This window comes from Myiozetetes cayanensis, unplaced genomic scaffold, assembly GCF_022539395.1.
Source record: "Myiozetetes cayanensis isolate MyiCay16 unplaced genomic scaffold, myiCay2020 scf22, whole genome shotgun sequence".
NCBI classification, from domain to species: domain Eukaryota; kingdom Metazoa; phylum Chordata; class Aves; order Passeriformes; family Tyrannidae; genus Myiozetetes; species Myiozetetes cayanensis.
The window spans coordinates 11,780,287-11,850,355 of NW_026087434.1; the positions used below are offsets into that span (position 1 = coordinate 11,780,287).

General features: G+C 44.5%; 1 protein-coding gene and 1 pseudogene across 6 annotated transcripts in view; both read left to right on the plus strand.

Annotated features, from left to right (window-relative positions):
- Positions 1 to 16,880, plus strand: part of LOC126642141 (myosin heavy chain, skeletal muscle, adult-like) — a 17,061-nt gene extending 181 nt beyond the window's left edge. The window contains exons 1-38 of one of the 5 annotated variants that reach the window (XM_050319525.1): positions 1 to 23; positions 112 to 255; positions 347 to 503; positions 826 to 853; positions 952 to 1,066; positions 1,160 to 1,252; positions 1,788 to 1,851; positions 2,017 to 2,115; positions 2,211 to 2,314; positions 2,393 to 2,531; positions 3,173 to 3,291; positions 3,389 to 3,538; positions 4,345 to 4,515; positions 5,213 to 5,554; positions 5,630 to 5,710; positions 6,211 to 6,298; positions 6,399 to 6,516; positions 6,676 to 6,799; positions 6,885 to 7,021; positions 7,123 to 7,378; positions 8,314 to 8,556; positions 8,662 to 8,838; positions 8,923 to 9,068; positions 9,156 to 9,246; positions 9,335 to 9,724; positions 9,968 to 10,094; positions 10,193 to 10,311; positions 10,590 to 10,786; positions 11,140 to 11,323; positions 11,409 to 11,574; positions 11,738 to 11,862; positions 12,056 to 12,364; positions 14,682 to 14,885; positions 15,233 to 15,358; positions 15,447 to 15,617; positions 15,705 to 15,809; positions 15,953 to 16,048; positions 16,669 to 16,880. The exon at positions 1 to 23 is cut by the window's left edge and continues 181 nt beyond it. In XM_050319525.1, coding sequence (XP_050175482.1) covers positions 1 to 23; positions 112 to 255; positions 347 to 503; positions 826 to 853; positions 952 to 1,066; positions 1,160 to 1,252; positions 1,788 to 1,851; positions 2,017 to 2,115; positions 2,211 to 2,314; positions 2,393 to 2,531; positions 3,173 to 3,291; positions 3,389 to 3,538; positions 4,345 to 4,515; positions 5,213 to 5,554; positions 5,630 to 5,710; positions 6,211 to 6,298; positions 6,399 to 6,516; positions 6,676 to 6,799; positions 6,885 to 7,021; positions 7,123 to 7,378; positions 8,314 to 8,556; positions 8,662 to 8,838; positions 8,923 to 9,068; positions 9,156 to 9,246; positions 9,335 to 9,724; positions 9,968 to 10,094; positions 10,193 to 10,311; positions 10,590 to 10,786; positions 11,140 to 11,323; positions 11,409 to 11,574; positions 11,738 to 11,862; positions 12,056 to 12,364; positions 14,682 to 14,885; positions 15,233 to 15,358; positions 15,447 to 15,617; positions 15,705 to 15,809; positions 15,953 to 16,048; positions 16,669 to 16,824 — 5,684 coding nt within the window. In that variant the 3' untranslated portion in view covers positions 16,825 to 16,880. Of the gene's footprint in view, positions 24 to 111; positions 256 to 346; positions 504 to 825; positions 854 to 951; positions 1,067 to 1,159; positions 1,253 to 1,787; positions 1,852 to 2,016; positions 2,116 to 2,210; positions 2,315 to 2,392; positions 2,532 to 3,172; positions 3,292 to 3,388; positions 3,539 to 4,344; positions 4,516 to 5,212; positions 5,555 to 5,627; positions 5,711 to 6,210; positions 6,299 to 6,398; positions 6,517 to 6,675; positions 6,800 to 6,884; positions 7,022 to 7,122; positions 7,379 to 8,313; positions 8,557 to 8,661; positions 8,839 to 8,922; positions 9,069 to 9,155; positions 9,247 to 9,334; positions 9,725 to 9,967; positions 10,095 to 10,192; positions 10,312 to 10,589; positions 10,787 to 11,139; positions 11,324 to 11,408; positions 11,575 to 11,737; positions 11,863 to 12,055; positions 12,365 to 14,681; positions 14,886 to 15,232; positions 15,359 to 15,446; positions 15,618 to 15,704; positions 15,810 to 15,952; positions 16,049 to 16,668 lie in introns of all 5 variants that reach the window. The other 4 variants (XM_050319526.1, XM_050319527.1, XM_050319528.1 and 1 more) reach the window with 4 other exon arrangements.
- A 21,185-nt stretch (positions 16,881 to 38,065) lies between these two features.
- LOC126642142 (myosin heavy chain, skeletal muscle, adult-like) lies at positions 38,066 to 53,459 on the plus strand (annotated as a pseudogene). The gene is made up of 38 exons (XR_007629391.1): positions 38,066 to 38,269; positions 38,362 to 38,505; positions 38,597 to 38,753; positions 39,306 to 39,333; positions 39,432 to 39,546; positions 39,632 to 39,724; positions 40,361 to 40,424; positions 40,517 to 40,615; positions 40,709 to 40,812; positions 40,893 to 41,031; positions 41,259 to 41,377; positions 41,465 to 41,614; positions 42,573 to 42,743; positions 43,693 to 43,999; positions 44,085 to 44,167; positions 44,570 to 44,657; positions 44,758 to 44,875; positions 45,035 to 45,158; positions 45,244 to 45,380; positions 45,482 to 45,737; positions 47,015 to 47,257; positions 47,363 to 47,539; positions 47,624 to 47,769; positions 47,857 to 47,947; positions 48,036 to 48,424; positions 48,668 to 48,794; positions 48,893 to 49,011; positions 49,290 to 49,486; positions 49,888 to 50,071; positions 50,157 to 50,322; positions 50,495 to 50,619; positions 50,827 to 51,135; positions 51,655 to 51,858; positions 52,132 to 52,257; positions 52,346 to 52,516; positions 52,604 to 52,708; positions 52,851 to 52,946; positions 53,178 to 53,459. The product of XR_007629391.1 is annotated as a myosin heavy chain, skeletal muscle, adult-like (transcript).
- The last annotated feature ends 16,610 nt before the right edge of the window (positions 53,460 to 70,069 follow it).

Genomic DNA, 70,069 nt, shown 5'->3' on the forward strand with positions numbered 1-70,069 from the left:
CTGTCAAGACTGAAGGGGGAGAGGTGAGTGAAAAACAAGGTTGAAGGAACCATCTTCTTCCCACTCTGGGTTCTTAACTGACATCCAATTATGTCCTTCTTCCTCTGACAGACCCTGACCGTGAAGGAAGATCAAATCTTCTCCATGAACCCTCCCAAGTACGACAAAATCGAGGACATGGCCATGATGACCCACCTCCACGAACCCGCTGTGCTGTACAACCTCAAAGAGCGTTACGCAGCCTGGATGATCTACGTAAGTGGCAGCAGCAGCTTCCTTTGGGCAGCTGCAGGAACTGCTCTGCCAGGCCCAGGGGAAGCCAACGTGCTGTGTCCCTTCCTGGCAGACCTACTCGGGTCTCTTCTGCGTCACTGTCAACCCCTACAAGTGGCTGCCCGTGTACAACCCGGAGGTGGTGTTGGCCTACCGAGGCAAGAAGCGCCAGGAGGCCCCTCCACACATCTTCTCCATCTCTGACAACGCCTATCAGTTCATGCTGACTGGTGAGTGGCTCTGTCTTTCTCAGAGGGATTGGACCATTAAATTCTCTGACGGGATACTCTGTCTCAGCAATATAAAGGGACTTTTTCAAGGCTTTCATGGTTCTAAACCACAATTACTTTTGTGGAGTTTACAATCTATATAACATTGTTTCTACTCTTTTAATGGAAGGACATCTCTGCACACAGTGATGTGTTTTGGATGTTCATTTCTTTGTTTAAGTCACTCTGACTTGAGACAAAACATTTAACTTACCTGACTATGTTTCATTCTTTCTCTGTTGTTCATTGAGTTTTAAGTACTGTATTTCTGCCTCTTCCGCAGATCGGGAGAACCAGTCGATCCTGATCACGTACGTACACCCCCTGCTCGGGTCCCTGTGGGGCTGCCCAGGGCCAGGGCCCCTCCTGCCTGACCACACGCTCTCTGCTTCTCTCCTTGTTCTGCCAGCGGAGAATCCGGGGCCGGGAAGACTGTGAACACAAAGCGTGTCATCCAGTACTTTGCAACAATTGCAGCCAGCGGGGACAAGAAGAAGGAGGAGCAGTCATCAGGCAAAATGCAGGTAAATTAATTGACACATGCTGACATCAATGTTTTCCTCTGTTCCTGACAAGGTTTCTGGAAATGATAACCATCAATAATTTCCCCCCCACAGGGAACGCTTGAGGATCAAATCATCAGCGCCAACCCACTGCTGGAGGCCTTTGGAAACGCCAAGACCGTGAGGAACGACAACTCCTCACGCTTTGTGAGTTGCTTAACAAAATGATTCCTCAAACATAGGAAATGGAAGTTTATGTCAGTTATCCTTTTCTGTTGGTCAGGAAGGAAGGAAAGAAGGAAGAAAGGAAGGTAGGAAGAAAGGACGGAAGGAAGGAAGAAAGGAAGGGGAGAGAGTTTCTAATTAAATAATATATTTGCTTTATCTCAAGTCTATTTAACCAGAAGTGAAGTTGTCTATTAGCAATATAGATTTAAGCAGCTGAACTACTTAAATTGCGATTTTCATATCATTAAGGCAACTGGTCTCTGTGTGCAGGATATAGAGTAGTTTCCCTGAGGAAACCCACACATTCCTTCACATTCATACATTCCACCTACACAAAATATAGTTGTGCCACTGTTGATTGGTTTTTGGTCAAAAATGAAAAAGACAACTTTATGTCAATGGTGGAATGTCTCTAAGTAAAAATCTTGTGCCCCATAGAATAAATGGAAAAACTCTTCATTTCAGATATATTTTTTTATGTTGTAAATCCTAAGACACTTTAATTCCTTTAAAGGGCAAATTCATCAGAATTCATTTTGGTGCGACAGGAAAACTGGCTTCTGCAGATATTGAAACATGTAAGACACTTTCCTGAACTGTTCTCAATCCATCTCCTCACCTGTCACCCATACAACATCTTTTCATCCAACCATCTATCCTGTCTTCCCTGTTTTTCTTCCTATCTTCTTTTTAATTTTTTTTTTTCTGTCTCTTCTTTTTTCTAACTAAAATTTTTCCTCCAGATCTGCTGGAGAAGTCCAGAGTCACTTTCCAGCTCAAGGCAGAAAGAAGCTACCACATCTTCTATCAGATCATGTCCAACAAGAAGCCAGAGCTAATTGGTAGGAAGGATAAATAACTGGAGGAAGGTTGCTGAACAGTTCACACTATTACTTACTTGACTAAAATTAGCCTGTATATCCCCTCTTACTTTCAGACATGCTCCTCATCACCACCAACCCATATGACTATCAGTTTGTGAGTCAAGGTGAGATCACTGTTGCCAGCATTAACGACCAGGAGGAGCTGATGGCCACAGATGTGAGTAGCAATTAAGAATATTGTACCTATAGTCATCTCTCCAAGACAAAGCTCTTATTTTACTGTTTCTGGTGCCAGAGTGCCATTGACATCCTGGGCTTCAGTGCTGATGAGAAAACAGCCATCTACAAGCTGACAGGGGCAGTCATGCACTACGGGAACCTGAAGTTCAAGCAGAAGCAGCGTGAGGAGCAGGCAGAGCCTGATGGCACTGAAGGTATCAACAAAATCTTTGGCTGACCTGTTAGAAATAGAAGTAGCAATAATAATTCAATATTGGGAAGATGGAGAAAGAAAACAGTACAAATGTGCTTAAGTGAAATAGAATAGAGGTGTGAAACTGCCATCCAAAGTATACCCTTTTTTTGATTACTACCTAATCATTATCTGCAATATCAATTACATATATGCCCATAAATCTCTCCTGAGCTACCACTCTGAATTAGCATAGCCTGCTCAGTGTGCTTAAAACCACTGAGAAGGGGAAGATTTTTAAAAAACTTATTCAGGTTGATTTTTAAAGAAAATGGAGGGATTATATTCAGCATTAGGACTTCTACTTCATAAACCATTTATTATTTAGGGGAAAACTACTAATGAATACAGGTATTAATTTTAATAAATACATATTCCTTCTAGATAGACACAAAGAGCCTTTAGATGTGCTGCTCTGTAAAGCATTCAAAATAAAGATTTATTTTTTTTTAATAACTATGTCATGGTTTCTCTGAGATCCAGTACACAGGATCTCATCACAAGGACATTCGATATTGCAGTTGTTTTGCAAAGGATTCATCACTCAAAGTGCTGCATGTCATATTAGTCTTATTTTTTCTATCTTCTTGTCCTTCTACTTAGTTGCTGACAAGGCTGCCTACCTGATGGGTTTGAACTCAGCAGACCTGCTCAAGGCCCTCTGCTACCCCCGAGTCAAGGTGGGGAATGAATATGTGACCAAGGGCCAAACGGTGCAGCAGGTAGGAAAAATAGGATAATCTGGAATATGCTTTGGTGGCTGGTGTTGATTCTTCTCTGCTGTGTGTAGTAACCTCCAAACCTTTCTCCATGTTTTAGGTGAACAATTCAGTGGGTGCCCTGGCAAAGGCTGTCTATGAGAAGATGTTCCTGTGGATGGTTGTTCGCATCAACCAACAGCTGGACACGAAGCAGCCCAGGCAGTACTTCATTGGTGTGCTGGACATTGCTGGCTTCGAGATCTTCGATGTAAGGATTCCAGTTTTGAGGACTACTCTTGCAGTGAGAGGTTGTTATATCAGAGGACTTGCAAGCAATGGTCCTCTGAAGGCTCAACATGCTAATCATTTGCAACTTTATGGGAAAAAAAATCCCATCATTTTCCTTTATAGCAGAGAACAAAATCCTCAAAAGCTTCATCAACACAAGCACAAAGTGATTCTGTTTGTGTAGAAGCAGCAAAAAGAATTTTATGCGTTATGGTATAACAGTTTGAGCTTAATGTGAAGGGTTAAATAAACCAACAGAATTACAATAATTTTATAGAAGAGGTTCTAGAGCAGAACTAGGAGACCCAATGACAACTATATCACAGAATCACAGAATATTCTGAGTTGGAAGGGACCCACAAAGATCATCAAGTCTTAATCGAATAGCCCATATGGGGATCAAACCCATTACCTGGGTGTTAATAGCACCATGCTCTAACCAACTGAGCTAATAACAGGTTAAAGATGTGTAAATTGTTTTAAGAACCATGGAATGTTAACCAGAGAAATCAAGTTTTTAAATTTGGAGGCAAGAGCATGCACTCACCTTTTTGACTGAATAAAAAATTACCAAAGTATTTTATGATTTTTAGGAGATTCACTAGGAATATCTGCTCTGAAAGAGACCCTCAATTTCATTACATAGGTATTTCTTTGTTTAGCTGCATATAGATTCAGTTATGATGTGGTCCTGATAATACAGTTGTGAGAAGATTGATAAAGGCAGGATCAATAACTGTGCATGTTGACGAGGGCTGGTTGTTGTGGTTTTTTTCCACTGTGCAGTTCAACAGCCTGGAGCAGCTGTGCATCAACTTCACCAATGAGAAGCTGCAACAGTTCTTCAACCACCACATGTTCGTGCTGGAGCAGGAGGAGTACAAGAAGGAGGGAATTGAGTGGACATTCATTGACTTTGGGATGGACCTGGCTGCCTGCATTGAGCTCATTGAGAAGGTACCTTTTCTCTTGAAAATGTCTTGCATTTTCAGGAACACATTATTTTAAATTTCCCCTGCTTAATGCCTTAGTTTTAGTTGTTGAAATATGTCTATATCTGCTGCTAATTATGCATAATAGATATTACAAAGTCCAGAGAAAACTGTAGAAGTAATTCTCGCACATTCTCTGCATGGAAGGTATCTCCATTTGCTTGATTATTATCTTCAAAAACACAGAGCAGCTGCTGAAGTAACATGAAAATATTTTCTTAAGGTTCTGGAATAAAGTTATCTGAACAATAAATTTTTTTCTATACAGTTCAAGCAAAGTAAGGACAGGCCAATACAGTCAGTGCTTGATGTCTGAGAGCAAGAAATTGAGATTTCTTGTATTACCATATAATTAAAGGAATTGATTGAAATTTCAAAAGCAGAAGTAAATTGCAATGCATGCATTTGTGAAAATTATTTTTCAATATATTCTTTCTCCTCCTGATCTTTAACATGGTTTTTGGCACAAAAACCATTCCTGAAACACTGTGACAAAGTGTGAGCCAAGCAGGGGAATCTTTTAAACTCACTTTTCAGAAAGAAATGTTCTCAATGGCAAAGTTTTTTTTTTTTTCCTGTCTTTTACTATCTTCTCTTTGAGACCAAGTCATAGTCATATTATTCTACAGGCAGTCTCTCTTTTTTATTGAACTATCTCTCAGCCCATGGGCATCTTCTCCATCCTGGAAGAGGAGTGCATGTTCCCCAAGGCAACTGACACCTCTTTCAAGAACAAGCTCTATGACCAGCACCTGGGCAAGTCCAGCAACTTCCAGAAGCCCAAACCTGCCAAAGGCAAGGCTGAGGCCCACTTCTCCCTGGTGCACTACGCTGGCACAGTGGACTACAACATCACTGGGTGGCTGGAGAAGAACAAGGACCCCCTGAATGAAACTGTCATTGGGCTGTACCAGAAATCATCTGTGAAGACCCTGGCCTTACTCTTTGCTTCCTATGGTGGAGCAGAAACAGGTTATTTTTATAAATTTTATTTTTCAAGCTTTGTGATATGTAAATGCAATAAAAAAAAAAAGAATATATTGACAAATTCTTTTTTTTTCCTTTTTTTTTTTAAAGAGGCTAGTGGTGGTGCTGGTGGTGGAAAGAAGGGTGGCAAGAAGAAGGGTTCTTCTTTCCAGACTGTCTCAGCTCTTTTCCGGGTAAAGGATGGATTCACTGTCTGTAAAGTCACATGAACAGAGTGTCAAATCTGAGCTAAATACACTTGGGTTCTCCTTCTGACATTACTTGAATGAAGAACAATAATAAGAATGAAGTGCTTTTCCCTAGTAGTTTTCTGTTCAAATTTAGGATCGAGTCTTTATTTGATACTTTGACTTTCTAATAGGACTTAACTCACATTCTTTTTGAGAAAAAGTTTTCAGAATCTGGCATGTAATGTAAGTAGTAATCCCCCAAAGGCTTGCCAGAAAAGATTTATAGAGTAATATTTTACTTCATCCAAAATAAGGTGAAAAATTTTTAACTCTTTTATGAGAATATTTTTAATGAAAAGTACATGGAAGGTTTATCTAAATCTAAATTTTCGATTTGAAAGCTTCTTTCTCCTAAGATCCATTATATTAGTTCCTTGACATCTAGGTACAAAGCATGTGGAAGTAAATTTCTTTATTCTAAGCTGCAGCATATGATCCCACAGGAGAACCTGAACAAGCTGATGACCAATCTACGGAGCACTCACCCCCATTTTGTGCGCTGCATCATCCCTAATGAGACTAAAACACCTGGTAAGATGCTCAAGTAGGAAGAGGTTTTGCTCTGGCACATTCATTCCCCTCTGCACTGGAATCTGTGCCATTCCTTTGTGCTCTGCTCTGCATTGCTCAGGTGCCATGGAGCACGAGCTGGTGCTGCACCAGCTGCGCTGTAACGGCGTGCTGGAAGGGATCAGGATTTGCAGGAAAGGGTTCCCCAGCAGAGTCCTCTACGCTGACTTCAAACAGAGGTAAGAGCACTGCACTTCTCAGCATTGTTAAAAGTGCTGTTGGTCCATTCATGGGTCCATTTGGCTCTGTTGTCAAGAATAGTTTATGTGAGCTGGTGGGGCTAAGTGGCTACTGCGTGTTGGTTGGGAAAAAATAGCCTTTTTTTCCTCTTTTCACAGATACAAGGTGCTTAATGCCAGTGCCATCCCAGAGGGACAGTTCATCGACAGCAAGAAGGCTTCTGAGAAGCTCCTTGGGTCAATCGATGTGGACCACACCCAGTACAAATTTGGACACACCAAGGTACAAACCCCCCATTCCCTCACTCACTCTGGGCCAGTGCTTTGCCCTGCCTGACAGTGGTGTGCTGCAACATTCCCTCTCCAAGGTGTTCTTCAAAGCTGGGCTGCTGGGGCTCCTGGAGGAGATGAGGGATGAGAAGCTGGCACAGCTCATCACCCGCACACAGGCCAGATGCAGAGGCTTTCTGATGAGGGTGGAGTACCAGAGAATGGTGGAGAGAAGGTACACATTCCTCATCCTTAGTTAAAGCCACTGTGCTTGGGGGAAAGTGTTGACACTTTTCAGACTGAAAATATTCATTGTACATTTGAATTGTGCTCCAGGGAGTCCATCTTCTGCATCCAGTACAACATTCGTGCATTCATGAACGTCAAACATTGGCCCTGGATGAAGCTGTTCTTCAAGATCAAGCCCTTGCTGAAGAGTGCAGAGTCTGAGAAGGAGATGGCCAACATGAAAGAGGAGTTTGAGAAAACCAAGGAAGAGCTTGCGAAGTCTGAGGCAAAACGGAAGGAGCTCGAGGAGAAAATGGTGAAACTGGTGCAGGAGAAAAATGACCTGCAGCTCCAAGTGCAGGCTGTGAGTAACATTTTTCTATACCTTTCTTTATAGGGGAAGTAAATCAAAAAGATCTAACTCTTCTTTCCTACTACAGGACTCTCAAAATGCATTCTAAGCTTTCTTATAAAATATTTTAAGTCTAATACCATGTAATTAAATGTAAAATTCAGGCCACATTCTTTTCCCATTTAGTCTCACTATTGCAAAATGGAGTTTAATCTAAAGAATAAGCTTTCAGTCTTAATACCTCCTTATACATGTGTCCCATGTAAGTTCATGACATTAAGATTCATTGTAGTCACTTTAGTGGAGTAGGGATAGTGATATAATTAACCTCCTACTCTGCCTTAAATCAGTTGTTGAACTGAAGAGCCAAGTGTCATTACTTACAGTAGACCTCACCTCTGCTCCTGTACCTACTACCCCCAGAAGTCACAGATGCCCATTACAATTTAAAAGAGAAGCACCGTGTTTGTCTCTAAAACCATTTGGCCTCTCAGAATGATGGACAGCATTTTGGCAACATATCTGAGTTGAAATGTCTATTTTGAATAAAGGTGAATTTTATTCTAGTTTCCACTGACTGCAATAGCTGGGTATAAAACTACTAATCCGAGTTTCAAGTATTTCCTCAACGGTAGAGTTAATTGCATTTCTCAATACTTCCACAGAAATTTGAATATAGTACATTGTAATAAACAATCACTTTCTAAGGAGAAAAGGAAAACTAAATCTAAGTGACTTTCAGATACACGAAATAAATAAGGTGAAATGCAATGCACCAGAGCTGCAGTGATGATTCTAAAGGTCAGAAAAAAAAAAACTTATGACATTTATGTAATTTATAATGTAATTGCACAGTAATTTTTTTCCCCGAGAGCACTTCCAAAGGTCTTAAAAGTGCACATCTGTTCCTTTAGCATTAAATAATCCTTCCTGTATTTTTCCACCAGGAAGCTGATGCTCTGGCTGATGCTGAGGAAAGGTGTGACCAGCTCATCAAAACAAAAATCCAGCTGGAAGCCAAAGTTAAAGAAGTGACTGAAAGGGCTGAGGATGAGGAAGAAATCAATGCTGAGCTGACAGCCAAGAAAAGAAAACTGGAGGATGAATGTTCAGAGCTGAAGAAAGATATTGATGACCTTGAGCTGACACTGGCCAAGGTGGAGAAGGAAAAACACGCCACGGAAAACAAGGTATGAGGCAGAAAATCTCACTCACACTCCGGAAAAGAGCCCTCTGCTGTTCCAGGACTTCTGTATCTACCTCCTTTATTTACACTTGCTCCCTTCTTCCCCAAGGTGAAAAACCTCACCGAGGAGATGGCAGCCCTGGACGAGACCATCGCCAAGCTGACAAAAGAGAAGAAAGCCCTCCAAGAGGCCCATCAGCAGACCCTGGATGACCTGCAGGCAGAAGAGGACAAAGTCAATACACTGACCAAAGCCAAGACCAAGCTGGAGCAGCAAGTGGACGATGTAAGCACAGGCAGACACAGCAGGAAGAGACAGGTATGGAGCTGGACGTGGCTGGTGGAGCACTGATGGCCTTGTTGTGTGCAGCTGGAAGGGTCCCTGGAGCAAGAGAAGAAACTGCGCATGGACCTGGAGAGAGCCAAGAGGAAACTGGAAGGAGACCTGAAGCTGGCCCAGGACAGCATCATGGATCTGGAGAATGATAAGCAGCAGCTGGATGAGAAACTGAAGAAGTAAGTGTGGCCCTGGGGCACCTCAGTGCTGGGCTGGAGCTCTTGGCTTTTTGCTTTCAGCTGTAACACCCTTTGCTTTGCCCAAAGGAAAGACTTTGAAATCAGCCAGATCCAGAGCAAAATCGAGGATGAACAAGCCCTGGGCATGCAACTGCAGAAGAAGATCAAGGAGCTGCAGGCAAGTGTCTGCTCCTTGCCCTGCCTGCCCCAGGCTCAGCTCAGGCAGGAGGAGGGCACGGGTGAGAAGGGTCCCTGGTGTTCTGCAGGCCCGCATTGAGGAGCTGGAGGAGGAAATCGAGGCCGAGCGAACCTCTCGCGCTAAAGCAGAGAAGCATCGGGCTGACCTGTCGAGGGAGCTGGAGGAGATCAGCGAGCGCCTGGAAGAAGCAGGAGGGGCGACGGCAGCTCAGGTGGAGATGAACAAGAAGCGGGAGGCAGAATTCCAGAAGATGCGCCGCGACCTCGAAGAGGCCACGCTGCAGCACGAAGCCACGGCTGCCGCCCTGCGCAAGAAGCACGCGGACAGCACAGCTGAGCTCGGGGAGCAGATCGACAACCTGCAACGTGTCAAGCAGAAGCTGGAGAAGGAGAAGAGTGAGCTCAAGATGGAGATTGATGACCTGGCCAGTAACATGGAGTCTGTCTCCAAAGCCAAGGTATTGAAAACTCTACTGAAAACCACATGAAAATCAATTACACTCAAATAGGTCATTTCCATTTGTGGCCTGGTTACCATCAAACTGCCTGTCTCTGTATGGAACTGTGTTTCTTACCTTCTAACTCCAAGGAACAGTCCAGAGCTTGCAAGTCTGGTCATGTTTTTCTGTTTAGAGTCCTGGTCTTCAGAAGAAGCAGGTGACTAGATCCTAATCTTCTCTCACTCTCTGTGACCTCCCCAGGCAAATCTGGAGAAGATGTGCCGCACCCTGGAAGACCAGCTGAGTGAGATTAAGACAAAGGAAGAAGAGCATCAGCGCATGATCAATGACCTCAATGCTCAAAGAGCTCGTCTGCAGACAGAGTCAGGTGAGAGAGACTCCCCTGTGTGTGGTGGGACTCCTAAAACAGGCTTGTTTGGGTCTCAAATGACAGTGAAAGTGGCTCTTTTTCATGTGCTTTCCCAGGTGAATATTCCCGACAGGTGGAGGAGAAAGATGCTCTGATTTCTCAGCTGTCAAGAGGCAAACAGGCTTTCACCCAACAGATTGAGGAGCTCAAGAGACACTTAGAGGAAGAAATTAAGGTAATTTCCGATTTCCAAAAGCTGGCCATTCAAAATGCTTGTAACGTCACACTTCCTAATGGGGGCAGGGTCTACTTAGCACAGGTAGACCCTGCCATACTAGGGGAAGGTTTTCATTTCTGCAGCAAGTATGATTTGTGGATGAGACCTCCAGGCTTACATCTGTCCTTCATTGCAAACAATCTTTGAGCAGTCCTGTTTGCAGTGTGAAATTAATTCATTGGAAGAGACTTCCCAGGATATTGCCATTCCTGGACCCAATCCCACTCTCTCCCAAGGCCAAGAACGCCCTGGCCCACGCCCTGCAGTCCGCTCGCCACGACTGTGACTTGCTGCGGGAACAATATGAGGAGGAGCAGGAAGCCAAGGGGGAGCTGCAGCGCGCCCTGTCCAAGGCCAACAGCGAAGTGGCCCAGTGGAGAACCAAATACGAGACAGACGCGATTCAGCGCACGGAGGAGCTCGAGGAGGCCAAGTACGTGGGCAGTGGGAGGAGAAATGACTGCAGAACACTGAGACTGGGCAAGGGGAAGGGGAGCCTCTGAGTGGGGGGAGACAGGGCTGGGATGAAGGCAGGGATATACTGTCTGTGTGACAAAGGGGAGAGAAGGGAGGAGAAAAAAAGTGTCTGTTGGAAGCTTTAGGGCTAGAAGTGCTAAGACTGGCCTAATCCTCCCTAGGTGGTAGGACACAGAAAGGATAGATCCTTTAGGATGTCTGAAAAGTGCTCATCTCCAAAGCCCCAAAGTGGCCAACTGCCCTCTCCTGGCAGGGCAGAACTGAGTCCCTTCTAAGCTCTAAGCTGGCCCTGTGCTTCCCTCCTGCCAGGAAGAAGCTGGCCCAGCGCCTGCAGGATGCAGAGGAACATGTGGAAGCTGTCAATTCCAAATGTGCCTCCCTGGAAAAGACAAAGCAGAGGCTGCAGAATGAAGTGGAGGACCTGATGATTGACGTGGAGCGATCCAATGCCGCCTGCGCTGCTCTGGACAAGAAGCAGAAGAACTTTGACAAGGTCTTTTGGGCCCCAGCCCCGGCACTCCTGGGCAGAGCATCCCCCGGCATGGCCACATCCCTCCTCACGCCCCCTTTCTCTTCAGATCCTGGCAGAATGGAAGCAGAAGTATGAGGAAACGCAGGCTGAGCTGGAGGCCTCCCAGAAGGAGTCTCGCTCGCTCAGCACGGAGCTGTTCAAGATGAAGAATGCCTATGAGGAGTCCTTGGACCACCTGGAAACAATGAAGCGGGAGAACAAGAACTTGCAGCGTAAGTCCCTGGCCCTCTGCTCCAGGAGGGGCTTTCTCCCAAGCTGAGCATTGCTCAGGGGGCTGTGCCTGCAGGGCTGCAAAGGTGCCTGTCCCCCTGGTGGGACAGGGCCCTTCCCATTCTGCTCTGGGGCTGAGCAAGCCATTGGTCTTTGTTCCCACAGAGGAGATTTCCGACCTCACCGAGCAGATTGCGGAGGGAGGAAAGGCAATTCATGAGCTGGAGAAGGTCAAGAAGCAAATTGAGCAGGAGAAAGCTGAAATCCAGGCTGCTCTGGAGGAAGCTGAGGTACCCGGCCATAATCATTGGTGTCTGCAGTAAATGTAGGAGCAGTGAAGAAACAATGCTAAAAAGGCCTTGGTTCTGCTCTGTTCTTGCTGGGGAGAGCAGCCAGCTGAGATTTCCTGGAATATTCTCTAATTGCCTAGAAAGCAAGCAGGAGGTTTATCAGTGTTCCTCATGCTTGTGTCCACTTGTCCAGGCCTCTCTGGAACATGAAGAGGGGAAGATCCTGCGCCTGCAGCTTGAGCTCAACCAGGTGAAGTCTGAGATTGACAGGAAGATAGCAGAGAAAGATGAGGAGATTGACCAGATGAAGAGAAACCACCTCAGAATTGTGGAGTCCATGCAAAGCACCCTGGATGCCGAGATCAGGAGCAGGAATGAAGCCCTGAGGCTGAAGAAGAAGATGGAGGGAGACCTGAATGAAATGGAGATCCAGCTCAGCCATGCCAACCGTGTGGCTGCAGAGGCACAAAAGAACCTGAGAAACACACAGGCTGTGCTCAAGGTATGTTAAGCTTGGGATGTGCACATAGGAATCTCATTTGTGTAATATCATAGAATCATCGATTTTTTGAAGTGTTTGTGTTGAAGGAGACCCACAAAATTTATCTGATTCTTCCCCTCTGCCATGGGCAAGCCCCATCGAACCTGACCTTGAACACTTCCAGTGGTGGCACATCCACAACATGCACTCACTGGATACCAGTGAGAAGAGATCAGCACCTCTCTCTGTCCTGCCCCACCTCAGAGAGCTGTAAAGCAAAGAGGTCACCTCTCAGCATCTTTCTTTGCAAACCAGACAACCCTCATGTCCTCAACCACTCCTCAGACAACATGCCTTCCAGCACTTTCTCTTGCTTTGCTGCCTTCCTCTAGATGCATTCATGTACCATAATATCTTTCCTTAATTGCAGGGCCCAGAACTGCACACAGTACTCAATGGGAGGCCACACCAAGACTTTATAAAACAGGAATTCAGATCCAACTGTGCCTTGGCTTTTGTAAACCTATCCCCACACATCTGGGTAGCATCTCTATATTCTTCTCAGGATATATGTTCCTGGTTCTACTGCCTATGCATTTCCTTCTTACACTGGAGTTTGTTCTGGAGCTCCTTGCTCAGCCACACTGTTCTCCTGCCTTCCTTGCCTGACTGCTTCCAAGTGGCAATTTAGAGCTCTTGCACACTAAAAAAAAATGTTCCTAACTCTTTTCTGCTTCTTTGTTCTTGAGGGCAATTTCTCAGCAGGGTTCCACTCAGTAATTCCTTAAAAACTGAAAGTCCACTTTCTTAAAATTCAGTCTTGACCTTACTCTTCAACTGGCCCAGATTCCTCAAAATCATGAATACCACCAGGGAATAATCACTGCAGCCCAGTTTGCCACCAGTTTTGACATCCGTAATTAGTTCATTTCTGTCAGTAAGCAGCAGGCCCAGTAACAGTTCTTCAGTAGGGCAGCCTATCCCCTGAATTAAGATATTACCCTTGATACACTCCAGGAATCTCCTGGACTGCTTACAGCTTGCTGTGCTGCTTTTCCAGTAGATATCAAAGTGATTGAAGTCTCCTAGCAGGACTGGGTCATGCGTGATGCTTCCAATAGCTGAAGTTTTGACAGTCGTTTACAAGTCTCCCCTTGGTCAGGATCCTCATAGTAAGCACCAGCCATAAGGTTTCCTTTTGTTGGCTTGGCCTCTAAGTTTTACTCATAAGCTATCAACCTGACAAATCACTGACAAAGACAGATCTGTGTAAACAATCCACAGACACCACCTTCTCACCCCTCCTTCTTTGACCCTTCCTTGTCCCTTCGTTGTCCCCTCTGAACATTTTATAGCCATTGATGCAGCACTCCAGGCCATGTGATTTGTCCCACTAGGCTCCAGTGACAGCAATTAGATCAGAGTTTTCTAGATGTACAGGGGCTTCTAACTCCTTTGTTACCCATGCTACATGCATTGGTATAGAGGCACCTCAGTTATCATTAGGAATGAACCCTAAATCCTTTGGAACATTTCCCTGTTGCTTCCTAAAGCATCAGCAGGCCCTGGCTCTTCTCCATAACTCAAAACTCCATTCTCTTCTCCTACTAAGTCTAGTTCAAAGCTCTAGCAAGATTGCTGGTGAACACCCTCCTGCCCTACTTGCTCAGGTGAATCCCAACAGCTCCCAACAGAGAGAGCTTCTCATCATACCCATGATCATAGAAGCCAAACCCTTCATTATGGCATCAGCTACACAGCCCAATAAACACCCATTCAGCTTTTCAGTCATTCTCCTCCTTCTTAAACCCTTTCCTCTGACTGGAGGAAAGTACTCTGTCACCTGTGTTCCCTACCCTTTGCTCTGAGGGCCATCTTTTGACAGTTATAAGTTGCCTTATTGCAGTATCATTAAAGCCTACATGGAATAATAGGATCCTGTCACTCACATGCTCTTCATTTTTCAACCCCAGAGCATAGTACCTGTTACACAGCAGCACTTCAGAGGATGAAGGGAAGTTGTTTCTGCAGCCCCAAGCTGGGACAATTGTCCAGTTTCCTTCATCTTGGAAGTTTTGTCAGTCAGTCAGAGTTTGAATTCAGGCTTGCCTTCCCCTCGCACAGCTGAAAATTTAGGCAGGGCTGTCACTCAGCCTGGGACAGAGCACAATACCATGAATCAATTTCCTGCTTACAATCTTAGGTACTGTGCATTTACTGACAATAATTTAACATATAAATATATAATTATATATATTATACTGCCATAGTAATTACTGGACCAGTGGCAATTGCATCAGTGCTGTGATGCCTTATAATTTTCTTTCCTCTCTTAAAGGACACCCAGATCCATTTGGACGATGCTCTCAGGACCCAGGATGACCTGAAGGAGCAGGTGGCCATGGTGGAGCGCAGAGCAAACCTGCTGCAGGCTGAAATTGAGGAGCTACGGGCAGCCCTGGAGCAGACAGAGCGGTCGAGGAAAGTGGCTGAGCAGGAACTGATGGATGCAAGTGAGAGAGTTCAGCTCCTCCACACTCAGGTTAGACTCATGAGATTCAAAAAGCCATGAGACTTTCCTTTACAGTTTTAAACTGTGCAAATTCTTAAATCAACAGTTGTGATAAAAAAACTTCACCTGAACCAGAATTAGTAAACTTATACAAATAAATGGATTACAGCTAAATGAGTAGGACTGCATCAGCAGTCAGAAGGGCTTCTTTAAATTTTAAGAACTCTCTGCTATCTAGCTGTGTATGACCTCACAAGATACATCAACAGGGTCTCAACATTAGATTTAGAGAAGATAACTTTACACTGAAACAGTACATTCCTAAAATAAGTGTTCTCTTTTGGAACTAACTGGACTAAATGTTTATTGTTGCACAGAACACCAGCTTGATCAACACCAAGAAGAAGCTGGAGACAGACATTTCTCAGATTCAGAGTGAAATGGAGGATACGATCCAGGAAGCCCGCAATGCTGAAGAGAAGGCCAAGAAGGCCATCACAGATGTGAGTCGGGGCTCCTTCCATTGCTGATGGTCAGTGTATTCTCCCCAAAATGTCTCCAGCTCCACAACTCACCTGTTGCTCTGCTCAGGCGGCCATGATGGCAGAAGAGCTGAAGAAGGAGCAGGACACCAGTGCCCACCTGGAGAGGATGAAGAAGAACCTGGACCAGACGGTGAAGGACCTGCAGCACCGTCTGGAAGAGGCCGAGCAGTTGGCCCTGAAGGGAGGCAAGAAGCAAATCCAGAAGCTGGAGGCCAGGGTGAGCAGGGTTGTGCTGGTGCATGAGTGACCCTGTCCCTTGGAGAGACACCCCAGGGAAGCTGCAGGGATGGGCTTCTCATTGCAGGTGCGGGAACTGGAAGCAGAGGTTGATGCTGAGCAGAAGCGCAGCGCTGAAGCCGTGAAGGGTGTGCGCAAGTACGAGAGGAGGGTGAAGGAACTCACCTACCAGGTAAGGCTGGAGGCCTCCTTGGGCTGACTGAGTTTTCTCACAGGAAGTCTCATTTTGCACACACCATCCCCAAGGGCATTTGTTAACCCTGTGTCATGCAGAACCAAGAATTCTTTCTCCTTCTTCCTTACCATCCCCTCTAGTCTGAGGAAGACAGGAAGAATGTTCTCAGGCTGCAGGATCTGGTGGACAAGCTGCAAATGAAGGTGAAATCCTACAAGAGACAGGCTGAGGAGGCTGTAAGTATTGCTGGAAGAATGGGCAAGGGCCACCTTCCATTGGGGCAGCACATGCACTGAATGAGGCTGAACACCAGGAAAGGGGCTTGAAAGAAACTCCCAAGGCACAACAGCCTTGGCCTCACTGCTCTGCTGTCGTGTCGTCAGGCCTTGGTGAACTCTTGGCACTTTGCAGTCAGGGATGAACTGAGGGAAGTTCTACAGCCTGTTTCATACAGGAGCTCAGAGCAAACAAACCCAGGGGCCACATCCACTCACTGAGCAGTTCCTGAATCTCTGCTAATAATCAGCAGCCAAAGGATTCAGGGTCTTTCTCAGCCTGATAAGTGACCCTGATAATCAGGCAGCAAGTAGTGGGAGAATAAGAGCACAAGTGACAAATCCAAGTGACAAAGCTGATCCTCACATATGACACAGTCCTGGTGATGCTTTTCCCAGAGGGATCCTGGGAAGGGCAGGATGAGGAGGTTGGGATGAGCTGACATGTGAGCGGTGGTGGGAGGGGGATGGAGGTTTGTGCCTTCCCCCAGGGAAGAGCTGCAGCCCCACAAGGCCGAGGTGCAGGAGGAGTGAAATCCCTGCCCTGGGCTCCTCATCACCAACTCCCTCTCCCCACACAGGAGGAGCTCTCCAATGTCAACCTCTCCAAGTTCCGCAAGATCCAGCACGAGCTGGAGGAAGCCGAGGAACGGGCTGACATTGCAGAGTCCCAGGTCAACAAGCTCCGAGTGAAGAGCCGGGAGTTTCATGGGAAGAAGATAGAAGAGGAAGAGTGAGGATGCCATGAGGCAACAAAGTGACCTGCGGGCTGCACAAAATGTGAACCCTCTGTCACTTCCTTCTGCAAGAAATGTTTATCACCATGTCTGTATGTAGAGAATAAAGAGAATTTCGCAAACACAGCAAAATCGGTGCTTTTGGTTGCTTCAATTCAATTCTCCAGTTACATAAGTGTGGGGGATTTTCAAATTAAATATTTTGTTTTGTTTTAACCCTTGGGTAGCAGTAGAGCTTTACTTATCCCATCTCCTGTATTTCTCCTCTGTGTCTTTATACATTACCAAGGAGGGAATAAGACTAATTTAATTTCCATACTGGGGGAGGATAGGGAAAAAGGCAGGACAAGTACTTTTTCTGTCTTGGCACAGCAAAAATGTTTTTGCCTCTTTCTGGCTGCAGTACTCAGAGGTTCTCATTGCTGGTCACATTATCACTTGGGCAAGTGGTATTCAGAGGTAAATTGCCCCATAAGAAAAACATTTGTAGCCCCAGAAATACCTGGATGTCTCTGAGTCCTTACGGAGGAACTTATGCAAGGACTGAGGTGCTGCCCCCTTTAAACAAGGCAGGTAAAGGCCAGGAGCTCTAGAGAGTGGCTTGTTTCTGAGCAAATTTAAAGGTCAGGCAGCCTTATTAATATCTTCATGCAGAAGTTGTTAACAATCAATTATTTGGGTAAGAGATCATTGCAGTTTCTTACTTTCTCTGTTAGAATGGGCAATACTAGTAGAGAAGGTTCCTGTTGTAAATGAAATTGAGATTATTTAAGAGCTTGGTAGAAGTGGGAACACTGGGATAAACCCCAACCAATGTAACATATAGAGCCACCAGAACGAGCTGGGAACTGCTTCAGTGCAGTATAGTGTTTTGCAGTACTGAAATATATAAGCTTTTGTGCTAAGGAACGATTAGAAGTTATGTATAGACATAAAAAGCTAAAGGAACTGGTTTTGATCATGCAAGTGGGAATAATACTGAGAACATTACGACTTTAAAGATACCACAAAAGGTAACACCTGACAGAGGAAAAAACCCATAGATAATAATGCCAAACTATGTCCTACCTGTCTGACTCCTGCAGCAATGGTAAGTGGAATGTAGACACTGACTACATTGAGGCTGGGCAGAGAAGAAACAAGTCATCTACACTACAGTGTGCTGCTCTGAAGTCTTAAACAAGAGGCTGTTTCCTGCAAGGTAAAAAGCAGGACTTAAAACAGGGGACAGATGCTGTGGCAGCACTGGACCCAGGCACATCACAGAGCTGCCAAGTTACCATTTTCCCTTGTACCATTGTACAGGGACACTGTACCATTGTACAGGGACACTTAGGAGTCCTCAAGGTTCCTTGACAGCTCTACACTGCTACATTTCCAGGGAATACTTCAAAGAGATGTGAAACTGCTGGGGAATGGAGCTGGAGCTGTTGGAGGGGAGGTGGGAAGGAGACAGCAGAAAGGAAGCCTTTTGCACTGACCACAGTGTTTTTGCAGCAACTGCATTCAGGACTGGGAGGTCCTCCTCCTGCTAAATACACTGAGGTTTACACACAAGGAATCCTCCCATGTTATAACTAAATATGGAAGCAGTTTGCTAGGCAGCAACTAAATATATTTAGGAAAAGATGACGCCCTGTGGTGACTCCTGTGTCACTGTAAGTGATGATCCTCAGAGACAGCATCTCTATGTGTGAAGCTGTGAAAACTGTGTCTGTGACACTGAGATCTGGGCACCAAGAAAGGGAAATCACTGCTCTCCTTTTCCCTTCCCACAATATAGTCCCAAGAAATAAGTGGGATTCTTTCTTTCCAGACAAATCCTTCATTTCTACACCTTGAAAGTAGGTAAGAAGATTTTGTTTGTTCTAAAGCACATATTTCTTTAAACAAACAAACCAACAAACAATCACAAAACTTAATTCAAAAGTCAATGTATAGCACCTGTGGCTCAGTAAAAATATGGAGGAGCATTTCCAGCTCCATCATTACCCTTTTAAACCTGATGACTGACTAGCAAACATCACAAAAACTTTGGGAATCATAAGTGGATGCCAAAAATCCCTGCTCCCTTTGGACAATATTATAGTGACCCTCCAAAATGATTAGCCTGGTCTGACTGTGGAAAAATCATGATGCACTTGGAGCACTTGAAACTGTTGGGGCTCATCTCTCACCTGATGGCCTGAGGATTTGTTCCCAAATCCTCAACTGATGAAAGGTAACATTGCAGGTTCCTTAAATGACAACACCTTGGGCCAATTCTTTACTTCAAACTGCATGTGTGGGAAAGGCTGAGAAGTCCCACACACTGCACTGGGCTGACCTGGCCTTGCCACCAGCCATCCTGGAAAGCTTGGCTAAGGACTTTTGGAATCAGAGTGGAATATAAAGGGAGGGTTAAGGAAAAGCACTTTCTCCTCGCTTTGTGATTTGCTGCCTTATCTGGAGAACAGGAGTCATTTTGCATCAACACACTATTTCTGGAGTCAGGCTGCTTATGACCTGAAATGTGCTGATGCACAGGTAACTGATCTTGGGAAAAACATGGGCCCATTGCAGGCATAAAGGAACATCTCTAAGAGAAGGTTTAAAATAGATGCAACTGATGAGCTCCACTAAAGCTGCTGCCTCGTGTGGACTATGGAGTTCTCTGACCTTAAACAGCTTGGCCATGAAAGACAGGAGGCACTGAAACGTGGAGAAAGTGTTTCTAACCTTAAGAAAGAAGTTCCTTACAATAATCAAGAATATTCTGAGTTGGGAGGGACCCAAGGATCATCAAGTCCAACTCTTAAATGAATGACCTGTACAGGGATCAAACCCACAACTAGGGATTAACCATCACCATGCTCTGACCAACTGAGCTGATAATGCCAGATCCAGCTTTCCAGTTCTCCAAGTCCTCACCATCCATGCCCTCAGGCCACACCAACAGTGCTTTGACCACAAAGGGCTTTCCTCCCAACGACAGAAAAGGAGGGGACCAGAGAGCAAAAGAGAAAGGAATAGAGATGCAAACGAGGGAGAGGGAGGAGAGAAGAGGATGAGGCGGGTCGGGAGCAAGTGAGAGAAAGAAACTGAGAAAGAGAATGAAATGCAGAAAAGGAGGGGAAGGGAGGAAAAGATGGTGAAAGATTAAAAAGAAAGCAAGACTGAGAAAGAAAACTTGAGGTGGGGAGCAAGGAACTTGACGAAGGAGAGGAGAGGAAGAGGCAGAAACTGGAGGTGGAAGGAAGGAAAAAAGAAAAAGAGAAAGGAAGAGGCCAATCAATTTAATATCATTGGACTGTTGATACCTGACCCTGGACTTCAGCTCTGCTGCTTCTGATCATCTGAGAAGGTGTTTGCAAGTTACAACATCGGCCCTCTTCAAGAGCCTGGGTCACAGTGTGAATAGCTGCTGTTCCCAGGGCTGAGCAGTGGCTGCACTGGCCAGAGGTGTGATAAGAAGAACAAAGGGATGCAGGGTACTCACTTGGGAGAGACTGTAGCAGCTGTACCTACACTCTGCAGAAGGGGAATCCTCCCTGCTCTTGTGAACCCACTGTCCACCCACCCATTTCACACGCATTGCCCTACAATGGCTGTCTTGCTGGGTCAGAGAGTGCCTCGAGAAACAGATCTGTTCTCTGAATCTCTGCTTTGTCCTGGCACTGCAGCAGGGGCAGGCAGGTTGTGTCTGGTGCATCCTCACACCCCAAGTCCTGGTGAGCAGTGGTGTCAAAAGAAATGGCTGAAAACACTGAACTAGGGGTGCCTTGGGATAGCAGAAGTGCTGGTGGGGACTGGAAGGGCAGGTAGAGTGTGGGACACTCATTGGAGAGCAAAGAGCATAAAAGCACAGCAAGGTCTTCATGAGATGCTGTTTTACAGACTAACTCTTTGACATACATTTTGTCTTTCTTCTCTCACTACAAACTGGTTGCTTTCTCTTTCTAATACTAAACTTTGAACACTGATTTCTGCCATTTCTGCTTTGCTTTCCAACATCACAGACATTTCCAGACATTATTCTTCTTCCCATTGTTGGTCTTTCCACCCTACTATTCTTCTATGTCACAGAAGCTCCAGTGTGTGGTGAAAAAAGTATCCTCTGTATCACCCTCATCTTTTTTTAAAACAATGCTCAGATGTTATCCTCTCATGTTTGATGTTCTGGTAGGAGGAGGATGATTAGATAACTGTGATGCACTTTCCAGAACTGTGTATCCCAACATCCCAGGTCACAGTTTCTACCTTCCTCTGCCAGTAAAATGACACCTACCCCTTAACTGCAGATTACCTGTCACTGCAGCTTTTCAGGAAGCCACTTGGAATCCCCATTGGAAAAGAACAGCATCACCTTTACAGAAACGTAACTTTCAACATTCCGTACCAGGAGAGGTGAATGCTTTGATTTCGGTGAATTGAAGCAAGGTCGCAAGCACAGCAACCACTAAGAACAGAGGGACAGGACTTAAAGAGAGAAAAGCCACACATTCACACACAAAAACAATCCAAAAAACAAACCAAAACAGAGACCAAAACAAACAAAACCCAAAACAAACAAAAAAAAACACCTGCCCCCCAAATTTCACCAACAGCACCATCCTGGGGCTTGTGTTCTAGGTCCATCAATTTGGGGGTTTCGCTCATGTCTTTCATAGCCCATGCATTGAACATCCTGAGCTGCTTTTCATCCCAGAGGATGCATTCAAGTCCCTCACTAATGATTATTAGTAACTTTCTTCCAGATGTCAGTTCATGTTTCCTGCTACTTCTTTCTCCCTGGACCAGCATAGATTTCTCCATTAGCCATGCCTAATAGGTTTCCAAAACACATTTCTTTGCCAGACAACATCAGGTCAGCCACAGTATGACAGACAAACAGCCTGCAAGAAATAACACTTTACTTCAGTCCGATCTGATTCTTATTGATTTTTATAAGCAAAGTATGTCCTTACCATTGCCATGGTCCAGTACCCAGCTATGTCTTAACAGAAGGGTAAGGATGAGAAGTTTTGCTGTAGCAGATTAGAGCATCAGCATTTCTTTTCATCATGTGCTAACACTCCTTGGAGCTCTCGTTTTACACGGAGGGCAGCAGAAATGCTGCTGCCACAGAGTCTGAATATTCCATGTCAGACAGTTAATCAGAGTCCACTGATGCCTCCAGTATGCCTTGCTCATACTGAGAGTGTGGCTGAGAGGAACTGGGAGGAACAACAACACTGCCAAGCTGCAAATCCCAGGGGGAATGTTATTTTAATAAAATATCTGGTGTATCAGATAAGTCAAAGAACTCCAAAACTCAAATGGGAGTATTGCTGTGTTTGTCAGAGCTCTCTGTGAACTCTTGGATGCAGTTTATTGCACAGCAGATATGTATCTGCTCCTTTGAGGGTTCAGCACAAATATTTCTGACAGCTTCAATATTAACCTTGAAAGGGACAAAAAGTATCACTGGAGAGTGATCCCATTAGCTGCATCATTGGGACTAATCCGCTGCAGTGTGAGGAAAGGTTCTAAAAGTCGTCTTGTCTCAAGCACCAATATATGTCTAACTATGTATATATGTCTACATACTACTGGAACCAGTTGCCCAGGCAGGTTGTGGATGCCCCAACCTTGTCATTGTCCAAGGCCAGCTTGGGTAAGGCCTTGAGCAACCTGATCAAGTGCGAGGTGTCCCTGCCCATGGCAGCATGGATTTGGGACTAGGTGATCTTTAAGGTCCCTTTAGACCCTTAGCATTCTATGATTCTGTAATTCTGTGTTTTATATGTCTATTATAAGCATTCTGTGAGCAGAAGGCCTGTGTGAGAGAAACACTAACAACTGAAGTATGAAAACAGCACTAGAGGAAAATAAGCAGAAAATATGAATAATTGGTGCTGCTTTTCTACTTCAGAAGGGAGGAAGTTTCCAGAAAGAACATCTATTAATAGAGAAAAATGCAAGGAACTCTCCTAACTTAAGTTCTTCACTGAATACTTCAGGTTACAGGAGAAAATATTGAACAGTAACACATCTACATCAAATTTTATATACACAGAAGTATTATTTTTTAAAATTTTTTTGTAAAAGTGACCTGTTATTTAAATCATGTTTAGCAGCAACAAAATAAAATGTTGTACCTGTGTTACTCAACTTTTAAAACTTTTCTGATTGTGGGGAAGTAGATACATCTGTCTGATGTCTGTGTAAGACAAATTGGTAGAAACCAGAATAAGAACATAATTTGAAAGTGAAAGCCTTGTCTCACAATGCATTTGACTACAAAAGAATACACAGGGACATGGAAAAGAATGTCCCAGTATGATGAGATTTTGGAAAGCATACAGATGCTCCTTCATAACATGGTTAAAAGTTGCCAGTTGACTGGAAAGAAATATTTACCTTTTAAATGGAAAGACATGACATGAATTATGGAAATAAATGCTGAGATGAGGTGAGAAGTCATTAGCAGAGTCCCACAGAGATGTAGTTAGGACCTGTGTAGTTCAACATACATAATGGTCTGGGAAAAAAGGACTTAAGAAAATGACTTGTATGTGATACTAAAATTGCAAGGAATGTCATGACACAGAATAATTGGATGATTGTCTAACAGGTCAGCTGAATTTAGGCTAGTGGTATTTAAGATTTATAAGATAATAATTTCTATACATCCCAAAACTTTTGTTTTTCCATGAGAAGGATCTCAGTATATTTATAAAGGTTTTCTGAATTGAAGGTCAAAAAGCAGATTGACAATACAGATGGAAATAGAGGATTTTTATGGAAGTCACTGATGAGATATCAGAATATGTGATGGTATAATTCCTTCATGTGCCCAAAGCTTGAACAATGAATTTAGTTTTAGTAATCACACTATTAAAGGGTGCAGAGAAAGGGCTCAAGTAATATCAGAAACAGACAACTGCCCTCATACAAGTACCTCTTCAGATGGAAGAAGAGATGACTGAGTGAGGGTGTGATAGACATCTATAAAATCAACAACTGTGCAGAGAAGGAAAGGATAAATAGGTTTTGTCACATAGATATAAAGCAACCAGCAGCCAATAAACTTTCTTACCATGTTAGTAACACCATCAGGCCTTTCTGCATTTCTTTGACAGCTGCTACACCAGGGAACAGCACATAAATTTCCCCGTGCCATTTGTTACACATAAAACTGCTCCCTGTGTTCACAGCGTCAAAGTGCAGCGCCTCTGGGAGACACAGTGGGGTGTCTGTGCCAGCCTGTGGCCCCATTCTGCTCCCAGGACACTCCTGCCAAGAACCTCTGCAGCCCCTGCAGCTACCAAGGGCCACAGCGTGTGTGGTGACAGCACACAACCCCTCCTTCCCAAAGTCATATGGAGTTACCAAAACTGGCATCACCCCGTCAGCAAGGCAGAACAGGCCAAGGTTGCACATTCCTTTTGTGAGAAGGTCCTAGTGAGTTCTTACTAACCCTCCTGGCTTGTGGCACATACACCAGTAGGTGAGGTATTGGAGAAAGAGATTAAACAGTGGGATATGATGCTCCAGGTATTGTTAGACACTTGTCCTGTTTGACACTTCCTACCCCTTCTATTAATGGTCTTGGCTCCAAGAATGGGAAACAACTGATAATGCAGAGGATGCAAATACATGGCTCAGGCAAGAACAAACCTGAGACTACAAAGAACAGTGCACTGAGGTGTGCTACTAAGTGCTTACCCTGCCCAGGGCATCCTTAAACATTCTTCGTCCTTCAGGACATATCCGCGTTAAACAACTTCACATCTCCACCACACAAGATATCAGCTTCTGACTCATACATACACACATGGTTCCTCCTCTAGCAAGACAAAGCATCTGCTTCCCATCAGAACATTACTGCCCACCAATCCCTGACAACCTTTAAGATTAATCACATTCTACTCTGTGGAATTTTCTCTGAGCTGGGAGTTACATTTAGGAAGTCCAAGACTCAGGTACATAAAGTGAAAACCCTTTATCAAAAATATAAGTATGCTTTCATGATAACAAAGGCAGTTTCTTTCTGTAGTAGTGCCCTCTCTGCCTGCCTGTAGGTAAAAGAGCCAAAGTTTCCTTACATGCCCTGTTCTGTCTGAACCACATTCTGATTCAAATGTGGACTAACTAAATGATCCAGAATGGCAAGGAATTCTCAGTAGGCTGGAGAAGACTCTCACACCACCACTGAAGTCATTCCAGCCTTCAATGCCTCTGTGAATCCCAAGATTTCAGTGCCCTGCTAGTGAAAGCTCCCCTTTCTGGAGTGTCTGTGATGCAGTGCTCCTGTTGGGACTTATTGTGACCATTACAGTGACCAGGCCAGAGTTCAACCTGTTCTAGTGGGACCATATTTTGAGGTGAATCCCCCTCCAGGAACAATTTACAGAGCTGCCTTTATACACCACACACACATCATGTATGGGCTGGAGGAAGGCCTGGTGTGATGGTTTTGATCTAGGCCTTCCTGGTAACCAGTTTGTAACCAAGGAAGTGGCCAAGTACCCAGTATTCCATACGATTTTTACGTAAACCAGAGTATAAATAAGTTGGAGATTAGAGACCTCGCGCTCTTCTCTTCCAACGAGGGTCGGGAACGGTAGGTCCTTGCATTGGTCTCGCTTATCTATAGCTGAGGCCTGCAGCGACCGCTGGCCTGCCACGTGGGGGGTTCGGAGAGTGCTGGTTGTGTCTGCTAATCCTGCTTTTCTAAGGGAAGTGGTGAGATCTGTTTTGTTAATTACTAGTGTAGTTCTTGAATTTGATCAAGTATACCTGTTCGGTGTCCTTTTTTTCCCCTTTCCCTATCCCTTCGGGGAGTGAATCCCCTTCTACTGTGTATATAGCATCTTAACTGTATATAACTTTAATTTACGTAAATATATATATATATTATATAAACAGCTTGACTTTGGGTTCTTTAATTTTTTATAGTTTTTTTTTCTTTGCCCTAAGAGGAGAAGGGAGGGAAGAAGGGGCCTGCTGTCGTGACTTTCGGGCATTTGGCAGGGAGCCAAGTCTAAACCATCACACCTGGGAATGGCAAAGTCTGGGGAAGGAATGACTGTCCAGAGGGCTGGGAAACACTGTGACCTTCAGCAAGAGCTAACACTGCAACAGAGTCCATACTACAAGGAAAAGTGAATGAAAGGCAGTTCGTCAAAGGCAGGCCAAGATATCTTCTTCAGATAAGACTGTCCAGGAAAAGGAGCAGCATTCCTGAACTAGCTGAACCAGAATAACCAAGACCTGGAACAAATCCAGCAGGGAAACTGCTGTTAAAGTGGAAAACAGTCAGGTATTGAGCACTGACAGGTGGGGAAAGAAGTGCTTCCCACTGCCAGCTCAAAATATTCTGGCAGCGTCCGGACGACACGTGAATGACAAGCATATTTGGCAACTTCCTCTGGCTGACCTGGCTGGGAAAGCACCACCTCCCTATTTCTTTCCTGTACGAGCCATACGTGCTAATTGCTCAGAGCTGGCAGGTTGGAAGCTTGATGAAAAGCAAATAGATCAAAATAAAAGAGAGAGAAACAAACGAGAACAGTGTGTTTGTAATCAAAGTGTCCAGCCCATTATGTCATCCGAAGGCATAATGGTAAAAGTCTTTGGCACAGGGGAGCCAGATTTGTTCATTTGCAACATTTCTCAGGTCCACATGAAGAGAACAGGCAGCCAAAGTGAAAACCACAGTAAAGTGTAAAATTCTGAGTGAAATTAAGATGTGTTTGCACACACTGTCAGGTGTCAGTGCAAGTAGCAGGAGAGATGGGAGGGCATTTAGTTTAAGACAATAGCTGATGTAGAAGGTGTGTGCAGGCACTGCTATACACTGGAGCCCAAGGGCTGCTGCTCTGGAGCCAGGATAGCCCTCTGTTTGCACTGGCAGCAGCCAAAACCAGGCAGTACCAGTCCCAACCACTGCTTGGAGCTCTGGGCAGAGCACACACCTGGGAGGCAAATATTCATGGAGTGGATGGAAAGCTGCTGGAGCCAGGGATGGCTGGGGCTTCTTCTTGTCTGGGCAAAGCAGCTCAGGCTGGGCTCAGTGAGACTGGCTCCAGGTAATGCTGGCTCCAGGTAATGCTGGCTCCAGGTGGGATTGGCTTCAGGCTGATGTTGGTTTCGAATTTGGCAAGTCATCCATGTGAAGTGCCTGAGACAGAGCCTGGGGAGGCAACACCCAATAGGATGGATTTGCAGGTATCTGTTCCAGCTAAAATCAAGGGTGTGGCTCACCAGTGCCCCTGGGGTGCTGCCCAAGTCCAGAAGCAAGGAGCAGATCTGGAGGAAGTACATTAGACTGGCACATCACAGAGAGGGGAGATGAATGACTGTGACTGATGGCAGGCCTGAAACATGTTCTGCTGCCTTTGGGGGTGCTGAGGGCCAGGAAAGCATCATATCAGAGGCAGGAGCAAGGAGGGTAGCACACATGTGTGGCAGATATAGTGACTCTGCAGCACATTGCCTCAGGTCCAGAGCAGAGCAGAGGTTTAGTGAGCAACTCCTGTATTAGGTCACTTTGAGGCTCAAGAATATCTTGTGTCTCCAGTAGATTTGGCTGAGATTGTACAGAGTGTTTCTGAGCAGGTGTCATCAGGGTCTTATACTGTGCCAGTACCATGTCAGCTCATGCACCCAGCATCATCTTGTCTCTTGGTGAAGCCTACAAGCACTCCTGTGACTTCCTCTGATGCTCTGAACTCTTTCAGGCACTGCTGCTAATGAGTTCTTATCTTACTTCAGAATTTATAGAGGAGAGTAGTATTTACTCCATTATCACACAGCTCATATGGATCAAGTTATCATCTCCACTCTCATTTTAGCCTTCAGTAGAAACATATTTTGGGAAAATCACAATTTTTCTTCTAGGAAGTGATTTGTACCTTATTTATACCAGAATACTCTTCAGGTATGTCCCAGTTTAAATGAGACAAGGGTCTTTTGCTGAGGATGGATTAGGAGGAAAAGACACAAACTTCTCTTTCCAAGCAATTATAAATCCAAAATTAAGAGACTTCAATTGAAGGAAAACAAATTATGGAAAAGGGAAAATAACAGCCCTTTATTAAAAGGTATGTGTGTATTAACAGGAACACACACAAAAAACCCAAGTAAAATAACTAAGCAATACTCCTATACCCACCAGTAATCCCCTTTAAGAACAAAACCGATGAACCGGCAAAAGGAAAATTAAACAGTTCAATTTTTTGCACCCTTTGATGCAGTCCCAACCACAGTCAGATGGGGGCGCCGTCGGGTCACTGGAGATGCAAAATTTGTAATGTCCTATACCGTTCACCAGGTGGTGCTTTTGGGTCACTGGAGGTGCAGAACTTGTAGTGTCCTATTGTAGTCACCAGGCAGCACTGTGGGATCCCTAGTCACCGCCCCGTGGGATGGGGAAAAAAAAGTACTCTCCAGGTATGTCGGAGGGAAGGAAAAAAACAAACCAAAAACCAAAAAACCCCCTCAGTTCCCCTTCCCTTCCCACACTGGGAAAGGAGAGAGGGAATGGGGGGGGAAGGGGGAAGGAAAAAAAAACCCAGTAATAAAACAGAAAGTTCTCCCAATGAAAGAAAACTCATGAACTTCAGAAGATTAGGATTAGCTTTAAGCAGGGCCTGCAACCAGCAACAGCTGAGAAGAGAATAGCAGCAAACTCCCCTCCGACAGGAAGAAAGAAGAAACCAGGTAGCTCTACAGTTTGCAGCAGGTCCTCCCCTCCCCGGCACACACACCAGCCACCCACAACTCCTCCCCCTTCGTTGTCAAGGAGACTAATCTCGGCCCTTAGTGGAGTGGGCCGATTCCTTTGTTCACCTGATGGCCCATATACAGAGCACACACACAAGGCAGGGGAAGGGAAAATAAAATTCCTTGCTAAAATCAGAACTATGACAAGGTATGATGATTGCAACATCCCAGTTCCTCAAAATAGAAAAAGATGCCTACTTCCTTACCCAGAGATTGCAGTCAAATTAACACCAAATTAATGCACAGTTTTTACGTGTCCTCATTTCAAGCTGGAGGCAGTGTGCCCCTGCCTGGGAATCTCCATTTCTTAACATTAACTTGTTCCATTTTTTTTTTTTTTTTTTTTTTTTTGCAAATACATTCTCAGTGTTGAATTCTCTGAATCTATCATGATTGTATTTATGACCAATGCCAAGCATTTTCGCTCTAACATAATTACTATTTTTCATCTCATCTGTAACCTTATTCATTATGTTTTCTTTCTGTCATTGAGAGCAGGAAGCTCAGTTATGGCTCTCCAATAGCAATACTTGCTCTCTTTTCTTCTTCTTTTTTTTTTTTTCTTTTTTTTTTTTTTATTTAAGACATCTCTATAGAGCTCAGACTTGCAGAAATAACTTTCTGAGCTGGGTTTAAGCAAGTGTAGAGACAATTCCATTATATGACTTCTGAGGCACTATTGATTAGACCTCCAGTTCCAGGGGTGGCTGAAGACCTTGTCTGCATTACCCCTGTAGAGGCAGAGCCTCTTTACAGTTTCGAGAACCACTGGTTCTTCTGAGAGCTTTAGAATAATAAAGATACTATGTATAGCCCTCTGTCTACATCTCAGTCAAATCTCCATGTCCTGTGCTGAAACTGTGGAACTGTGATTTTCTTTTTTTTTTCCCTATTTTTAACCAGGTCACAAAACAGAACTTTTACTATGGAATATGGTAGGTTTTACACCAAAGCGATGTACGTGTTCCTCTGGTATACAACTATCCAGTGCCAGCAAACAGACAAATTCATAGTATAAAAATTGGGTTTAGATGTAAAAACAAAGGCACTGTCACTGACTCAGAAAACCTCTTAGAAACACATCAGAGAGTCTGTGGGAGTGTTCTCAGCAAGAGCACTACATACTTATTTTCACATATTCTGAGAATCTCTTCTTGGCAAGTGTCAGAGACAAGATCCTAGGCTAGGAAGATCTTGAAACAGATATTCTTACGTTCCTTTGTTGGGGAAACTTCCCTGTCCGACCCTCCAGGAGCTCCTCTGTCAGTCACACTCCACCACCTGAGCTGGGTCCGAGGCCCCTGTGCAGCTGCTCCCCACACACAGGGTCAGGACTCACCAGCTCCACCCCAGGTTTCCCAGAGTAGTCTCACACATCCTGATCCTCAAAATAAGTTAATCACAGAGCAGTAACAAAATAACGGCTTGAGCTGGTGCCTTTGAGGAGGGACCCCAAACAAAGAAACCCCTGGGGTTTTGCCCTCACAGTTTAAAGCATGGGAAGGTCTGGGGGTTGTCAGCTCCTGCTGTGCCTCTTAGGGTCCCTCACCTGGCTGGGCTCCCTGCCCCTTTGGTCAGCAGTTTGTCAGCAGTTCATGTCCTCTTGCCTCGGGCTCCTTCCCCCCCAGAGCTCAACCTGCAGATCCTCTGCAGGTGCACACTGAGAAACCTGCACCAAATGTGTTCCTCATCACATTCCTATAGCATGAACAACCACTAGGACTCAATGTGCCAAGGGGAGTGTCAAGGGATCTGAGATAAGCACTCCTGTCCTGAGACATTTCCACTTCTTTGCACAATTCAGTCTGCACAAAAATATGGCCTCTTACTCTCATAATATTTTCAATAATCACAGAACAGGCGTGAGAAGCAGCTGGATTACAAACTGTGGGAGAAGGTGAGGCAGCTGCCTGATCTGGCTCTAGGTGTCAAGCAGCTCTAGGTGGCCCTGCTCATAGAGAGGGGTTTGCACCAGGTTCTGTCATTCTGTGATCTTCTCATGAAGGATCTGTTTTCAGGATGCCTGAGTTCCCTTTCCCCCATGGGGAATATCAGCACTCCAGTGCTTTGCCCAAGGTGCATTTCTGAGCAGATCAGTCTGTTTCCATACATGACTTTCCCTCTGCCTCTTCTCTTTCAGCTGGACTGTGTTTTTCTTCCAGCAGAATCCAGCCCTACAGAGATATATGGAAACAGGAATGGCAGAAAAATAAAGAGGAGGAAGGCCTGGGAATGGCAAGGTCTACCATTTGACAGGAATCACTTATTTTTCTTTTTGCTTCAAAACTTGTGTCATTAGATATTTTCCATAAGAAAGGACTGATGCACTCTTTAGACACCCTTTTCCCAGGTGCATTTTATAAACGAGGTAAGTCAGTGCTGCCCCAGTACTGTTCCACTGTACCCAGCTGAATTACGCAAGTGTGGAAACATGAAAAAACAGTGGTAGTTACACTTCAGTGCATAACAGTGCAGATCCTCCCAAACATTTAACAGCACTTAACAGAACTGCAAGATGAGAGGAAACATTGCTCAAATGAATGAATCATTTTCAAGTGATAAATGTTAGACCTTTCTTCTTTTTCAGTAAGTTTAGGCAAAAAACCCTAAATGCTTACTGTGTCAGTTGGAGGTGTCACAAATTAACCTGACTTGACCTTTCAAGTTCTCTGACTCCAGCTGAACCCAAAGAAACACTTCCTCAAGATGAGGTGTGCTGAAACGGCAAATTGTATCTGCATACAGTGGGACACCTCACTGCCCTCCAACTTCTCCCTTTCCAGGAATGAACAAAAATGAAGAACAGGGAGAAGAACAGGGAGAACAAAATCTCCTTTTTTCATCAGACATAAGCTGTTCCACTTTCTCAGTAGATTGCCACAGTTAAATTACTAATACCTAAGTTTATCCAATGGGGAGTGTCCTGGTTTTGGAAGGGGTTGAGTTAATTTTCTTCACAGTGGCTGGAATGAGGCTGTGTTTTGAGTTTATGCTGAACACAGGGTGGATATTATAGGGATATTTTTGTTATTATTGAGCAGAACTTACACAGAGCCAAGGTCTTTTCTGCTTTTTGTACTGACACACTGGAGAGGGGCTGGGGCTGTGTGGGAGACTGGACTGGACACAGCCGGGATAGGTGACTCCAACTGACCAAAGGGATATTCCAGACCACAGGACATCATGCTCAGGAGAAAAACTGGGAAAAAAGGGGTGAACATTTGGAGTGACGGCATTTGTCCTCCAGAGTAATTGTTACGTGTGATGGGGCCCAACTCTCCTGGAAATGGCTGAATGCCTGCTGCCCATGGGAAGCAGTGAATTCATTCTTTGCTTTGCTCTGTTTGCGTGCACAGCTTTTCCTTTCCCTGTTAAACTGTCTTTATACACACAATTTTTCAACCTTTTACCCTTCCCTGATCCCACTGGGGGTGAGTGTGTGAGTGGCTGCGTGGGGTTGGCTACTGGCTGGGGTTAAACCATGACAGGGACATAAACAGTGACTGACAGGGACAGACAGCAGCTATGGCAGCTCCACGCTCAGTAATCTGACTGAGCCTTCCCAGGAAAAGATGAGAAAACCACAATCACTTTTTCAAGCACAGCTAACAGAAGTCCTTCACATAAGAGGCCTTTGGGATTTTTGAACTTCTGCAAAATGTCAGAGAAAAGACAGGAACCTGCATTTGCATAGCATGAAACAAAATATTAGAGTTACACTTTATGAAGAAATGACATGTTACAGGTAGAGAGAATTCCTTGGGCTTGACATTGGAAGACAGAGTAGAAATATGGGGTATAGGGTTCATCTAACCAAAATAGTGTCAACCATAATATTCTGAGGAGGGAAAAGAGGTTGCAAGGCAGGAAAACCTAAGGCAAAACTATTCCTGTGTAGAGTGTATAAATGATCAGGGTGTGATACAGGGAGTAAATGTTGATGGCAGCATATAGCACTGGTAGGAGAAAGGGTGCATTCAACATGCAGCAGAACGCTGCTGGTGAGGCGATTACTCCCCTGGAGATATTTGTACTTTCTCTGTAGCTTTCAAGGCCACCCCTAAAGGACTTCCTGTTGCTTGCAAAGAAGCAGTTCCAGGTAGCTCAAACCTCAGAACACTAGTAATAGTAACCCATCTTATCCCTACTGTTTCATAGAATCCTAAAGTTTGGAAAAGATCTTTAAGATAACCAAGTGCAACCGTCAACCCAGCCCCACAGCCACGTTTACTACTAAACTGTGCCCTCCCAGTGCCATATTTACAAGTTTTTTTAACACCTCCAGGGATGGTCACTTTACCACTTCCTTGGGCAGCCTCTTCCAGGGCTTGACAATCCCTTCCCAGGACAAAATTTTTCCTAATATTCAATTTAAACCTCCCCTGGTTCAACTTGAGGCTGTTTGCTCTTGACCTGTCACTTGTTTCCTTGGAGAGGAGACCAAATTCCTCTTGTAGTTATATACGGAGAGAAAGTCCCCACTGAGCCTCCTCTTCTTCAGGCTGAGCCCCCCAGCTCCCTCAGCTGCTTCTGGTGCTCCAGACCCTTCCCAGTTCCATTCCCTTCTCTGGACATGCTCCAGCCCCTCGATGCCTTTCTTGCCATGAGGGACCCAAAACTGACCCCAGGACTGGAGGTGCCTCCACAGTGCCCAGCAAAGGGACGGTCACTGCTCTGATCCTGTTGGCCACACTATGACTGGTACAAGCCAGGATGCCATTGGCCTTCATGCCCACCTGGGCACACGCTGGCTCATGTCAACCAGCACCCCCAACTCCTTTCCCACCAGCAGCTTTCCAGCCAACCTGGAGCGCTAAGGGCAGACCTGGCACTTGGCCTCCTTGAACCTCACAATGTTGGCCTCAGCCCACTCATCTAGCCCATCCAGAGCCCTCTGCAGAGTCTTCCTGCCCTCCATCAGATCAACATTCAAAGCTCCAACTGGTTTATGACACATCTGGTGGACTGGACACCACCATTCCAGTGTCACAAGACATGACTGGCTAAACTGCTCAGCAGTCAAGACAGCCCCCACCAGGCACTATTCCATGGATAGGAGCTCTGTCTAATGTCAAAGGAAATAGCAAATGGAATAGTGGAGTCTGAAACTTAAGCAGACCAGCTGCATTGGTATAAACACTTTTGATTAAATCAAAGGAATAACAATCTAGCAAAGACTCTTGAACACAGTTGTGGGTCCTCCTATGAATATCTGAACTCTGGATTTCCAGAATACTGAAAGATACACAAATGAATGTTATTTTATATTTATATCCAAGGATGGAATACAATGTAAAGAGCACTTAGAATGGTTCAAGGTAGTTATTCTCTCTGACATACTGTGCTATATTATGTTACTGAACAAAGTGAAACAGAGTAATATTTAATAATCTGATTGAGTTCAGCAGCACAGACAACAGTGAAATCCACATATCACATCCAAGATCTGTAAGTAGAGAGCTCTGTGAAAGGACAACTGTCATCAGATTTAGGTTGGCCTCAGAAAAAGTTAAGGTATGAACCCAAATGTCACTGTGCTTGCCCAGTGAATGGTTGTCCCTGCTCCCTTAGCTCAGATTCATGGAGCATCTCTGGCTCACAGTTACTAGCAGTTACCCTCATTCCTCTAGTCATCATTAGCTGTATGTCCTGTCATAGGAATCTTCTCATATTATTTATAGGAGATTTTTTCACATAGCTAGTAAGAGACCAAAATTTTCTAATTATATCCAGTAACATCACTTTCCAGTTTTCAGTTCATTCAGTTTGCCAGACAATACTTTGCCAAAAACAAGGTTTGCCAAAAATGCTTTGCCCAAAGACAGAGGAGGCATCTGCAGCATGCGCTGCCCAGACTGTATAAAAGAGTTCTTGAAATTGTGCTCCCTGTCTCCAGAGAAAACTTCATGGTAAGTGCACGTCTGTGGCTGGCAGAAAGGGACAGCGTCCCTGCAGTCAATGTCCCACTTCAGCCCTGCTGTCCTGTATCTGTACCTGCAAGGATTTGGCACCTGAAAGATAAAGCATGTTGGTTATTTTCACTTTGCAACCTGCCTGTGGAATTCTATGCAGCAGTAATGAGGAATCTGCCATTTCTGCTTTACAGCACTGGTCATCTTCCAGCCTGCAAGGCTCTTCTCATAGCATAAGAGGTAAGAACCTAATTTACTCACACTTAAGCGACAGAGAGGAGGATTTCTCTAGAACAGATTTCTTCATGGTGGCAAATTTCTATAAAATTTTGTAGGCAATTGCTGTATGCCCATATGTTCCTGGCCACTGCTCCCTTATGGGAATTGAAACATACTGATGGCTGGGGAGGCTGCTCATGGCAAGCAAGGTTTCCAAAGTGGCTGTGCGTGAAGCCACTAGCCACTGCTGTCATGCCAGGAAATGCTTCTTGGGGATTCCTCATGTTTAATTATGGAACAGTGAGGTAAATGATCTGTTCTGGCATGAAGTCTAGACAGATAGAGCAGCAAACAGAACAGACTACCAGAAAAATCTTACAGACTTGTAAGAAATTATATGTATTACTGTATATAAAAGTGGCCAAAAAATGTAAATGAAAATACTTCTCAGATGATACTGCAGGTTTATAATCTGCATGTGGGCCTCCTAGTAGGAAAATTGGTAAAACTGCAAAAATAACTAACCAACTAACTAAACAAACAAAAAATAAGGGGGATGTACTTCTCCTATTCCTATGAAACAAAATAGAGTAAAGTGGAGGTTCTGCACATTACTAGGTCTTCTGCAATTGTTTGTTAACATTGTGGTTATTTAGATAACTAAAAGTTACAAATGCCACCTAATAAACCTGTCTGTTTGTCCAGCTTCCTAGGGTTTCAGATACTTTCTATTTCTGGACATGTGATATTTCTTTAGAAATCCAGTATTGCATTTAGATATCCAGCTTTGATTTATAAATTCTTAAACCAAGATTTCTAGATTTGCCTGTAGTTATTTTCACAAACAATTAACATACAAAGAAATAATTGGTCATGCAGTATCTTAATGTAGTGTATTATCTGTCCTTATATTTGCTCACACGCTACTTCCCAGAGTTAAGTCACTTGCAACAGATTTGTACCTTTGCCAAGGAAATATCAGGGAAGTTGAGTTAAGGTGAGTGCCACAGTAAAATTAAGCATGAAAACAAATAGAAAGTAAACTTCAACTTAAACAATTACATTTTGGACAATGGGACGGGGGGGGGGGGATTGGTGGAAGTCTTATTTTGTTTACACAGAACAAATTTCCAGTATGACTTTCAAAGTTCTTTGAAACAGTTCTATTGTCCACAGACAGGATTATTTCTAATTTGGGCCTGTGTATCTATCCATTTAAACCCAGAAACAAATTTCTATGTATCTCTAAGGATACGCATCTAAAGGACATAAATTGATAAGCAAAGGGGGTCCAACTGGCACAGACTGGAACAGCCAACAGCACATCCAACATTTACAGATAGTTTCAACAACAGGAAAGTGGTTTTACACATCTACCCACACTTTATAGTCACAGCCATTCTAAAATTAGGAGGATGGTATATAAGGTTCTTTTAGTTTGAGGGGTTTAGGTTGCCCCCACACATGCTTTAGATGTTTGCTCTTACCACAAAGTTGGAGGGCAATTCTTCATCGAAGGACAGATCTTTCTGCTGGAGGAGGTCTGCCAATGTGAAACCAAGAAGGCAACATCCATCAGTATGGCTGGAGGACAAGCAGGATGGCACTTTCTGGAAGGATGTAGCTGTTTAGCTTCTACAGTTGGTGTTTCTGTCCCTAAAACTCCCTGTTGACTGACAGAGAGAAAAAGGTGCAAACCTGATTTCAAAGACTGATGCTGCGATGCTGAACAGTTTAAATGTTTTGGTATGAGAAGTAAACAACTCTGGCAAATGATTCAGAGGGCCAATAAAAGACATTATGCACCAGATAGTCCTCAGACCGCCTTCTTGACTCACCTATCTCTTTTGTATATATGCAAACAAGGTTTTTAATATTTTTATGGTTTAGTGGTGTGAATGTTCTCTTCCTTTGCATGGGACCTCACTGATGCTTCAGTTCTCATTTGGAACCCAGCACTTAATATTTACTTGCAGGAGGACACAAAACATTCACAGCTTTATTTAAAGCTTTGAGCTTACAAAATTGCAATTGCTCTATTGCTATTGCATTCAATCCTAGCAGCACTCCTCCACAAATGCTTTCATTTAAAATTTTTCTGTTGAACTCTCCAATCTTCTGGGGCCCATCAATCTAACTGGAAAGAGGTATTTTCAAGGAGAAATTGGGAGTCCTAGAATTCAGAAGTTGCCCTGCTCAGCTTGGCAAGGTGTAAGTGACTTCGCCATTTCCCAAAGTTATGTAGATGTCTAGAAAGGTAAAAATAAACAGAAATCTTTCTGTTGGCACCTTCCAAAATTTGAATCACATTATAGAGCACATCAGTACTAGATAGATTTCAGTGGAGCTTGATATCTATCATCACCACTGGCAGCTCAAATGATACATGGAATGCATCCTCAGGAAGTGGGTAGATGACATCAAACAAAGGGAGTTGCTACAGAGCAATGTTATCCTGGAGAAGATCCCCAAAAGACTTCATCCTGGAGCCAACAAGAACATCACAAATTTTAGAAAAGGCAAAGTCCTGCATGTAAGAAAGAATAGCCCCATAAACATGATACCTTGGCTTTCATTTGTCTGGAAAACAACTTTGCAGAAGAGGGTCCTATATCCTGGTGCATGTGTCAGAGTGTGCCTTTGGAGGAATGAAGGTCAACAGCACATGGTCAGACGGTCAGAACAGCATAGCCATCAGGTAAATAGGAGCAATTCTTTCCCTGCACTCAGCTCCCAGATCTGGGGCACTGTGTTCAGTTTGTGTTTCCTGGTGTCAAGAAAGACAGTGACGTTCTGGAGTGAGCCTAGTGGAGAACTTCTAACATTGGTAGGATAAAATGATGTATGAGGAGAAGCTGAAAGGGTGAGGTTTGTCTAAGGTGGGGATGAAATTAAAAAGTGTTTATCTTATTCTTATTTTATTATTGTAACAAAAAGGAGGTGGGTATATTGTAGAAAGAGTCAGAGTCTTCTCAGGTGGGCAGAGTGAAAGACTGAGGGAGAATAAGACATGGGTTTCAGCCACAGATATTTTAATTAGGTAGTAAATAGCAGGGGAAAATCACCATCTGGGTCATCAGACATTAGCCTAGGATGGAGAGGGACTGAGAAATATCAATTATTGGACACAATAAAAACTTCACTGGAAAAGGCTCCTGGAACCTGGATCCAACATTTGTCCTCATTGCACAGGAAGGTGAACCAAAGAACTGCCTGAGATGCTTCCTAAATCACACACTCTATTCCAGTTTGAGTCTATCAATAAACCATGGGGCAACAAAAAATGTTGGCTCATTTGAGCAACATACCTGCTCTTCCACAGTGTTCTCTGCTGACAAGCTCCACCAAACAGCACAGTCATGTCGTCAGATGCCGAGATGGCCATTTTTGGAGCAGCAGCTCCTTACCTCCGAAAATCGGAGAAGGAGAGAATCGAGGCCCAGAACAAGCCTTTCGATGCCAAGACATCCGTCTTTGTGGTACACGCAAAGGAATCCTTTGTGAAAGGGACAATCCAGAGCAGGGAAACAGGGAAGGTCACTGTCAAGACTGAAGGGGGAGAGGTGAGTAAAATGCAAGATTTACAAACAGCATTTCCTTCCCACTGTGGATTCTTAACTGACACCCATTCACGTCCCTTCCTGCCCTCTGACAGACCCTGACCGTGAAGGAAGATCAAATCTTCTCCATGAACCCTCCCAAGTACGACAAAATCGAGGACATGGCCATGATGACCCACCTCCACGAACCCGCTGTGCTGTACAACCTCAAAGAGCGTTACGCAGCCTGGATGATCTACGTAAGTGGCAGCAGCAGCTTCCTTTGGGCAGCTGCAGGAACTGCTCTGCCAGGCCCAGGGGAAGCCAACGTGCTGTGTCCCTTCCTGGCAGACCTACTCGGGTCTCTTCTGCGTCACTGTCAACCCCTACAAGTGGCTGCCCGTGTACAACCCGGAGGTGGTGTTGGCCTACCGAGGCAAGAAGCGCCAGGAGGCCCCTCCACACATCTTCTCCATCTCTGACAACGCCTATCAGTTCATGCTGACTGGTGAGTGGCTCTGTCTTTCTCAGAGGGATTGGACCATTAAATTCTCTGACGGGATACTCTGTCTCAGCAATATGAAGGGACTTTTTCAAGGCTTTCATGGTTCTGACACACACATCCATTATGGGGTTTAAAATCTTCGTAACATTGTTTCTACTGTTTGAAACGAAAGATGCCTCTACACTCTGTGAGGTGTTTTGACATTCAGCTTGTTCCTTTTATGTGTAGGTAATTGACTTTCAGAGTGATCCCATCAAAAACACATTTTAAAAGTGTTCACGGAGTTACCTTTATAAATATGGTGATATTTTCCTAATATATCATTAGATTTTATGTCGCCCATTGCATTAATTACTGGTAACTTAAACAGGATTTTTTCACATTAGTGTTTCTAAAAGGGAAATATAGTATCAGAGATAGTGTGTTGGGAAAAATGTTAAGCCAAATGGACTAGGTGTAGCAAGGTATAATGTCATAACCTATATGTACTGAATTAATTTTCCATCTTTTGGCATTCTTTATTTATAAAGTGTGTATTTTCTGCCTCTTCCACAGATCGGGAGAACCAGTCGATCCTGATCACGTATGTACACCCCCTGCTCGGGTCCCTGCGGGGCTGCCCAGGGCCAGGGCCCCTCCTGCCTGACCACACGCTCTCTGCTTCTTCCCTTGTTCTGCCAGCGGAGAATCCGGGGCCGGGAAGACTGTGAACACAAAGCGTGTCATCCAGTACTTTGCAACAATTGCAGCCAGTGGGGACAAGAAGAAGGAGGAGCAGACGTCAGGCAAAATGCAGGTGAGTCAGGAAGAACAGACTGGACACTTGGCCTGTCATTGCCCTGTCAACTCAACACAGCCAGTGAATAATTTCCCCCCTGCAGGGAACACTTGAGGATCAAATCATCAGCGCCAACCCACTGCTGGAGGCCTTTGGAAACGCCAAGACCGTGAGGAATGACAACTCCTCACGCTTTGTGAGTTTCTAATGACAAAACCTGTCACTGATAAGGGACCAGGAATGTCAGAACAGATGCTGTCACTTCTGAAACGTCACAGTCAGATGACTGTACTCATTCAACCAATATTTTCCTCGTATTTTTGACAACTAGAAATTTACTAGACTCTCAAACTAAAAATATATCTTTGGAAGTGCAATACAGCACACAAAGGGGGATAATTGAAATATGTTTAAATATCTATCCCCACAACTCAGAAAGTAACAACTCACTTTTGTTTTCCACAAGACCAAAAAAAAAACATTTAACATTTAGACTACCAAAATCCACCTTCACAGCATGCACTCATTAAAAAATGGCCTTCACTATATCCATCTGTTTGAATTGCAATGTAAATGACCCAATAAAAGGCTTTCTTGTGGTTTTCTTTTTCCTGTGTATTCACGGTTATCCATTAAGTAATAGTGGGTAATAAAGCTCAGATTTTTACACTAGTATTGCCAGTATGGAGAGTTTCCTGAAATTGTTTTTGTCCTGTTTTGCTTTTTTAAAGAAGAAATAAAATCCAAACAACTACTGTGTTTGAAACCTGTCTTCTGTGAAGAACGTCTTGGTGAAATTTAAAAATACCTTTTTTTTCTTTCCTCTCTAAAGGGCAAATTCATTCGAATCCACTTTGGGGCCACAGGCAAACTGGCTTCTGCTGACATTGAAACTTGTAAGAGACCTCCTGATCTGATCCATTCCTTCCTCCCCCTTCTACCTCAGTGTTCCTTGTCAGGCCTAACTCTGTCCTGCCATCCTTGCCAGATCTGCTGGAGAAGTCCAGAGTCACTTTCCAGCTCAAGGCGGAAAGAAGCTACCACATCTTCTATCAGATCATGTCCAACAAGAAGCCAGAGCTAATTGGTAGGAAGTATTATAAAGTGGTTGATAAAATCTGAAGGTGTTCAACATTTATCTCCATTCTCACACCCAGATATGTCCTATTCGTCTTTACAGACATGCTCCTCATCACCACCAACCCATATGACTATCAGTTTGTGAGTCAAGGTGAGATCACTGTTGCCAGCATTAACGACCAGGAGGAGCTGATGGCCACAGATGTGAGTGTCACAGAGCACATTGGTGTGGTGAAAGTTCCTTTTAATGGCCCAGAGGTTTATTTGTCTGGTTCTGTTTCCAGAGTGCCATTGACATCCTGGGTTTCACTGCTGATGAGAGAACAGCCATCTACAAGCTGACAGGGGCAGTCATGCACTACGGGAACCTGAAGTTCAAGCAGAAGCAGCGTGAGGAGCAGGCAGAGCCTGATGGCACTGAAGGTACCAGCAAAATCTAGAACTCTCAGTAACAGAACCAGTTACACAGCTGGCAGTTGCCATTCAGGTATTGTGCTCCAATTTACTTTCACAAAGACAAATCTCAGCTTCCAGAATATTCTAAATTTCCCTGTAAGACATCACAAAATTTCACTGCTGAATCCTACAGCTACATCTTACAGTAGATCCACTTTCAGTTATCACTTCTCCTCTGTCACTGTCTCCCTCAGTTGCTGACAAGGCTGCCTACCTGATGGGTCTGAACTCAGCAGACCTGCTCAAGGCCCTCTGCTACCCCCGAGTCAAGGTGGGGAATGAATATGTGACCAAGGGCCAAACAGTGCAGCAGGTAACAACCAGCCTGGGAAGCTCTATCTTAATTTACTGTCTTACTGTGTGTACTGTTTTCCTTCTGATATATTCTTCCTTGTTTTAGGTGTACAATTCAGTGGGTGCCCTGGCAAAGGCTGTCTATGAGAAGATGTTCCTGTGGATGGTTGTTCGCATCAACCAACAGCTGGACACGAAGCAGCCCAGGCAGTACTTCATTGGTGTGCTGGACATTGCTGGCTTCGAGATCTTTGATGTAAGGAACACTGAAATCACAGGATAATCTTGAAAAGGCAGTTACGCATCAGCTGAAACTGGTCACTTATTGTAGGGTGGTTTTTTTCAAACATTCCATTCACTTGCAATTTCAAATTAGTATTGCATTTTTTGGAAAATTTGTTATTTTCTGGAAATGTTTTCCTTCCTTTTATATCTCAGTGGTTTTATTCCAGCTCAACCTGTGAGCTTCAATCGATCTTCATTTAATAGCTTTATGTGATATACAAGGAAGAAGCATCTGCCTTTTATATAATTAGCACAAATGTGGCAGTTTTTCAACAATTTGAACTTAATATTAAAAAAAATCCACTTACAAACAATGCATAAATACTCAAGGTACAATATTACAGAATGTAAGAAGAGAAAGGTGGACTTAGGTCTCACACAAAAGTTTGTCAAGGCTTGGAAAAAGAGAGCAATATATACATCCTTTACTTGTTAAGAGATAAAGGGTGATTCCAACAGGAAGAGTACATCAACTGCTTTAATTGAAACTGAGAAGTTCTATAGATATTTGTGAAATGTATCTGAGTCCAAGCCAGGAGTGGCAAGCACTGACAATGTCTAACTTTTTTGTTAGGACAATGGGAAAATTCACAAAATATAAGAAAAAGTAGTGATGTAAATTATGCCTTGATAGGTATAAGACTACCTAATAATTTGGAAATTTGATTTAAAAATAAATAATATATTTAAACATCATGCAAGTAGCAAAGAAAAAAAGAAAAAAAACAAAGCAAATAAAACCCCACCAAGCAAAAAAAAACCTTTAAAAATAGTTAATTAAATGTTTTACATTAAAAAAATATTTGTGTTAATTTGGCATCCCTGCATGGGTTTCTGAGATGGGATTCTGAGTGGGAAGAAGAAAAGTATACAGGCAGTTCTTCATCTGGAGAATGAGTAAATCTAGTCTTTGCATTGTCTTTGGGCAGTTCAACAGCCTGGAGCAGCTGTGCATCAACTTCACCAATGAGAAGCTGCAACAGTTCTTCAACCACCACATGTTCGTGCTGGAGCAGGAGGAGTACAAGAAGGAGGGAATTGAGTGGACATTCATTGACTTTGGGATGGACCTGGCTGCCTGCATTGAGCTCATTGAGAAGGTGTGTTGATTACATTAAAGATTTAGTTCTCTTCTTCACAACAGAATTTCAGGATTTTTCTTTAGCCTTCGTTTTTCTTGCTCTAATGCTTCATAAACCTATTATTATCCATTTATGTTCCTGGTTCTTTCTATTTAAAGTACCTTTTTTATTTCAAATATTGCATGTATTCAGAAAGGAAGTTCTAAGCTTTGTGATTAGGCTACAAATGAAGTACTTTTAGGTTATCCATTAAGTGTACTGCTATGCATTTCAAAAAAGTTAACTGTAATTTTTCTTGTATGGCAATAGAAGAATTAATGTAATCACACATAACTGGATGACAAGGATTCTCCATAGGTGTGTTTTCTAGACCACAAAGATGAACGATCTCTTTTGAGGAATCTAGACACAATTTCAATATTATGATTTCCATATTCATACTGTGACTCCTGAAACTTAATTTCTAAGAAAAATAATAGGTGCATATAGAAAAAAGTACTGATTTAATAGGGATCAATAAAAACATCGCTAAAAGCAGACACTGTTTTTGGGCAACATCCTCTTATATAGGAACAGAAAGACACATTGTATAAAAAAAAAAAAAAGAGGATGTAGCTGAAAAATCTGTTGATCTGTGGCAATAAGGTCAATTTTAGTAAGACACCTTTGACTATGCAAATCACTTTGTGAAAATAGTAATGTAAAAATCAAATCATCTTTCAATTCATCAGTTTCAAAATTACTCAGAAAATGTTGTTTGATTATTGTGACACTACCAGTCATGAAATGCATTTGTCAGACACAAATTCACATTTTGTCTGGAACCAAGACTGCAAAAATTAACAAAGATTTAAACCATTTTTGATCCAAAAATTCCATCAATTTCTCAGTTTCCTCTGTCTCCCTGCAGTCCCCTTCTGAAGGTAGATCTGTATTTTATCACTGCTATTTTTTGCTGTTTCCCCAGCCCATGGGCATCTTCTCCATCCTGGAAGAGGAGTGCATGTTCCCCAAGGCAACTGACACCTCTTTCAAGAACAAGCTCTATGACCAGCACCTGGGCAAGTCCAATAACTTCCAGAAGCCCAAGCCTGGCAAAGGCAAGGCTGAGGCCCACTTCTCCCTGGTGCACTACGCTGGCACAGTGGACTACAACATCACTGGGTGGCTGGAGAAGAACAAGGACCCCCTGAATGAAACTGTCATTGGGCTGTACCAGAAATCATCTGTGAAGACCCTGGCCTTACTCTTCGCCTCTGCTGGGGGAGAGGCAGGTCAGTTCTCTGAAATGTCATCTCTTTGATGCACAGCAACTGAGCCCCAAAGCAACAGATATCTTCATTATCTTCATTTTATCAGAGGCCAGTAGTGGTGGTGGTGGTGGCAAGAAAGGTGCCAAGAAGAAGGGTTCTTCTTTCCAGACTGTCTCAGCTCTTTTCCGGGTATGTAAACACCTTATCTTTTCATTTATGCAAAGAATTATTCTGCATTTTAAACTGGTTCAGACACAGTAAAAAAGCAAAAAAACTCCAACCAACCAACCAACCAAAAAAAAGATATTGCAAATACATATGACTTCTCCTTAGACCATCATTAAAGATAAAAATAAACAGAAATTTTCCCATAAAAAGTCCCCGCTTTCTATCCTTCACTGGATTGATTCTTATGCTACAAGATGGTGTTTAATGTTCAGAGTCAGAGGGGATTGAGCTATTGATTGAGTTATTCTCAGCTGAAAACTTGCAGCATCTCCATTGATGGGCCTTTCATGCTAAGGTCAAACAAGACAAAGGGTCATTTTTTCCACATTTCTTACACATATTCACTAAGTGATGAACCCCCAGGAAAACCTGAACAAGCTGATGACCAATCTACGGAGCACTCACCCCCATTTTGTGCGCTGCATCATCCCTAATGAGACTAAAACACCTGGTAAGATGCTCAAGTAGGAAGAGGTTTTGCTCTGGCACATTCATTCCCCTCTGCACTGGAATCTGTGCCATTCCTTTGTGCTCTGCTCTGCATTGCTCAGGTGCCATGGAGCACGAGCTGGTGCTGCACCAGCTGCGCTGTAACGGCGTGCTGGAAGGGATCAGGATTTGCAGGAAAGGGTTCCCCAGCAGAGTCCTCTACGCTGACTTCAAACAGAGGTAAGAGCACTGCACTTCTCAGCATCGTTAAAAGTGCTGTTGGTCCATTCATGGGTCCATTTGGCTCTGTTGTCAAGAATAGTTTATGTGAGCTGGTGGGGCTAAGTGGCTACTGCGTGTTGGTTGGGAAAAAATAGCCTTTTTTTCCTCTTTTCACAGATACAAGGTGCTTAATGCCAGTGCCATCCCAGAGGGACAGTTCATCGACAGCAAGAAGGCTTCTGAGAAGCTCCTTGGGTCAATCGATGTGGACCACACCCAGTACAAATTTGGACACACCAAGGTACAAACCCCCCATTCCCTCACTCACTCTGGGCCAGTGCTTTGCCCTGCCTGACAGTGGTGTGCTGCAACATTCCCTCTCCAAGGTGTTCTTCAAAGCTGGGCTGCTGGGGCTCCTGGAGGAGATGAGGGATGAGAAGCTGGCACAGCTCATCACCCGCACACAGGCCATGTGCAGGGGTTACCTGATGAGGGTGGAGTACCAGAGAATGGTGGAGAGAAGGTACACATTCCTCATCCTCAGTTAAAGCCACTGTGCTTGGGGGAAAGTGTTGACACTCTTCAGACTGAAAATATTCATTGTACACATGAATTATGCTCTAGAGAATCCATCTTCTGCATCCAGTACAACATTCGTTCCTTCATGAACGTCAAACATTGGCCCTGGATGAAGCTGTTCTTCAAGATCAAGCCCTTGCTGAAGAGTGCAGAGTCTGAGAAGGAGATGGCCAACATGAAGGAGGAGTTTGAGAAAACCAAGGAAGAGCTTGCGAAGTCTGAGGCAAAGCGGAAGGAGCTGGAGGAGAAAATGGTTTCTTTACTGAAGGAGAAAAATGACCTGCAGCTCCAAGTGCAGGCTGTGAGTAGCACCATTTATTTCCCACTCAAAAAAGGCTTATCTTTTGCAGACAGAAGGTCAGACAGATCTTCTATGAACAGATGTTAGGTATTTGTTAAATTATGGATCATACTGAACACAAAGTTGGAGAAACTAGTGTCTTACAATAGCGTGGTGAACTCAGCTAGAAGAAGTAAGGAGATACAAGTGGGAGTAGGGGTCCTGCTTTCTGGGAAAGCCATCATCTGTAAATAGCCAAGATTAAATACTCAGGACAAGATTGTACCTGCACCCCCTAACTCCATGTGAGCAGGTGAGTTCTGCCGGCAGTAGCTGTATCTCACCAGGATGAATTGATTTTGGACAGTAAGTCCTAGAATTCAAATTGGTGGTTGTAAATTCAGCCACTTAATAACAAATGGATAATTGCTCACCCAGGATATGGAAACTATGGCTTGAAATCTCTCCTCAGTCTAAAAAGGAATTAACCGAGAGATCCTGCTTCAGAACTATAGTCTTATGTCCCAGGCTTGTGCTGTTTGAGGGACTGGACTATATTGAACGCTTGTATTGCTCCCTTGGAAAATGAAAAGAAACAGGTAGATACACCCTGCTGCAGGCCAACACAGAACCTCTCTGGGCTCTCCGAGTCTTATCCATCCTGCTTTAATCCAGAAACCTTTCTTGTAAAGCCTGTATATAAAATTTGGAGAACATATGTATTTATAATAATATTAACCCATCATCTCTGGGTAGGCAATTCACACCTCTATATTATTCAGACATAATTTTGTAGAATGCAGAATAACAAAGCAAATAAGTAATTGAGCAAAATATTTAATTTCTGAGTACTGCAATGATTTGCACCTGCAAGCTGGATTTTTATCATTTGCCATATGTGCTAGATTTCTTATTAACAACACCCCATGTACCTTGCAGGTACATAGAAAAAAACCTAAAAGGACCTTCCAGAAAACAAAGTCACTGATTAGTATGCATGAAGCAAAAAGCTTGAAAATCCATTTCACTGGAAAATTAGTGATGGAAATGAGATTGGAAAATTTGTGATGCCTTTAAGTGCATGAGATATTCTCATAAATGCAAATCATGAGAAATATTTTTGAAAGAAAAAAAAAACATTTTTTTTAAGGCTTCCAAAGAGAGATCCATTTCCCAGACAGAAAAACTGACATTAAGCTCTTTGATTGGAAAGACTTTTTCAGAAATGGCTTATACATCTTAGTAAGATAAAAGATTCAAAGCATGATAAACACATACAATCTGTGTCTCCCCCACAGGAAGCAGATAGCCTGGCTGATGCTGAGGAAAGGTGTGACCAGCTCATCAAAACCAAAATCCAACTGGAAGCCAAAGTTAAAGAAGTGACTGAAAGGGCTGAGGATGAGGAAGAAATCAATGCTGAGCTGACAGCCAAGAAAAGAAAACTGGAGGATGAATGTTCAGAGCTGAAGAAAGATATTGATGACCTTGAGCTGACACTGGCCAAGGTGGAGAAGGAAAAACACGCCACAGAAAACAAGGTATGAGGCAGAAAATCTCACTCACACTCCGGAAAAGAGCCCTCTGCTGTTCCAGGACTTCTGTATCTACCTCCTTTATTTACACTTGCTCCCTTCTTCCCCAAGGTGAAAAACCTCACCGAGGAGATGGCAGCCCTGGACGAGACCATCGCCAAGCTGACAAAAGAGAAGAAAGCCCTCCAAGAGGCCCATCAGCAGACCCTGGATGACCTGCAGGCAGAAGAGGACAAAGTCAATACACTGACCAAAGCCAAGACCAAGCTGGAGCAGCAAGTGGACGATGTAAGCACAGGCAGACACAGCAGGAAGAGACAGGTATGGAGCTGGACGTGGCTGGTGGAGCACTGATGGCCTTGTTGTGTGCAGCTGGAAGGGTCCCTGGAGCAAGAGAAGAAACTGCGCATGGACCTGGAGAGAGCCAAGAGGAAACTGGAAGGAGACCTGAAGCTGGCCCAGGACAGCATCATGGATCTGGAGAATGATAAGCAGCAGCTGGATGAGAAACTGAAGAAGTAAGTGTGGCCCTGGGGCACCTCAGTGCTGAGCTGGAGCTCTTGGCTTTTTGCTTTCAGCTGTAACACCCTTTGCTTTGCCCAAAGGAAAGACTTTGAAATCAGCCAGATCCAGAGCAAAATCGAGGATGAACAAGCCCTGGGCATGCAACTGCAGAAGAAGATCAAGGAGCTGCAGGCAAGTGTCTGCTCCTTGCCCTGCCTGCCTCAGGCTCAGCTCAGGCAGGAGGAGGGCACGGGTGAGAAGGGTCCCTGGTGTTCTGCAGGCCCGCATTGAGGAGCTGGAGGAGGAAATCGAGGCCGAGCGAACCTCTCGTGCTAAAGCAGAGAAGCATCGGGCTGACCTGTCGAGGGAGCTGGAGGAGATCAGCGAGCGCCTGGAAGAAGCAGGAGGGCGACGGCAGCTCAGGTGGAGATGAACAAGAAGCGGGAGGCAGAATTCCAGAAGATGCGCCGCGACCTCGAAGAGGCCACACTGCAGCACGAAGCCACGGCTGCCGCCCTGCGCAAGAAGCACGCGGACAGCACAGCTGAGCTCGGGGAGCAGATCGACAACCTGCAACGTGTCAAGCAGAAGCTGGAGAAGGAGAAGAGTGAGCTCAAGATGGAGATTGATGACCTGGCCAGTAACATGGAGTCTGTCTCCAAAGCCAAGGTATTGAAAACTCTACTGAAAACCACATGAAAATCAATTACACTCAAATTGGTCGTTTCCATTTGTGGCCTGGTTACCATCAAACTGCCTGTCTCTGTGTGGAGCTGTGTTTCTTACCTTCTAACTCCAAGGAACAGTCCAGAGCTTGCAAGTCTGGTCATGTTTTTCTGTTTAGAGTCCTGGTCTTCAGAAGAAGCAGGTGACTAGATCCTAATCTTCTCTCACTCTCTGTGACCTCCCCAGGCAAATCTGGAGAAGATGTGCCGCACCCTGGAAGACCAGCTGAGTGAGATTAAGACAAAGGAAGAAGAGCATCAGCGCATGATCAATGACCTCAATGCTCAAAGAGCTCGTCTGCAGACAGAGTCAGGTGAGAGAGACTCCCCTGTGTGTGGTGGGACTCCTAAAACAGGCTTGTTTGGGTCTCAAATGACAGTGAAAGTGGCTCTTTTTCATGTGCTTTCCCAGGCGAATATTCCCGACAGGTGGAGGAGAAAGATGCTCTGATTTCTCAGCTGTCAAGAGGCAAACAGGCTTTCACCCAACAGATTGAGGAGCTCAAGAGACACTTAGAGGAAGAAATTAAGGTAATTTCCGATTTCCAAAAGCTGGCCATTCAAAACGCTTGTAACATCACACTTCCTAGTGGGGGCAGGGTCTACTTAGCACAGGTAGACCCTGCCATACTGGGGGAAAGTTTTCATTTCTGCAGCAAGTATGATTTGTGGATGAGACCTCCAGGCTTACATCTGTCCTTCATTGCAAACAATCTTTGAAAAGTCTTGTTTTCAGTGTGAAATTAATTCATTGGAAGAGACTTCCCAGGATATTGCCATTCCTGGACCCAATCCCACTCTCTCCCAAGGCCAAGAACGCCCTGGCCCACGCCCTGCAGTCCGCTCGCCACGACTGTGACTTGCTGCGGGAACAATATGAGGAGGAGCAGGAAGCCAAGGGGGAGCTGCAGCGCGCCCTGTCCAAGGCCAACAGCGAAGTGGCCCAGTGGAGAACCAAATACGAGACAGACGCGATTCAGCGCACGGAGGAGCTTGAGGAGGCCAAGTACGTGGGGAGGATGGGGAAGGCTGGCAGAGACTAAAACCAGAAAATTGAGGAGAGCACTATGATATTCAGGAAGAAGTCAGTGTTCTTATTTGTGGTTGGGTACAAGGAGAATAGCAAATAAATTCTGTAATGCACATGGTTTGGGAAAAAATTCACAGGCAAGCCTTTATGAGGGAAACGATGTAGTATGTAGACAAATAGAAAAGGAACATGGACCACAGACTGTGAAGTGGCTAACACACTGTTGAGAAAAATACTACAGAATCGGATTTCTCGTTTATTGATGGCTGTGAGCTCTAGGTTATGACTGAAGTGGTAAAACATCTTGTGAAAAGCCCATTAACCACACACAACAACCCCCCCCTTTGCTCTCATACCACAAGATGTGCTTAACACAGGAAGAAGCTGGCCCAGCGCCTGCAGGATGCAGAGGAACACGTGGAAACTGTCAATGCCAAATGTGCCTCCCTGGAAAAGACAAAGCAGAGGCTGCAGAATGAAGTGGAGGACCTGATGATTGACGTGGAGCGATCCAATGCCGCCTGCGCTGCTCTGGACAAGAAGCAGAAGAACTTTGACAAGGTCTTTTGGGCCCCAGCCCCGGCACTCCTGGGCAGAGCATCCCCCAGCATGGCCACATCCCTCCTCACGCCCCCTTTCTCTTCAGATCCTGGCAGAATGGAAGCAGAAGTATGAGGAAACGCAGGCTGAGCTGGAGGCCTCCCAGAAGGAGTCTCGCTCGCTCAGCACGGAGCTGTTCAAGATGAAGAATGCCTATGAGGAGTCCTTGGACCACCTGGAAACAATGAAGCGGGAGAACAAGAACTTGCAGCGTAAGTCCCTGGCCCTCTGCTCCGGGAGGGGCTTTCTCCCAAGCTTGTATGTCTGCCACACTTACTGGGTCTGGGTCTGCAGTGATAAGAAGATGACTGCCACCTTCATACACCAGGGTCTTCTCCTTTCAGCTCTCTGCTTGACCATGTTACTTTTCATCCTTCCTTACAGAGGAGATTTCTGACCTCACCGAGCAGATTGCAGAGGGAGGAAAGGCAATTCATGAGCTGGAGAAAGCCAAGAAGCAAACTGAGCAGGAGAAAGCTGAAATCCAGGCTGCTCTCGAGGAAGCTGAGGTACATGACCATAATCAATGCCTCCCAGAGAGATATTAAGGAGCAGAGCAAGAGACAAAAACTTGTGAATTTCAAGGACAGCCAAGGTTTTGGTTTCCAACATCATCCAGAGTAAAATAGTCCCATTTTTCTGTATAAGAGGTAGTTTGGAAGAAAACAGCTGTAGAAAAACATTGTTTATTGAGACAGTGTTTCTCTTTTGTCCAGGCCTCTCTGGAACATGAAGAGGGGAAGATCCTGCGCCTGCAGCTTGAGCTCAACCAGGTGAAGTCTGAGATTGACAGGAAGATAGCAGAGAAAGATGAGGAGATCGACCAGCTCAAGAGAAACCACCTCAGAATTGTGGAGTCTATGCAAAGCACCCTGGATGCTGAGATCAGGAGCAGGAATGAAGCCCTGAGGCTGAAGAAGAAGATGGAGGGAGACCTGAATGAAATGGAGATCCAGCTCAGCCATGCCAACCGTGTGGCTGCAGAGGCACAAAAGAACCTGAGAAACACCCAGGCTGTGCTCAAGGTACGGTACAAAAAAACAGGTTCTCACTGGTTTCTGACACAGTTAAATATCAACAATGATGGAATGGGACTGCAAAAAACACCATTCGGTTTTCAGGATCCTCCACAGATCTCTCTCCACATTCCCCTTTTATTAACCTCTTCGGGTAAACAGCACCAAGTGTTGCCATTCAGTTAACAATTCCCAGGACTTTGGTGACCTGATGTTTGGATCTCACACATTCACACACTATCATTCTGTGATCGTATAAACCATGCAGGTTATCTTGCAGACTGATAAGTGGTTTTCTGCTTTGCGAAAACAGCACTCTCTTTTTCAAAACATGATCAAGAACAAAACACTTAATCAAATACTTTTTGGTTCTAATAAACTGAATCTGCAGGTTCAGGCTTGCTCAACTCGTTCCCACAGCTAAAAATTTTCCTGTTTTTAAAATTTTATCATTTCTATATTGATATTAAAATGGAAAGTAGGAGAATAGGAAAAATATGCCTCCTAATCTCTTTTTTTCCTTACAAGGACACCCAGATCCATCTGGACGATGCTCTCAGGACCCAGGATGACCTGAAGGAGCAGGTGGCCATGGTGGAGCGCAGAGCAAACCTGCTGCAGGCTGAAGTGGAGGAGCTACGGGCAGCCCTGGAGCAGACAGAGCGGTCGAGGAAATTGGCTGAGCAGGAGCTCCTGGATGCCTCTGAACGTGTGCAGCTCCTCCATACTCAGGTAAGTTCTAGAGTTGAATACGTATAACACCTACAGTTCTTAGAGAATTTAAATGATCAATAGCTTGGTTTTCCTTTTTTAATTGTATTATGTCAATTACTCTTCATCAGTCTACCACTGTCATTTATTAGTATATTAGTATATTAGTATATATATTTGTGTATATTTTTCATATAAAACTGTATTAAAACCATAAATAAAAATAGGCAATTTGATTTTTCTAAATATGGTATAAAGTAACTGGATAAAAGAACGTGTCTTTTTCTTCAACAGAACACCAGCTTGATCAACACCAAGAAGAAGCTGGAGACGGACATTTCTCAGATTCAGAGCGAAATGGAGGATACGATCCAGGAAGCCCGCAATGCTGAAGAGAAGGCCAAGAAGGCCATCACAGATGTGAGTCGGGACTCCTTCCATTGCTGATGGTCAGTGTATTCTCCCCAAAATGTCTCCAGCCCCACAACTCACCTGTTGCTCTGCTCAGGCGGCCATGATGGCAGAAGAGCTGAAGAAGGAGCAGGACACCAGTGCCCACCTGGAGAGGATGAAGAAGAACCTGGACCAGACGGTGAAGGACCTGCAGCACCGTCTGGAAGAGGCCGAGCAGTTGGCCCTGAAGGGAGGCAAGAAGCAAATCCAGAAGCTGGAGGCCAGGGTGAGCAGGGCTGTGCTGGTGCATGAGTGACCCTGTCCCTTGGAGAGACACCCCAGGGAAGCTGCAGGGATGGGCTTCTCATTGCAGGTGCGGGAGCTGGAAGCAGAGGTTGATGCTGAGCAGAAGCGCAGCGCTGAAGCCGTGAAGGGTGTGCGCAAGTACGAGAGGAGGGTGAAGGAACTCACCTACCAGGTAAGGCTGGAGGCCTCCTTGGGCTGATGCACCTTCATTCCAAGAAACAAAAGCTTTTCACCTGGACTCCAAGGGTAAATGTTATTTTGTGATGTGCAGAAAGCAATAATTCACTCTCTTTCCTGTTTATCAACTGCTTTAGTCTGAGGAAGACAGGAAGAATATTCTCAGGCTGCAGGATCTGGTGGACAAGCTACAAATGAAGGTGAAATCCTACAAGAGACAGGCTGAGGAAGCTGTAAGTATTGTTTGGAGAAATAGCAAGTGTTGCTTTCTGTGGGTGTCACACAGGTGTTGAGGAGATGAATATCAGAATTTGGAAAATGCCTGGGATCACCAATCCCCCAGGAAAGGGATGGAGGTTTGTGCCTTCCCCCAGGGAAGAGCTGTAGCCCCACAAGGCCGAGGTGCAGGAGGAGTGAAATCCCTGCCCTGGGCTCCTCATCACCAACTCCCTCTCCCCACACAGGAGGAGCTCTCCAATGTCAACCTCTCCAAGTTCCGCAAGATCCAGCATGAGCTGGAGGAAGCCGAGGAACGGGCTGACATTGCAGAGTCCCAGGTCAACAAGCTCCGAGTGAAGAGTCGGGAGTTTCATGGGAAGAAAATAGGAGAGGAAGAGTGAGGATGCCATGAGGCAACAGTGGCCTGAGGGCTGCACAAAATGTGAACCTCCTTTCACTTTCTTCTGCTCTGAGTCTTTATAACCACGTCTGTATGTAGAGAATAAAGGCCATAGATTCTTTTGCATGCACATCCAATCACTGTTTTCAGTAGTTAAAATTTAATTCTGAAGTTATTTAAGTATTCATTGTTTTCAAACAATTAAATTTCAGGAATAAGATCTTGAATTTTCTGGAGTAAGATTCAAAATCTCTAGTACTGCTACTACGGTAACAGTTCTAGGCATGAGAGGAGATGAATTTTTTGCACTGCATTAGTGTTTCCCAGCAATGGAATTGTGATTTCAAGCCAGAATAAATAAATATTAATAAACAAAGTTCTATAAGAAGAGCAATTGTAAACCTATGCTTTACAAGTTTACAAGGGTATATATCAAGAGGAACTTGTTTTTACTTTCTAAAACTGGAATTGAGAACAACTCTGGTAACATGAAACCCTAAAGAAATCTCCAAGCCTGACACCCTGAGAATATAGGGAATCCCTAAATCTGGTGGCTCTGCACTGCCAACCAGTGCTTTCTGCCTTCCTTTTGGAGCAATAGAGGAGCTTTGCTGAATAAGTGAACTGAACGCTGGGTGGAAAGAAGCAGCTGAGAGTCATTGGCTTTTTATTCATCCCATATAGGGTAACATTGCAGAAGATGTATGAACAGGACAAAAATGAGGAAAGGTTGACCATGAGAAAGAGCCTCAAGGCAACAACAATGTCTCCCAGCCCCAGCCGTTCTTGTGAGTGCCCTGGGGTGCTGTACAGCCCGAGCAAGTCTGGGGAACACCAGTGACTCCGTGAGGAAGCAAAGAGATTGCAGCCACTGGGACATCACAATGACACTCACATTAGAGCTTCATTTATCTAGAATGTATATGCTGTGCATATACACAGCAGCCATGCATAGACCTTGGCACACCCCAGAGCTGCTGAGGGCAGATTCTACAAGCAGATACAAGAAACGGTAAATGAGACTTGGCTCTTACTACAGGAACACATACAGGTCCCTCAAGGTTCCTGGTCAGCTCTTCACCACTGCATTTCCAGGGAGCACTTCAAGAAGTTGTAATCTAGCTGGGGAAGGGAGCTGGAGATGTCAGATGACCTTTTGCACTGACCACAGTGTTTTTGCAGCAACTGCATTCAGGACTGGGAGGTCCTCCTCCTGCTAAATACACTGAGGTTTACACACAAGGAATCCTCCCATGTTATAACTAAATATGGAAGTAGTTTGCTAGGCAGCAACTAAATATATTTAGGAAAAGATGACGCCCTGTGGTGACTCCTGTGTCACTGTAAGTGATGATCCTCAGAGACAGCATCTCTATGTGTGAAGCTGTGAAAACTGTATCTGTGACACTGAGATCTGGGCACCAAGGAAAGGAAACCTTGGGTATCTTTTTAAACCTGACGACTGACTAGCAAACATCACAAAAACTTTGGGAATCATAAGTGGATGCCAAAAATCCCTGCTCCCTTTGGACAATATTATAGTGACCCTCCAAAATGAACAGCCTGGTCTGACTGTGGAAAATCATGATGCACTTGGAGCACTTGAAACTGTTGGGGCTCATCTCTCACCTGATGGCCTGAGGATTTGTTCCCAAATCCTCAACTGATGAAAGGTAACATTGCAGGTTCCTTAAATGACAACACCTTGGGCCAATTCTTTACTTCAAACTGCATGTGTGGGAAAGGCTGAGAAGTCCCACACACTGCACTGGGCTGACCTGGCCTTGCCACCAGCCATCCTGGAAAGCTTGGCTAAGGACTTTTGGAATCAGAGTGGAATATAAAGGGAGGGTTAAGGAAAAGCACTTTCTCCTCGCTTTGTGATTTGCTGCCTTATCTGGAGAACAGGAGTCATTTTGCATTAACACACTATTTCTGGAGTCAGGCTGCTTATGACCTGAAATGTGCTGATGCACAGGTAACTGATCTTGGGAAAAACATGGGCCCATTGCAGGCATAAAGGAACATCTCTAAGAGAAGGTTTAAAATAGATGCAGCTGATGAGCTCCACTAAAGCTGCTGCCTCGTGTGGACTATGGAGTTCTCTGACCTTAAACAGCTTGGCCATGAAAGACAGGAGGCACTGAAACGTGGAGAAAGTGTTTCTAACCTTAAGAAAGAAGTTCCTTACAATAATCAAGAATATTCTGAGTTGGGAGGGACCCAAGGATCATCAAGTCCAACTCTTAAATGAATGACCTGTACAGGGATCAAACCCACAACTAGGGATTAACCATCACCATGCTCTGACCAACTGAGCTGATAATGCCAGATCTAGCTTTCCAGTTCTCCAAGTCCTCACCATCCATGCCCTCAGGCCACACCAACAGTGCTTTGACCACAAAGGGCTTTCCTCCCAACGACAGAAAAGGATGGGACCAGAGAGCAAAAGAGAGAAAGGAATAGAGATGCAAACGAGGGAGAGGGAGGAGAGAAGAGGATGAGGCGGGTCGGGAGCAAGTGAGAGAAAGAAACTGAGAAAGAGAATGAAATGCAGAAAAGGAGGGGAAGGGAGGAAAAGATGGTGAAAGATTAAAAAGAAAGCAAGACTGAGAAAGAAAACTTGAGGTGGGGAGCAAGGAACTTGACGAAGGAGAGGAGAGGAAGAGGCAGAAACTGGAGGTGGAAGGAAGGAAAAAAGAAAAAGAGAAAGGAAGAGGCCAATCAATTTAATATCATTGGACTGTTGATACCTGACCCTGGACTTCAGCTCTGCTGCTTCTGATCATCTGAGAAGGTGTTTGCAAGTTACAACATCGGCCCTCTTCAAGAGCCTGGGTCACAGTGTGAATAGCTGCTGTTCCCAGGGCTGAGCAGTGGCTGCACTGGCCAGAGGTGTGATAAGAAGAACAAAGGGATGCAGGGTACTCACTTGGGAGAGACTGTAGCAGCTGTACCTACACTCTGCAGAAGGGGAATCCTCCCTGCTCTTGTGAACCCACTGTCCACCCACCCATTTCACACGCATTGCCCTACAATGGCTGTCTTGCTGGGTCAGAGAGTGCCTCGAGAAACAGATCTGTTCTCTGAATCTCTGCTTTGTCCTGGCACTGCAGCAGGGGCAGGCAGGTTGTGTCTGGTGCATCCTCACACCCCAAGTCCTGGTGAGCAGTGGTGTCAAAAGAAATGGCTGAAAACACTGAACTAGGGGTGCCTTGGGATAGCAGAAGTGCTGGTGGGGACTGGAAGGGCAGGTAGAGTGTGAAGACAGACTGTGGAACAGGTAGAGTGTGGTATAGGTAGAGTCTTTGTAGAGCAGAAAGAATGGGTTCACACTTTGGGCCTTCCATTGACATCCGACTACTTTGTAAGCTGGTAATGCTTCTAGATAGGGTCTAAGTGTGATGGTCTTCATGGCAGACACACAAAGTCAGTGCACAGAGTATTAGAATTTAAGCTAGGCAGGAAATTTTCCAATCCTTAAGTGCTCTTGGAAATGTTCAGAGTTTCCTCCTCTCTTGGTATCCCAAAACACCTTTTAATGTTTGTCCCATCCTGAAAGACACCTGCCTTTGGTAGCCAAATATCTGGCCTTAATGAAGGATGGACTATATCCCTGCCTCTACACTGCAATACAGAACCACAGAAATCAAACATGAAGACACAGGATTAACACAGAGAAAAATCTCCTTTTCCTATTGTGGATTTGTAAGTGAGGGGGAAATGGGCAGGAAAAGCACAATACAAGATAATACACAATAGTTCTGCATGTAACTGCCTGCACCTTACTCTTTAGTCAGGAGGTATTCTGTATGTTAGAGGAGCCCCTGGTGGTCTAGTGGTAAAGGCGCGGCGCTGTCACCGCCGAGACCCGGGTTCGTTTCCCGGTCAGGGCCACTCCCGGGCAGGTGGAGCTCGTTAGCCCTTAAAAAGGCAACCCACGTCCTGAGGACCTCGCTGCCACCGTCCAAGCTCGCTTGGCCCCGGCAGATGAACCTTAGGATTAAAGGGTGGGCTCAGTTCCGCGCACACTGTGTCTCACCTAAAAAATCCAATGCGCAGGCTGGAAGGTGGAAAGACCTTCCCCGGATCTTCGCTCGCGAAGACTGGCCATTATTTATTATTCTGTATGTTAATAAAGAACACAAAACCAAACAGGTTTTGGATCATAAGTAATATGTGACAATTCCTAAGAGAAGTTCGGCCACATCTCAGACAAGGATGATATGCATGTTCCTTTCATTTATGGCATTCAAAAGCAAGGTATCAAAACCAGATTAGCTGGTTGCCTTTATGACACCTTTTATCTGCCAGTGATTTCAACTGCTCAGCAATGTTCTCAGACATTTTCTGTTGGGAGTAGTTGCTTTCTCAAAAACCTTGATTTCCTTTCCATCCAAATCCTTCTCCAACTCCTTCTATCGCTTCTTGTCTCTCTTTTTGACTATTCTACACAAAGACCATGCAGCCTTCTCAGCCCACTCACTTGTTCTGTAACAGGAGCTCTTCAGCTGCTTTGGTGAGTGATGGAAAGGGCATCCAGGTCATGTCCTCATCCAGGCTGTGTCCTCATCCAGGACCCACACTCTCCAGTTCTCTTCCATGGGTGCTTCCTGGAAAGACAGGAGAAGCCTAAGTAACTGTGCAGCTTTCGATATTCACTCACCCCTGCCCAGGTATTATTTTTTACCTTCTTCACTTCACAGTTAAGTGGTGCTGAGATATCCTTGGAGTTGCTCTCTTCCTTCTCTCTTTTCTGAAAGACAGAAGTGTGAAACATTAAACATAATCATGTGACAGACTATGCTATACCATTAAGCTATACCATAAATGTATTGAAAAAAATAACCTTGAAGCAGTCTCAAGGGTAGAATCAGGAGAAAGAAAGAACTCCAGAGTCCCTCTGTGCTTTGATGCATGGCACAGGGCAGTCTTCCCAAATAAGTTCTAGCCCCAGAAATGCTAGCTTACCTTTACCATGGCCAAAATTGCCCAGTATCTATTCTGTATGTCTCCCCCTGAATATCTGGTGCTTCTGTTCATTAATCTATTTCCCTCAAAAATCAATTAATACCTCCAGTTTTATGTGGAAATTTTGAAATATGTAGCACTATGACACCCCTCTGGACTAGACATTTCCTGCAGGGAAGCATGCATTTCGTCAAACTCATGCATCTCATTAGTCAACAGGAGAAAGGGAGGTTTGGTTAAGGAAAGTCTGTCCTACCATCTCCAGAGTCCAGTGCCTAGCTGCATCTTAATGTTGGGAAGTGTTGGGATGAAAAGCCATGCTCTGAACGATTGGTGTTTCAGCAATTCTGTTTCTTTGGTGTTAAATCCCTGGCAGCTCTCCTTTTACACAGAGGGCAGCAGAAATGCTACTCTAGCAGGGTCTGAGCGCTCCCTATCAGAGGGCTCACCAGGGGTCCACAGAGCTCACACTGAGAGCACGGCTGACAACAGCACTGGGGAGCTGCAAATCCCATGGGGAATGTTCCCCAAATGAAGTGTTGCACTGAATAATCCATAGATTTATAAGATCTGACCTCCATTTTTTGTCTTTCTTTTTTTTTTTTTTTCTTTTTTTTCTGCAGAAGGAAAAAACCACACTGCATAAGTACCAGCACAGCTTTTGGAGAATAAAAACAAAGTGTGTGCCAAAAGGTGTCCTCATCAATGCTGGGCACCACAGTGCTCACACTGGAGCAGAGAAATTCAGTTAAGGTTACTGCCCAGAGCAGACCTGTGCTTGATCAGATCTAAAGGAAATATCTAGAAGGTTATCAAGGAAAATAGAATTGCCCATTGATAGTAATTCATTTCTCTATTTAAATGAGAAAGTTTTGTTCACACCACTACTGCTTTCATTCCAGGCCTAAGATCTTTCCTTGTACAATAGGATTCAATGTAGGCACCTCATAAGTTAAGAAAGTTCAAAGTGGAAGAGACTGTGAGAAACTACAAGGCTCCCTCTTTCTGGCAAAGTTATTTTGAACTTCATCTGTTGCTTTAGTCAGTTCAGGTGCAGCATCAGAAAGAGTTCTTTCTCTATGCAGAGAAGCTCGAGACAAGAATTTGCTTAACCAATATTGTTACCAAAGCCTCTCACAGTCATTATCAGAATTAATTAAAGTAAGGGGTATGGATCAGCTTCAGATACCTTAAAATAATGTTACTAATATTATTAGGGATTTCTATGCTGATAAGCACCTGGGAACAATTGGTAGGAATGGGTTCTCAGCAGAACAGCCTCAGAAAGGACACAGGGATAAGTAGCCCAAAAAGAAACTGGAAAAAAAAAAAAAAGAAAAAAAGAAAAAAAAAGACAGAGAGACAGAGTCCCACACTGAGGGGTACAGTAAGAAATCAAAATGAACTTCACCTTAGGAAAAAATTTCAAGCACAAAACATATAAACAAAACAAAAATAGTGAATTAGATTCTCTATGAAATTAAATGTAACAGAAATTAAAGGTACATTAATACAATCTCTGGGCTGAAAAGCAGCAAAGACCTGCATTGCCAAGTGATTTTCTGAACACCAAGAAAAATTTTGTTTGGCACAGGGCACCCACAGGACAAATTTGCTCTGCAATTTCTGCAACCAGACAAGGTTATCACAGAAGACTTGGAAAAGAAAATCCAGTGGGATACCCACAGAGGTATAGCCAAAGGCTCTCATTTCTAACTCACAGATGTGGGATTGGGGCAGGGTCAAAGTGGTCAATTCCTTTCCTGCACTGAGGAAATGAGCAATGTCATAGTATTTTTGGTATCAGGCACAAGTCATATGTCAATACATATCAAGAACCAACCCTGTCTCCAAATGGCAGAAATGGGACTTCCATCAAGAAAGCACTGAAATCAAGTCCAACATAAGGGAAGGAATATGCAACTCCAATTCATTTCTTCTTTTCTTTATCCAGACATTTAGCTCTTGCTGAAAAATGTGGCAGTTTTATCTACACGAATGACAGCAACTGACCCATCAGGCAGTACAGTTAAGCAGTAGCAAACCTTTCTTCCCCTCTAGAAAGGAAAGCCCAAAACAATGACAAATCTGGCAACAACTGCAAAAAAATTACTGTCCTCAAAGAACTGGAGCTGCTGGAGCCCAGAAACACAAAACACTTCTGGAAAAATCACAGGCTGCAGGTTTCTGCATGTTTTATCAAGGTGTAACTCAGAGGGGGAAGCACACACACATTTCCCCCCCCCCAAAAAAAAAAAAAGGAAAAAAAGGGTTGTTAATAATAAAACATTGAACCACACCATAAAAATTATATAAATTATATCCATAAACAATGCAGCAAAATGTGGCTTTGTACAGTGGCAGTAGGTGATCAAACTCATGTTATCTGAAGGAGCAGGAAGGGGCTCCCATTCCTTCAGCTATCTAACAACTCTCCAGTCCCTTTTTCAGGAAGAATTCCCAAAGCTGCCTTTGTACAAGTCACGAGGAACACACCATGTGGCCTGGGGAGACTGGGATCCAGGGACAGCTACTGGGCACATGGAATGTCTGGGCCTAGCTTCCCCTTGTACAGATGAGCATCTACACAGACTCTGCTGGGCCCTCACCTTGAACTACCCTGGAGGGAACAAGTGAGGCCATTTGTGCCATTGGTGTTGCTGTGAGTGCTGAGTGTGTTCACCTGTGCTGATCTGTGTATGTGTGTGTTGGATATGTACACATGCCTAGGAGCTGCATATGTGTTCTCCCTGTGCATGTGCCCTCTGGGAATTCCTGCTCAGCCTCCCTACTTGGTTGGACCTGGATTTGGAACTTGTGGCAGACTTGTCTCAATCACATTCCCAGACTCAGGCCTGTTATCTGTCAGGAAAGCCTCGGGAAAAAATCCAGCAGGAAAACTGCTGTTAAGGTGGAAAACAGTCAGGTACTGAGCACTGGGAAGTGGGGAACTCAGATATCGAGCACTGGACAGCCAGCCTGACAGCTGATCCCCTCCAGCTAGCAGAGCTGCAGGGGCTTTTGCTGCTCAAAATATTCTGACAGTGTCTGAGACAACAAGTGAATGACAAGCATATTTGGCAAGTTCCCCTGGCCGACTTGGCTGGGAAGGCACTAACCTCCCTATTTCATTTCTATATTAGTCACACTTTACTTGCTCAGCACTGACAAGGAGGAAGCTTGGTGAAAAGCAAATACATCAAAATAAAAGAGAAACCAGCCAGAAGGGTGGGTTTGTGATCAAAGTTTCCAGCCCAAGATGCCCTCAGAGAACTATTAGTGAAATCCTTCTGGCATAGGCCAAACAGGCTTGTTCATCTGGGACATTTCCCAACAGAAGAGATGGCACAACATTGGGTCCAGGCAACAGAAAATGCAGGTGCATGTGAGAACCCTGCTCATTGCCACAGGGACACACACACTCTCACACATTCACACACTCCTGAACAGTTATGTAGCCTAAAAATGGTTATTTTGTCATCTGCAATTTGACCATCACAATTCAGGAAGCGCCTTCCCAGTATTCTCTCCTGTGAGGTTTAAGGTCAAACCACTAATTTCCCTCTTCCACTCTCAGAAGACAAAGCTGGGCTAGTGTCAGCCCCCAGCCTGTACCGTGTCCTGGCTCTGAACTCTGTGCATACCTCCCTGCTACCACACTGCACAGCTGGCCTGAGCTGGAAGCAGCCTGAATGCTTTGCATAATGTGGAAGCCAAACTCCAACATGCCAAAGTTCCTCGTTATGCGGATAATCCACCGTGTAATGGATGCCATGCCACAGCCTGTTCCCAAACAATCCAACTAGCCATTGCACATGTGGATTGTTTCCTTGGCATGTTAACTGCCCTTTGTCACTGGCAGGAAGTGCTGCATGGACATCTCAACTGAGGACAAGGGAACTGCTGCTCTGGTGAGAGTGAACTTCTGGAAGCTCTGCACCTTCCTCAGAGCTAAATGCAAGACACTGCCAACCACAGGCCAGTCTTCTCCAGTCTCTGCAATACATTGTCAACAACTCCCTCTTCTGCAATGTTTCTGTGACCAGGGAGCACATGCCATTTTCTCTGACATTGATGAATCATTCCTGGCTGAACAGGAGGAAAGAACTCATTTGAGCATGAAGGAAGTTGTTAAATGAAATCTTCCATAACATTCAGGTATGTGGCATAAAACTTTATCCCATATTTTTTCTGAGTTAGTGCCTCTGAAGCCCCCTGATATTGAAGACTCAGAGATGATACTGCAAACACTTCTCATGAGCCAAACACATGATGATCCTCGTTCCCTGTAGAAATCTGATGCCACACAGGAGACCTCCCTCCTGTTGTATTACACAGAAAACAGTAGGAATTAGTCCAACAGAATGCAAGGGCTCTTCTTATGCAGTTTCAGAGCCACACTTCTGCTGCCAAAGAAGGAAATAATTTCATCTCTAGTGCAAAAGCAGCGGTGTAGAAATCCCTCTCTGTAGAGCAATTTGATCACCTAAGGAGAGGAAAACATTTACTCTCTGGTACACAGGAGCCTCTTTCCTTATCAGAGAGAGCTATGAATGTTGTTTCAAATACTTGTGTGATAAATGGGAGGATTAAACTTTAAAAAAAAAGAATGAACGTGGCCAGAATCAACAGTGTTCATAGTTCTCTGGGGAAAAAACTAGTCCATCTACACAGTCACACAGATATTCACTCCCCAGAAAGCTTCAGACTGCACAGCAATGGCAAAGCAAATACAGAGCACAAACGTTAGAATACCATGAATGGTGTGGGACAGGCATACGTGGGTATGGTTATGAAGAGAACTAGCACTTTAAATGAACTTCTAACATCTAAAACAAATGTATAAATCCCTGAGTTCTTATATTTGGCCCAGATCATATTACCTTTGCAGCTGGTGGAGCCAAATGCTTCAGAGACCTCTAACCTCCCCCTCAAATTTTACAATGTCAGTGAAAAATTAGATTCTTTCTTCTGAAATTTGACCTCAGAGCAGTGATCTCAATAGTCATAAAAATAGGCCCTTCAGCTGGGGTCACCAGAGATGTGTTTGTATTGGAATTGCTAAGCCAAGAGCTTTTTGCACCAAGTTAGGCTCCACTGGGTTCCCCCAGCATAGGCAAGTTCATTTTGAGAACATCATAGATTTTATGTCCACTGGAGAGATAGACAACTTTTTCAATTCTTCAACACAAACATGAATCACAATGCAAGGTATTTTCAAGCACCCCACATTTTCCCTCCCTCTGGAAAGAGCATTTAGTGTCATCTGACATAGGCATCTGAAATGTCAGCACCTCAAAATGCACAGTCAGCCTTGGGCCTTTCAAGCTGGAGAGGAGGCAGCCAGCAGATGTAAGATAAGGTCTGTAAAATCTAGGTAGCACAATGAGAGGGAGTGGATGGATGACTGAACTTCCCTGCTCAAGAAGTAGGGGCATCAGGTGAAGTTCGCTGGTGGCCAAACACAGAAGGATAGGACACTTCAAACCACTCTTGGTTATCTGCACAGCTCTTCACCACCAACAGAGTGGCTCCTGAATGTTTCCATTCGTTCCAAAAGCTGCCACACATATCCACAGGAGGAGAACCAGGTGCAGACTCCTGATCCCACACACAAGAAGGACATCAGGATTGGGATGTGCCAGCCAGGAGCACCTGGGGTATGGGGCAGAGTTCAGGGAAAGCCTCCACACATCTTCCTGTCTCATCATTCCTGTACTTTGTCAGCCTCAGACACCACCAAGGCCCACAAGCTACTGCCAGGGGACACTGCTCTGGGCTGGCCTTTGGGTCGACACAGAGCAGCTGCCATGTCCTGGCATGTCTGCCACAACAAGCCAAAGGGCAGCACCAAGGCAGGGAGGTCCCCCTTGCAAAGAAGACTTGGAGAGCCTGAAGTCCAGGGGCTGCTGCTCTGGGGCCAGGACACCCCTCTGTTTGCACTGGCAGCAGCCAAAAACAGGCAGTGCCAGAGGCAGCTGGGAGGTTAAACTGCATGCACCCATCCCATGCGCCACAGCTCACTGGGTTCAGATGCCAACGTGTGACCACAGCACAGCTGGGCCTGCTCACAGCTGAGCAAATCCCACTTGGGCTGCTCTGGGTAGTGGGACACACCAGCAAAACTCCTGGAGTTTATCATAGATCCTGGGTTTCTTCTCCAGTGCCTGGCCCATAACCTCAGAGTTAATGCTATCTGACGAGACACAAGCTAACTTGGGTGTGCCCTGCTGTTATTGCATGTCTATCCTGCACCCTGCACTGTCATGCAGCAGTGCCTGAACCAAATGGATGCTGCTTCTTGCTATGCTTCTTAGCCTGCTTTGTAACTGGGATCATAAAATCATTCAGAATAGCTGAGATTGCAAGGATGTCCAACACCCTACTCAAAGCAGGCCTAATTACTTCAGATTGCTCAGGGATTTGTCCAGTCACATCTTGCACACTTCTACAGATGGTGCATCTCTGAACAACCTATTCCTGACTTGGATCACCATCATTGTAAAAATAATTTTCCCTATATCTAATCTGAATTTCCCACATTCCAGCTTGTGTCCACTCTTTTTCACCATATCAAATAGCTGTAGATATCAGTAAGATCTCCCTTTAGCCTCCTTTTATCAGATTGAATAAACCCATCTCTTTTAGCTTCTCCTTATACGTCTTGTGCTCCAGTCCCTGACCTTCTTGATTCCCTAAAGAGTACAAAACAGTCTCTAGAAAACAAATTCTCACCTAGACTTATTTGTGACCGTGTTATATTCTTGGCAGTATTACAGTGCTTTTGTTAGCAGTTCCTTAGACCAAAACACTCTTTGTTTCCACTGGAAAAAGTGCTCCTCATGTATCCTTTTTCACTGACAGTTTTGGTTTTGACTATCCTACACAGACCAAGCTACTTCTTCAGTCAGTAGTTAGTTTCTAGATCACCTTTCTCCCTGCACCAGTTCCAGCCTGAGTAAGTCTCTTTTTGGTGTAGAAATGACAAGTGTCACATCCAGTATTTCTAAGGGGATCATATAGCAGCCTTAATGTTTCCTCAGCTGTACCAGAGCTAGTTCAAACTCCTGATCATATTAGGGCCATACTGCTGAATTACAATTCTGCTCTGACTTTCTAGGACAGGGGGCAGTGGTCCATCGTTATTATATCATGTCTACAGAAGTGACATCATTGTCTTCCCAGACACACTGTATTGAGATTTGTTCCCATCTCCATAAATATTCATATTAATGTGTATTATAGAGAAAAAAAAAACACTGGCCACAACTCTTACCTGTTCATCTCCTTGTCATAAGACTTCTGACACTTACAGTTCAGACAATGCCAGTATAACTGAGCCAGAAACCATCAGTGGGTAGGGCTGTCTACACAACTCTCCCAAGTTGTGAGTTATAGCTTATAATACAGCATCTAACTAAACCCTCTTTCAGAAAGCTTGTGAGACAAAAGATCAGAGCTGAGCAGACTGCTCACAATTTACCACTGTCAGAAACTCATTCAAACCCAACTACAAGCTGTGTTCTAACTCCAATGCTGGTTCCTCATGAAAGACCCAGAAAGCTTTGAGAAAGTACGCACATGTGGAAGCCTAAAATCTGGCCAAGTCTTGCAGACAAGCTGTGTGAGTGGGTGATGCTGAAGAGTACCTGAGTTAGAACAGCATTTCGGGAAAGGGCAGAGGAAACTCAGAGAGTCTCACAGCATCCCGACCTTGGCCACACATACCAGCCCATTAGTGCAGCTGCTGGGCCAGGTTCTTACCCCTTTGTGTGCCCTGATGGTCCTTATTCAACTCTCTCAGCAGTATGGGAAGGTCATTCCTTCCCAGTACACGGTGCGGCTCAGCCATGGTGAGTATGAAGGGTAACAGGGATCACATTTGATTTGTGATCCTCCTCTCTTGCAATTTCTCTGTTATGTTTGCACTGTGATTCCATCGCACTGCTGTATCACTCTGCTGAATCAAAACCACACGTAACATCAAACATCTTCAAAAAAGGAAATTTGGTATTAAACACCCTGTGCATGTGGAATATCTAAAAGCACCACAGTCGTCTCTGCCATAATCTCACAGGAGGTACTCACTTATGGATCTGTCATGGGGGGCTGGTGAGAGTATGTTGCTTCCTACAGCAGAAAGAGAGGAAGTAGACTCTGACATGATTCACCCTAAGTACTTAGGGACACTACTGAATCTGTATGAGAGGTAAATCCCTCTGGGAACTTATGTCAGCAGAGAAGAATGAGAAAGAACTAATAAGAACTTGATGAAAGCCAAGTTGGAAATTTAGTTGCTTTTAGAATTCCAAACTCTGAAGACTGCCATGACAAACACTGGTCATATTATCTGAGTTTACCTTCCAGAGACTATAAAGCAGCTGGGAAAAGCCCCTTTTTTATCTGCACTTGGATTGGTAAATCTAAATCATTTTGTCCTGCTCCCACTTCCTAATACACTACCTTGCTTGCACCAGAAGGAGGGTAGGCAGTTAAGTAAATTGTCCTAGCACACCTAGTTAGTTATTTTTGTCTCTGTGAAAGAACATGCTCTTTCTAATTAGCCCCCAAAGAAGAACTTTCACAGTAACTCAAGATGAAATCATGGCCTGAGGTGAGAAGGTGTGAACAAGCTGCAGATTTGCAAGGGGGATGGGGGGGTAGACAGGCAGGAGGGAGTAGACAATGCAGGTTTCTTTCTGGATTTCAATAAGAAAGGTCCAACAAAAACTGGCTTAATAAAATAACCAGTTGGATAAGATAGAGTCATGGTTTAGGAATGGTATTCTCCAGTTTAGAGCTCCCACTAAAACTATGTGCTGCTCCCCCTGCCCTCCCCTGTGCTGCTCTTGGGAGGGGGACTGGAGGCACAATACTGGATGGCTCCCTCTGCCATGTCAGCTCGACTGGAAAGAAACCCTTCTTCCTGGAAGAGAGTCCCTTACCCTTGCCCTGGAGATGATGTTGGATGGTACAGAATAACCTCCAGGTCTTGGCCATGTCCCCTTATGGTTACTGCAAAAAATAACCCTGTCTTGGCTGGAATGAGCATAGGCAGGCTCAAAAGATGAACACAGATGCTGACGAAATCCCTTCAGATGCTGGGAACCCCAGCTCCAGATGAACCCAGGATGGATTTTCACATAGTGCATGGTACAGAGCCAGTCTGTGGGGAGGTTCCTTGTTTTCAGGTCATTCATGCTACTACAATTATCTTTAAAAGCACAGTTCTATTCATAAAGGATGTCCACATGAGAGCTTCTCAGACAAGACTGCGCAGATGGTGTAATAGCCAGTACAGAGAGGGAGCTGCCTGCGGGGTCCTCTCTTGGGATGACCTGGCTGAGCATGCCCTGCCCACTGTGTGATGCACAGCACTGCCCTGAGGCTGTGCTAGATGGGCAGTACAGCTCAGCATGGGCCTGGGCACGCTCAGGGGAACTGTGATATGGATCACTGACTTCTCCATTACAGTGGTCTCCTGCTCAGGATTAAGACATTTCACCCCTTGATACACAGTTTACCTATTTCACAGATATTTTAAGTTAAATCTTATGTTACTAACATATGGGATTCTGAAGTCCTCAGTACAAGGACCAACTGCCTCCTTGAGTATATTTGTCTTACACAAAGACAAATGGTCTCTACTAAGACTTATATTTCAACCCATGACCCCAAATCAAATCTCTGGCACAGTTCTGAGCTTTCACTAAGAAGTAATTGTAACTGCAGTGACTGTGACTTAAAGGATGGCTAATAGCATGGATTTTAATCCCTATGGGATCAATTAAAATCCATTTCAATTCAGTCTTAAGCATAGTTAGTATGAAAATCTGTAGACTCCAAATGCCAGTAGACAGTTACTCTTGCCCTTTTCAATGACAAGACACTGTATAAAATGCATATGCTCCAAGACTTCACAAGAGTCACATAAATAAATTTATGTCATAAAATCACTTAACTAGTGGCCATGGATTTGCAAATGCATTCACCTGTGTTGTGTTTTTTGGTGGATGATATTTACGTCCTCATAATTAAGGACTAAATTCGTAACTGCATGAGTGTTACAGAGCCTGAAGGGAACTGGACAAGAGGAACAGGAGCATAAAGAGGTGGCCTTCCAGTGCTGTAAGAAGAAAACCAAACCAACAAACAAAAGCTATTAGCTCATCACTTTAAAGACTTCCCCTTTCATTTAACTGAATGAAGATAGTCTTCTACTTGCCTGGTTACCTATACATCCCTCCTCACTCCCAGGATTGTCAACTTCCCTTGGATTGTACCTACCTGACACCACCTGTGCACGCTATTTGCATTTCCCTTTGTTCAGTATTATGAGATTTCTGTCTTCCAATTGCTTCAGCCTGCCAAGGTCCTTCTGAATAGGTATGTACAATACCATGACAGCCATTCAATAACATCATTTCAAGCAACAGTCTGTGTAAGTGGTAGCAAATCCCCAGATGGGGGAAGGCTCTGAGATGGTCAGAAAGGATGATGTGCTCAAGAAGCTCAGAACAGAACACAGGAAGTGACAGCAGCTATCTTAAAGGGAGTTGAACTTAACCCTAAGGGAACCTTTGCTTTGGATAAATGATTGTATCAATAGAGTGGTACAACTGTTTATGTAAATGATTTTCCCTAAAACAACCAATAGAGTGTATAATCCTCCCAAGTCAGACTAGGCAGGGTGGAAGGAAAAGGGAGTGTGGGGTATGTGTGTGTATAAGGCTCTGGCCAACATAGGGTATAAAAATTAAACAATTTTGTTTAAATACGCTTGTGTTGGCTTCAACCCACATAATTCTTCCCAGTGACTGGAGATGTTCAGCATCTAGAGACTGGTAATCATAGAATCACAGAATATTGAGGGTTGGAAGGGACCTTAAAGATCATCTAGTCCCAATCTCCTCTGCCATGGGCAGGGACACCGCCTACTAGACAAAGTTGCTCAAGGCCTTATCCAACCTGGCCTTGAACACTACCAGGGATGGAGTGTCCACAACCTCCCTGAGCAATCTGCTCCAGTATCTCACCCCTCTCGTAGTAAAGAATTTCTTCCTAATATCCAGCCTATATTTCTCCTCTTTCAGTTTGTGCCCATTACTCCTTGTCCTGTCTCTACAGTTCCTGACAATGAGTCTCTGGTTTCCCAGGAGGCCCCTTCAGATACTGGAAGGTGCTGAGGGGTCTCCACACAACTTTCTCTTTTCCCAGCTGAACAGTCCAACTTCCTCAGCCTGTCTTCATATGTCTTCCAGTCATCTTATCAAATTCATGGCCTCCTCTGGACTTGCTGCAACAGTTGCATGTCCTTCTTATGTTGGGGCCTGGCAGTGTTCCAGTTGGAGTCTCACGAGGGCAGAGTAGAGGGGGAGAAATGCCTCCTTTGCCTTTCTGGCCCCGCTCCTTTGGACACAGCCCAGGATTCCATTGGTTTCTGGGCTGTGAGTTCTCACTGCCAGGTTATGGTCAGTTTTTCTCACCCCCAAGTCTTTCTCGACAGGGCTACTCTCAATCACTTCTCTGCCCTACCTGTTGGTGTGCCTGGGATTGCCCTGACCCAAGTGTAAGACTCTGCACTTTGCTTTGTTGAACTACATGAGCACAGACCCAACACTCCAGCCTGTTCAGGTCCCTCTGGATCCATCCTTTCCCTGCAGCATGTGACTGCACCACTCAGCTCGATGTTCTCACTCCATGTGCTGAGGGAGCCCCACTGTCCCTGTCCCCACAAAGCTGTTGAACAGAATCTGCCCCAGGACT